We start from the raw sequence: 72,089 nt of genomic DNA, 5'->3' as shown, positions 1-72,089 counted from the left end.
ACCTTTGCAACCGAAAGGATATCGGTACTCTTGATTTGCATATCGTTTTATTCACCGGTTTAACACCGGAAGCCAAATTGGCCATGCGTCCAGAATTTTTCATACACTTGTCTGCCTACTCTTTATATAGATATACGGTGTCTTTCTAGTCACGAATAAGATTTATTCATTCAACATCAATAGGATCGATATTAATTGGATGAAATGTATCGGTGTGTACTATCTTATGTGATAAACTTGAGAAAGTAAAACAAGAGGAAAATAGGTTATATCGGTTTTATTGAGCCACCCGGTAGAGTGCAATTTAGTCTAAGGCAAGTCGTCGTTCTACTAGTAGTCACTTGGGTCGTGTCTCGAAAGTTTCTTCTGACTGAACTGTCGATATATTCTATCTGTGGACCTAACTGCGGCTTTACTTTGTCACGAAGCATCCTCCTTAGTCCTGTAACTATTAAAGGACGAACCAAGCAACCTCTCTCGCACCTATAGTCCACCTATAGTCCAAAGGACTAGCAAATTCATTGTCCTTCCGGCTAAAATTATTTTCCTTCACTAAAACTTGTCACCGAACAACCAACAACCTTGGTTTCTATTCTTGTTAAGTACTTCAAAGGAAACTCTTAGATCATTAATATTACTGTTATTATTATCGTCATTGCAACATGTTCAAATACGATCTAATCAATCGTCTTAGATCTTTCTTTTCAAACGTTGCACTTCCATTTTCTGTTTCCTACGATACTTCTTTTTTCCTTGTAGTAGTCGTATATATATATGTGGTGGATTGTTTTGATTAGATGTTGCTATAGCAATATAACGCAGGATGGAAAAGGTTCGTTCGCGTATTGATTCCTAGGTAAACCTGACGACGTTTTCTGTACGTATAATTCACGAATAACGTTCGTGGCTAAAGTTCACTGCGATCATTCGCGTGTTTCGTTCTTATTATAAATCAAAGTAGAGTAAAAAAAGAAAAGAAATACACCAAGTAGTGTGTTAGTGAAATATAGTGTAGTGTTTTAGAAGATAGTTATTGCTTCATTTCATTTTACTTTTTACCTTTGAAAGGTGAGACAAATTTAATTTGAAAAAAAAAAAATAATTTTTCTTTCCCTCTTTTTTTTTTTATTAACTAAATTAACTCCCAAGAAGAGAGCTCATTTATTATCAAAGCGCATTATCTCTCAAGACGTTTATTTCCAAGGCTAGAAGCCCGGTGTTTTACGACGTTCTTCCATTAAACTTGAAGTTCGAAGTACGTGGTTAGAATGTTTCTTGGTCTAAGTCGATTATGAATATGTCATTTTAATTAACTACCTTAATTTAAAATATAAACCTCTAACGTGAATTGCTTGCATTTATTATGGTTTTCAAATTCACTTCTTATTGGAATTTTGATTCATTTCTTTTTCTTTTTTAGAATAATAATAAAAATCATTTATTTATATCTACATTTATTTTTATATTATTTTTTATCTTTGTCTTCTTTTTATTATTATTATTCGCAATTTAGATTTCATTTGAATTCTCGTTGAAACTTTAATATTTTTCACTCGTTCGTTTGTTAACGAACAGATCTGTCTCTCTCTCTCTCTCTCTCTCTCTCTCTCTCTTTTCTTTTTTCTTTTCTTTTTTTTTTTTTTTACGGTCTGTGCATAGTAATTAATGATATGTACCCGAAACCCCTTTTTTCACGACGCGTGTCGTCGGATCTCTGACGTTCATGTTGATTTTTCTCAGAATTTATGTCGGATAGAGACAACGTCGTGTGTATTAATATTTATGTTAAGAAAAGAAAAATATGAAGATGATGAAGAAGAAGAAGAAGAAGAATCATCATCATCATCGTGCATTATTCTTAGAATTCTTAATATCATCCTGACATATATTTCGTGCTTTTAAACATCAATACACATTCCCATCGATTAATTAACAATTATTTTATTATTTATAATTATTATCATTTAAAGAAAACATGAAAAAATGTTGTTTTGAAATAAATGTTCAGAATAAAATTGTCATTATTTTATAAATTACATACTTTGTACTTGATAGAATCATTAGAGTCGTAGTTACGTAAAAAAAACTCTCGTACTTCCGACATTACACCATTCAATTATCGAAACGATGAATCGTAGTTTCTCGACGATATTATAAATAATCTTATTATATCTCTAGTTACATCATATATTTAATCATCCTTGCACATTAACTAACAGACAGATTGTACATCGCTAGTTTTATATTTTAAAATATCCTATGCCGATCGTCTCAATAAAATTCGATCAATTAAATACAATTGTATAAAATCAATGGAAAGAGGATGATAACGTCAAAATCGATGCGTGTTCTATGTGTTGGTTGGTTAGTGTATGCGTGCACACACATGACGTGCACTCGATCTAACGCAGCTGTTGTTCCCGACAGACACACACACACACACACACACACACACACACACACACACGCACACTCGTATACGAGTAAATATATATGCATATATTTACTTATATATACATGGATAAAAATATGGAGGTATAGGGAAAACGGGTGCTTCGATACTTTCGATGAAGCAGCGCAGGTGCGCTTCATACTGGATAATAACCCCACGACCGTACTACTCACGTCTTTTTTCTTCTTCTTCCTCCTCTTATAAATAAAAATATAAATGACAAAACTTTTGTCTTCTCAGAATAATAGAGTTTAGGTGTCAAGTATCTTCATTTTTTTTTTCTAACAAATGATAGAACCAATACATTTGCATTAATGGTATTTGTTAATTAGTGAGCAACATTCAGAATTGTGATGTTTGTCGTGCATTTCGTAGATGTGAAATAGGTACGATTAGGATGGAGAATAGGTGGACAATTAAACAAGCTTGGAGCAATGGTGGCTCGTTATCGTAATGGACGATGCATCGTGTACATAATGTGTGTATGTATTCGCACACTAACAATGACACTTGTGCTTGGGTTGCTCTTATCAGATACACCTTACTGTAGTTGACAGAATTTCTATAGATGCATACCTATATATGCGAGTATATGTAAAGGGAGTAAAAGGGACAAACAAACTTTAGATGCATTCATCTAGCGATAAATGTTAATGAGTTCAACCTTTTCGTGAAAATGTTGATTAAATTGGAAATTTACATTGGTACGATTTATTTGAAATTGACGTTTCAAATAGGACGGAGTTAAAATTCTAAAAATCGATCAGTAAGCTAGCATCGAACGTGTAAATGTAACTGTCGGTTTTTTTTTTTTTTCTTTTTCTTTTTTAAATGTATGAAAAAGAGGACAATGTCCAGTATTAATTAGGAGTCTTGTTCTCGTATCCAAAATGAATTGAACATAACGTGCGTAGAGTGGAAGGAATGAAGGAAGGTTGCTAGCTTGTCCCTCGAGTCGAATTCGAAGGGTCCTCTTTTGTCTGAATGGAAGGAAAACGAAGGGAATAGGAAGAAAGGGACGGACCGCCCTTTTACATTCGTTCATTGTATGCTACATACATATATTTATGCATGCATATATGTCTACTTTACGTACGTAAAACATTTGCTACGAGATGCGGTTTTAACCTTGAATACGAAATTACCACTTTAGGTTCTTGTGTCACGGCCCTGAAAACTGTATTATATTTTACAGTTTATACCATACAATTAGGAGAGCTATTTCGTAGGACAAAATTTTAAAATATAAACCTTTATTCTAGATATTGCCAGACGATTTTTTTCTATTTTCAAAACGCTTCTCATGAGAAAAAGTCAAAATTTCATCAAATCGAAAAGTTCTAGTGACATTTTCTTAGATTTGCGATAGAATATTCTCAATCGTATATGTCGAAATAAAGAAATGAAAGAAAAAGAGAGGAAAAACACGTTGCGAAAGTTGGATATATCGGTGAAAGGTAGAAATTAATATAGTTTGTCAGAAAAAAAAAAAACCGTTTATAACTTACATTAGATCACGTTTTATGTGCCAACGGAAATCGTTCTTGATAAATATCTGTTTGCAATTTTAAATCTAATAAAATTTAATATGTGTGTGTGAGTGTGTCTACTGATAAAAAAATTAAGTATTACAAAAAATACAAAATGATATTTTATTTCTTGTATGTTCAAAAATACGCGGGGGCAAATTATGTTGCAAAATAATTGAACAAATGTGAATTTGATTTTTTTACTCTCTAATAAAGTATTTTGAAATTGTTGGTGCCCGTTGCTTGGGTGTTTCATCGTATCCCCGCAAATTTTGCCAGATCGATATTTCTCCCGTTTCTTCCCGCCGCTCACATAATGTTCTCCCCTAAAAACCTTTCACTTTTCGTTTCGCTTGAAAATTTTCACTTGAAAAATCTCTCGCCATCTTTATTCATGCTTTGTAAAATAATGAAATAATTGATTCGCAAGAACACACCTCTGACAGGATTCGAACGGACACTTTTTTTTAAATCCATTACCATCTTTCAAACGATTTTCGAGTTTACACGAAAATTCAAAGTAGTAGCAGTAGTTAGACGAGAACTACGTGAATATTCGTATATAGCTTTGTCGCATACAAATGAATATTTATGTTCTAGTGTTGGTGCACTTTGTAGTCTATGTGAGTAATGCGAACCAACCAAGCATGCCATCCATCCCCCTTTCTCCTCTCCCTCTGAGATATTCCGGCTGTCGAAGCTTTGCTCGAAAACCCAATAGGGATCGATAGATTCGTGAAACCGACAATAAAGGCTATGCGAATTCGTGACAGAGAGAAGAGAGAGAAATCCCCTTTGACGATCGCTAAAAGTTCAAAGAATCCATACAAATTATATACTAGTCTTGTATAAATGGTATTAAAAAAAAAAAAAAGAAAAAAAAAGAAAAAAAAAAGAAAAAAAAAAGAAGGAGAAAACAAATGATTTATCGAGATAGAATATAGTTTGAAAAATATAGAGAGAAAAAGAGATATAGTAACTATGTTATGAACATTAGGATAGATGGAATAAAATGTGATGAAATTTTGTTTAACCAATTCTCAAATTTCTGCAAAAGTGCATCGGGGTAGTTGATAAAAGAAGAAAAAAATAAAAATTACAGTTTTATTTAATTACCAGACAGATACACCCTGTATAATTGGAGACTCGAGTTTAAGAAGAACACTTGAAGAGTTGTACAAAACTCTGAACATGTAACTGAACACGTAGTGTATAGTATATAGTATATGCTCGAATTAAAATGGTCCTCTGAAACTCATTCTCCGAATTAAACGGATTAGATCCAATCAACAGTCCTCTTCTCGTAACGTTACTTCGTTCATGCCGTTGTCGTTACTTCATCCAACAAGTGTACACTGTGCATGCAATACCATCGTCAACGGCGACACATCATTCTATTTGTACTTTTGCCTTTTGTTTAATCAAATTTATTCTGTCTCTTTCTTTTCTTCATTTTCTCATTTCAGAAGAATAAACGTAGTATGAGAGTTACATAGTTATTACATTTATTTACACAAATTCATAGGAAAATAATGTCGATATAAAGGCGATATGTCGATTGAAAAGATTTTCAAATTCGACCCAAAAAATGCATTAAAGTGTAAAATGCATCGTTGAACGTGCATTCGTGTACTATAGCTATATTTTACCATACCTTCCGTCCCACCCGGTAGCATTAATCAATTGGCCGACACTGATCCAGCGTTAAATCGACGCGTCTGCTTAATACACTTGACAGATTGCGGTTGCTACCGACGGAGGGAATCGTTAAGCAAACTGTATAATGCATATGCACCTAACGCATCTAAGATGCAAGGATTTAACTCTTATTTCTTTTTCTTTTTCTTTTTTTTTACTAAAATGAATGTTTTTCATGTTATTGCAAACGATCGGCTAAAAGTCTAACACACGCGTGCATTCATATAGTCTTTCTATACAGTGAGATGAAATCACGCGTACCATCGACGACGACACAAACGACGACAACGAACGCGTCGCCGTTTGCGAAACTAACTTTATCGAATGTCTTCTCCATGTTCAATATTGACTCTAGGAAAGTGCCTGCGGATGAAAACCTTCTAATTTTCCGAGCACCGCTTTCATGATGCAGGCCAAATACAGAAAACGATCCTATATATTTTCCTGTGTATGCATATATCTATACAGGATGTTCCAAAAAATATATATCAACCAATTGGATAGTGAAGAAAATATTATATATATGTATAACACACATACCTACAATCTTATTCGTTACGATCGCAAATATTAATTATTACGTAAGTTAGTAACAACTTTCCGCAGGAAGTTGCTCATTTCAAATCTGTAAACAGATATGATACGACTTATGATAAGTTGCGTTCAAAGTTGCGTTATTCTATTTTTATCAATTTGAATAAAAATGCATGAACGTGAGCTTTATTATTATTTGATGTTGCTTTCAGCTACTTAATTCTCTGGCGACTGATTTAGACTGCATGCTGAGCGAGCTCTGCACGACCCCGGATTCCTACGAACGGTGAGTGTTTATATTCTTTTTCTAATACTTATTCACGAGGTCAAGTGCGAGAACAAAGTATTACAAACAATAGATCGAGACGACAAACTTTCACGGTCTATTTGGAAGGTCTATCTTATTGTTGTTTTTTATGTTTTTGTCATTTTCTCATTTTCTCATTTTCTCACAAAATGAATTTACAATGGATATTCGTCAAAATGATATCATCTAACGTAAGTGAATTTTACGATATATAAATCGAGCAATTTATTTATTGTATACGCGTACATACTCGTTAAAATTGGTCGTGTTACTCGTTTCTTAAACATTGACGCAAATGTGTTTTACGATGGCAATATCGGTGATTGACGTGCTGATATAACTCGTGTCTTATGCATATAACATGTTATGTGTTATTACATACTGTATATGTTTGTAAGAAATCAATCTTTCATCGTGTTTTTCTCTCACTTTCATAATTAATCATTATTAATCATTAGATATTTATATGAAATAAAGTGTTGCAACTCTTATATCATTTTATTATTTCATATTTTGAATCATTTTAATTGCGAACCAGTGTACTCACAATTTATTCATTACCTTTCGAGATAATAATTTAGGACGATCGCGACATTTGTTAAGGTTTATAAAGGGAATACCAGCAAGTCATTAAATTCTAACTCTAGGAATGTAGAGAATGTATATTTGTAATATTACCGAGATACATTCTCATGAAAATTATTACTCGAACGATACGCTCTGCCGGTCACATTTAGCCACAGTTATTATTCTTTAGTATTTTTTACTTTGGTATTACTATTTATATACTTTTATCCTATCGTCCTTTCTAATGGGTACAAGATCCAGAACTACTACACTACTACTCATATAATTATTATTAATTATTTGTACATTATGCTAACAACTTGGGTACCTTAAGAATCTTCCAAATTATAGTCGACAATTTTTCTATGCACTTTTAAGGCTTTATTATTATAAAGTTGATGTTGTGTGTGAAATGTGAATATATTTTCAGAAATGTATTTACATAAAGTTATCGAACAAAAAGATTTAAATTGCATGTCATGCATTGCACAGTCATTGACGTTTCTCACCAGTTTTTATCATCGCTTTTTTATTACCATTTTTAATTATACATTATTGATCAACAATACATTGACCACTTCACTTTTTTTGCATCAATCGATGCAAATCTGATTGAAAGACAAAGATATATCATCATTCATATTAATTCTTACGTCGTTCATTTTCGTTTTATTTATGAGGAAAATCTAACCGTCATCATAAACGTTCACACCATAAACGTTCGTTCCTTCGTTCGTTTTTGGAAGAATAATTTCTATGAGAGCATGAAAGGCAAAAGACATGACTACCATCGATGATCTATGGTAGAGACTTTAGATAGAATATTATTCGCCGTGCTATATGGTAGTTTAACATTATATAACGGGTGACCTCTTCACAGTGATCTTCTCTAAAAGTATTGTACAAAATAAAAAAGTATTTATTTGTAATAATACATGAAAATAATTGTAAAGAAATAAATAAACTCGTAGGAGATAAAAGATCTCATTTACTCTCTCGTGTTGTGTTTGCGTGTTACATATATTATATATGCTGACACATACACGCCGAGTAGTAAGAGCCGAGAGAGCACTATGGGGTAGAGTTTATACCTTAAGATTTAACATCCTGGGCGTGTTGCATTCACCCTGAGAAGATTGACGACGTCTTCCTGTAATTCCTGTAGAATTTCAATGGGGAATCGAAGCTGGTTTAGACTTATAGAATTGCAGGAAAATTATAGTGACGACTTTGAGTTGATCTTAAGAATGAACAAATGCAAATAAGATTGCTCAAAAAGTTCGTGACGATTTATAATAAAATGAATAGGTATGTATATAAGAATAAATCTGCACGAATTTTCCAAGCAATTTTTCAACTTACAATACATTGAAATTGATTACATTAGTGATTACAGTAGTATTATATTAGTATGTTGTTTATTCTCCAAAAGATATAATAACATTAACATATTCTTAAGCTTTGTAAGAAGAAAGCTTGATAACTTTCGGCTAATTTAAATGCAGAAAATTTTAATTAACCACCTCGTTTCTTACCATTAATGGACAAGGATGGTCCAATAATTTTCTTTGAAAAGAAACCAAAAACGAACGACCGACACAGCTGTTCACACAGCCGGTGTTGTTGCTGGTTGTATGCGATTATGCATAATGTTACGAGCCTCGGATTTCTAATCATACGCCGGGAATGATTATTTTTATTTTTATACTATTTCCTTTCCTTTCCTTTCCTTGCCTTTCCTTTCCTTTCATTTCCTTCCGCGTCCTTCATATTTATCTAACATTTTATCTTTCTCTTTGTGATTCAAAATCGAGTAAGATCTCTCTAGTATAAGGACGAACGAAGATTGTTGTTTCGCGTCGCGATGATGAACGACGGGAAGTTTGTAAGACGAACGATCTCGGTCCTTTTCATTCCCTGTGTTTCATTCCTCCCTCCCTTCCTACCTAACTTCACTCCCTTTATATTCCATCACTATAAAACGTTACGAACGTTTTCTCTAAAGTTCTCGAGTCTTGAACGATTAAATGTTAAGATGATGATCAAATATCGTAGAAGATAAATCCTGATAAGTACTCGTGTCATTTTTATCGACTATTGTACTACCAATACTTTTTCCATCCTAGTTTTGACAATTTCAATGATTTTCTTTATTTTATGAGAAAAAGGGACTAGGAGTCGTCACTATGAGCGACGTTAATCGTAAATTTTATAATCTAAAACGTTCGTGAAAGAGTTCTTCGTAGAGAGAAGCGAGGAAGGGTAGAAAGTGGCAAGAGGGTAGGAAGAGGGTAGGAAGAGGGTAGGAAGAGGGTAGGAAGAGGGTGGATGCTCGATATTTCCGGAAAAGGAGAAACGGAGAGAGGATCAAAATCGCAACCTAGCTTGATATTCGCGTCGAGTGGATGAAAAAACAGAAAATTTCATTCGGGAAGCTGACAAGGCTCGATGTATAGTGCGCGTCTGGGTATCGAGCTTGTTCTCACTTTTTCTCTCTCTCTCTCTCTCTCTCTCTCTTTCTCTTTTTATTTCCTTCGTGATAAACGAGGGACGTAAAAATCGATCGCGTCGCGCATCTTTCCATCCAACAATTTTCCGCACGAGTCACAATTTTTATTTTATTTTTTCAATGAATTATCATTTTTTCGTTGTTTTTTTTTTCTTTTTTTTTTTTTTCTACAGATTTCTTCTACAAATGACAACAAAAAATGTAACGTTTGAGCGTAAGCAAGCAAGTAAATAAGTAAGTAAGTAAGTGTTGACTTTTTTGCTCGTTTACTCGTTTGCTCGTTTGCTCGTTATCAGGACTTTCCATTACATTGAAAACTGTCTGGGGTTTAGGTCTTTCGCGTCGCTAGCAGATTTTCTCTCTGGTCCCACGCCACTGTCACTTTCAGCCCCCTAACACGATGCTTTCCCGCTGAGGGTGAGAGAAAAAGAAAGAGAGATAGTTCAGAATTGAAATGAAATTCCGTCCCCAGCCCGCAACGCCTGTGGTTGAATTATTATCGGCCAGTAATCTCACTAAAAAGTTCACCTTCCTGAAATATCGCCATTCTTCTCGTTCCTATCTTTCTCCATCTCTATTCTATTCTTTTTCTTTCTTTTTCTCATTTTACCATTATTTTTTGCATAGTAGTTTAGGAATAGGAAAATTCTTGAAACAATAAATAATTATTTCCTGATTTTCGGTGCACTACTTTTGTCTCAAACTAGTACTAGTACCTGATGTATATCTCTCTGAGAGAGATGTATTGCTTTAATATTAAACTTAACGTTGATACGATGGACGTTCCTAACGATAATGTTCAATTTAACGCGAAAATAATGTCTACCGGGAGAATACCAAGCCCTTTTTGGCATGAAAATCTTTCAAGACAAGAATCGATAGAACGCTTTTATGTGTTGTCTATGTGAATCTGTACTGCCTCATCCACTCGTAGATATCGAAAACGCATTTACCGCATCTGCGAAATATCTGACCAAAAGTAACAACAAAATAATACCTTTTCGTAAGAAAATCTCTAAACAAATATGATCGAAATGATTAAAAATAAATTTAAGAAATAATTAAATTTTAATAAACATTATCTACCGCCCTAATCGAAAGAAAATAACATTAAATCTTTCTGAATGAGCATCCAAGACCGTCGACAAAGTTTAATTATCAGTTTGCATGTCGCGAATGCATTTCCTAGTTACATACAGCATCGTGTATTTTTCATGCGTTATTTTATTATCGTTCCCACTATTTGCTAATATAAAATATTTTCATTTTCTTGTTTTCCAATATTTTTTGTTCTTCATCTCCGGTTTCTGTTCTCCTATCTCCCCTTTGCAGTCGTTCCCTTGACTACTCGTCGTTAATTTAGCACTTCGCGCCGGGATACGAGTTGTCTACATAATCATTAAGATAATCATCCCTGTCGGCCACCACGCTCGAACGCATCCGTTATCGACATGGAGCATAAATTGGAAGCGCGAGGAGACACCCTCCGGGCCCCCCTCCCTAACATCCCTCCCTCTTGCCCCTGCCCCTGCCCCTGCCCCTGCTCCTGCCCCTGCCCTTGCCTTTGCTTCTTATTCTCATCACGATCCTTTCTCATGAACGATAACGATCGTATTCGATTTTCGTAATCGATCCTCTCGATCCTCTCGATCCTCCTTCTTATTTTTGTCTAATGCATTTTTGACCCTTTCTATCTGTACATACACTGCTATATCTAATTTAAAATATATTTGTCATATTTTCAGCTTCAAAAAATAGTTCATTCAATCAGAAAGGAAATAATCTTGAAAGAAAGACCGCCAGGGATCTCATTCGATCGAACAAGGTCTTTTCTCCACATACCCTCGGTCTAAAGAAAGAGAAAGACGATCAAGTTATCGGGAAATTTGATACACATATACCCATATAACCATATATATATATATAGATGGATATAGATATAGATGGAGAGAGTGAGAGAGAGATGGATGAAGTGAATTGGAAAAGGATAAGCAAGAGGGGAATGGTGGTGAATCCCAAGGGTTGCTTTCGCCCGCTGTTGCCACCGGATATCCCCCCTGATTTCTGACGACTAACACGAGTCTGATGTTTGCCGAGGGTTGGATGCGACTGTACACGAATCTGCGATACGCAGGACCCTTATCCAGACACCCCGTATCGTTAACCATAGACAAAGGGTCTGTCGCCGAAATACGTGCCCCGAAGCACCGCTAATTCTGCCGATAATAGATTTCGAAATACAACTACCGATTGACGATCATCTTTTCTCCTCCCTTCTATTTTTTTTTTTTTATTTTTTTTTACTTTTTTTTTTTTTACTATTATATACTATTTATATACAGCCTTCGCATGGTTATTTTTATTATTATTATAATTATTTTCTTGGAAGATAAACGGTGCATCGCCGTGTTTTATGGTCGGGATAACCCGTAAAACAGGTGAAGAGGTAGGCAAGTTTTACCCCTTCTAATTCTCCTTCGAACAATTTTTTCCTCTTTTTTCCCTCTTTTTTCCCTCTTTTTTCCCTCTTTTTTCCACTTGCTCGTTTCTCCTTTTCTTCACAGCTCGAGAATCCAAGTGGAATGATAACGCGCGATAACTCATCTTTTACGCTCCGCAATCGCGATCCTTCCCCCATATACAATATATATATACAGATTGTTCCAAAAGAAGAACAACAAAATATCGAATTTGTTAAATAGAATTGTATAGAATTTTCTGTTTAAATGAAACTACTACGACAATCTCTCGATGCTAAATTTGATCAAGTATCAAATAAGAAAAATATAATATGTTACGAATCTATAAATTCAAATGAATTTAGAAGAAAATTATATTGTAGCTCACACGATGATAGCAAACAAATTCGATCAAATAACTGTGCAAAAGAGAAAACAGTATTCTTATTGTTCATTCTGATAAAGCAACTTTTTGGTCTACCTGTATATACGTATGCGTCCTCCCTTTTCTTTCCATACCGTTAAAAGAGAAGAAAAGAAGGGAAGAAAAAAAAAATAATCTAACATGAGTGTCTACAACAAGAACGCACACCAATGGGATGAGGTGGAGGTTGGAAGGACTACGTAAAGATATGAATTTTTACATCGAAAAAATTTTTGCTCATGCCAGCGTTTTTTCATTCCACCACGTTGAAACGGTTTGTACGTGCTCTGTCGTTTTGCTTCCAACTGTAAAAATTGCTCGCCGATGCTAAATTCTAGAATTTCTTTTCATTCGAGTTAAACCACGGAAAGAGAGAAAGAAAAAAAGAATATATGTGTATATATATAATTATTGATGATCATCTTTGCCACGCCTTTGACTCGTAAAACTTTCTACCCCTCGCTAAATCCTCCTCTTATGATTTCTAAAGGAATCATGAGTCCTCTGCATCTGACAGCTTTTTGAACTTACACTCCCCTGTCTTTCAAAAATGTCCTCCTACAATCTCAATTCTCCCTTCTCTCTCGTCTTAGGCGTGATTTCTTAAAGTAATGTTAAAGTAAGGGTATATAAAATCGTAATGAATCAAATGTTAAAATGAAGAAGGCGAGAAAGACGTCAATCTCAACGTTCCCAGATGATTAATTAAGCCCTCATACCTTTCGACAGATTTGTACTTGTAAATATTGAAAGAGTTGGTACGTCATTCTCTTAAGCTCTTTTTCTTTCTTACTCTTGTTCATTTTGTGTTTTGTGAAACGTCGAGCGTAGAACGTAGAGCGTAGAACGTCGAGCGTAGAACGTCGAGCTTGTAGCGACTCAATCGATACTGGTCCACCCTTGAATTATGCACGTCGGTCTGGCCGCTAGGAAACGAGACCTTTATTTCCTTTAAGCTTCGTTCACATCTAAACCCTTAAATCCCTAAAATTTGCATTGACTTGCAAAGGAAATGTTTACTCGAGTGCATGTGTATTCTACTCATTTTCCAACATATTTTTATTAACAACGAACAATAAATTTCATTCTTTTTTTCTTTTTCTTTTTTTTTTGTTTTACTTAAGACTGTTTGTATTCTAGGCGTATTGCAAACTAAAAATTATTTAATTTAACGAACTAGCCCTTGACTTAGAATATGTAAAATAAATTTGTATCTTTACAAAGTTGAAACTTCGTTAGAGTCTTCATAAAGTACGTGATTTTCAGTAATTTCATTCCTTTTTTCTTTCTCCCTTCTCTTTCTTTTACTTGACTACTACAAGGGAACTTGAGAAGCGTATCTCAATATACTCGATATAGCAGGTTCACTAGCAGGCGAGAAATTAAATTCACCGAAAGTAAATCGAATTTACTTTCAGTCGTGGCACCAAAGGGTCTAACGAACCAAAAAATCTCGTTGCTACGCTTCGGCCAAGACGCGAAGGATTTATCGAGTAAGTCAAGTGATTTTCGAAAGATGACTATGCTTTATAGTATAATACAACACCTAATTTTTCTATTTTTATTTCATTTTATTATCCTATCTGATATCCTATATTCGTTGTAATGTCACAAAGATTAATTTCAATTATTCGAAATATGATAAATTATTCGTTTAATTGAATAATTTGTTACCATTTTTAAATAGATCGAAAAAAGGGAGTCAAAAAATAAGAAAACAAATTGGATACTTTATTTTCGCCTTTCAATCGTTCGAATGTCGACCCTTATTTTTCTTGTCGACGAGAGAATGAGTAAGAAGGAAAAAAAAGAAAAGGAACTAGTAGCGTCGTTTAAAAAAAATCGAGGTGGGAGTAGTGATTTGTTTTCCTCTGGCCCCAACTTCCCTCCTTCTTTCACGGTTACACCCGATGAAATAAATTTCGGCAAGGATATCAGGTGTTCCGGACATAGTAGAGACGATTTAGACGCAAATTACCGATTTACGAATTACAATCGAACCCACATGTGTGGATATGTACTTGTATATGTGGTGGTACCTTTAATCGAGCTACATCCGTTTTAACGTTTCAATGATCGAACTTATATGAAGCAAATTCATTAGATTAATTATATTATTATGCGATACATGCGAATGAATTTTTTAAATATTATAATTGATGCGTAAATCAATCTACGTGACGATCGTATAAACGTGTCAGAAAAAGATATTAATTACTATTCTGTTTATTAACTGTAGAGTGTAATTAGGGACAACATGACGTAACATAAATTGACTAAAATTAGGTCGAAAGATAGACACAATATATGGTCTATGTTAACGATGTTGTGTTGTTACTAGAACGATGCATATCGTTTGACTACAATCTTTCTTTTTCTTTTCAGCACGAACAAATTAATACTCAATGTAATCGTGTCAGCTGTTTTTTCTTATTATTGATAACTTTATTGAGTTATTAAATTATTCATTATTTCTTTTTCTGCACATTTGCACAAAATGCACATGATGCGAACGATGATAATTACCCTACCGTCCAAGAGATTTCCCTCGTAAAGTGCATGCGTTTCATACAATTGTATGCTATAAAAGAGAGAAAGAGAGAGAACTGTCGTCACCATCTGTGTTGCAGTAGTCGTCGCAGGCTTTTCAGACTAATCGTCTGAATCTCGTTCGACCAGTGAATTTCGCAATTCTCGTGTACCACCCCCGTGTACCAACCCCCTGTACCACCTACTACTGCGTACTAATTGCACGAACGACGTCATTTCATTCTCTTGCCTTCTCTACGGAAACGGCAAAGAATTTCAAGAGGGTTGGATAAGGGGTGGAGGGATAGGAATAGGAGTAAATTGGGGTGTGGAGCTTGGAAGCAGGGTAAACGTGCATAAAGCGAACGAACTCGATGGAATTGTCACGAAAATCCCAACAAAAGGGCTCGTCTTCCGGACGTTAAATCCATTGTCGTCGCATAATCGTCCATGAATTTAATATCTTTTTTTTCTATTTCTTCTGTTTTTTCTGTTTTTTCTGTTTTTCCTGCGAATACAAAGAACCAAATAACTGATAGAAAAAAAAGATACATAATATAAATATGAATTTTTGCGTGCATAATGTGATATTGAGCAATTCGAATAATTACTCTTTTTAATTTTGTCTTTTTCTCATGGATTATACCTCGAGCACATACTTTGCATTTCTGCATACTATGCTACTACACTCATGAATACTCCTACGGTATACATACATATGTAATTCGTTGACGAGCGGATTAATTAAAAGTTGCATTCGATACTCGAGCCTAGGACAATCGGTGTCTCTATACTCGTTCTCTATTGAGACTGATAGAGTATTGGAGAGTGTTTGCGTACCGTGCATAGATTTCAATCTAAATGAGAATTTGCAGACTCTCTCTTCTTCTCTACTCTTTGTACAAAATGAAAGACAAAAAATGAAGAATTCTATAGTAAATATATATTAACGATTCGATTGAATGTATAGTAGTTTCAATTTGAATAGTATAAATAATAATCGCATCTCGTTTTCAGAATGAGTCAGAATCAAAATTAGATATCATATTCGATTCACTTTCTTTGAAAATCGTTTCTGAATAAAAGCCCAGTGATAAAGAAAGCCATTATACGATTGGTGCTTCGCTGGACCTAATATTTCTCTTTCTCATACGCACGCACTCACGCACACACACTAGTCACTCTCATTTTTTTCTCAACGTTATTTTGGCCGTCTTCCAAATCCTCGTTGCGGTTTCTCTCCTCCCACTTCCAGCTAAGATTTGCAAATTATGGTCTATTTCTGTTTTTGTCTAATGTTAGATCCGTGATAGTACCTTTCGACTCGTATGAGAGTGCACTGTACTTACTTACTTACTTACTTACTTACTAGCGTTGTTCACTCACAAGTGCTCGATACTCTTCTTGAAATTTCTCTTTTTCCCCTTCCTCAATCATCCTCCCCCCCCCACCTCTCTCTCTCTTTCTCTGTCTCTTTTTTGCTCGTACGAGACTTTCTTTCAGTTTTGCACAGTGACTGTGTGCTGCTTCCTCACTTCCATTAACTTAAACTCCTGTACCTTAATACCTTCCTCTCTATTTCTTCCTTGCTTCCTTTCTTGTTATTTCTTGTTTATTTCGAATATTCTAACCAACGCACAAATCCGACTCATCTCGATATGTTGTTAATAATAAATATTTACGTGTAAATATTGTGGTGCATATGCATTAACGTGGAATTGCCGATGATGATGTCAAAATGCTTGTTCTATGCGATGTAATCGTCAATCGATTGGATACTATACATACAAGGTGAGTATACTTGTTTTATTCCTATCTTTAATCTTTTCGCGTGTTTCACAAAAAAACACAAACTACTACAAATCGGAAATAAATATCGCTTTTTTCTCCTTCCCACATATTGAAAAGAAACGAAACAAAAAAGAAAGAAATAAAAGGAGGGAGGGGGTGGGGAAAGTATTTAGAAGAGTCCTTTTATTTAACGCGTAATGCCAGATTTTTATGTTTTTGTCTTTGTCTCTCGCCAATTTACACCATTTACAAAAGCACTCGGCTTGGAGAACTACTGGAGTCACCCTGCGAGAAAATCGATTTGCGCGTTATACAATGGAAGAGTGAAAGGAAGAGAGAACTCCCTTTTTTTCCTTTTTTTTTTCTTTTTTAAACAACCACCACCTTCTCCTACCGAAGCTTACTCTTGACTATGAAGTGTGCGCGCGTCTTTGTCAGCGGTCACAATGCGTTCGAGGGATGGTTAGGGGGTAGGTTAGGGGATAGGTTAGGGGGTAGGTTTGGGACAAGGGATGTCGCGTGCTACCTTCCCCTTCTCGAATATACTTCTGTCTGTTCGTTTGGTGCCATCCAGGATTTTTAATCATTCTCTCTCTTTTGCATTTGCGAGAAAATGGTGTGGTGTTGTTATTGTTGCTCCTTTCGAACTTTTTTCTATATGCTTTTGTTTTCTTTTTTCCTCTTCAAGGGAGAGAATAAAAAGGATAGAGAAAACACCCTCCGTTCGAGGGTTGTTTTTCCTCATATCGTGAACACAATGACCACGAAGAATAAGAAGAAGAAGAAGAAGAAGAAGAAGAAGAGAAGAGGAGAGAAGAGAAAAAGAGAAGAAGAAGCGTCATTTTCGTGAGGTGTTATGAGGTGAAAAATGAACTTATATAACTGTTCTTTTCAAATATGTTTCTCTTCTCATCCTTTTCAACGCATATACTTGTTTGTTCCTATATACAGGGTGTCCCGAAAAGTTACGACTTAACTTACACTATGTACAACTAATGATATAAGTAAGGCGAAATAGATAAAAAAAAAGTTCATATAAACTTATGTTCGTAAATGTGATTGTTGCATTAATAATAACATTAATAAAACATAAGAGAAAAAGAAAGAATCAGGCATAGTAGACGTAATACTATCCCATCATAAAAAGATTTATCGATTAATCGATTCCATTTGATAAGGAATAAGAATTTGTATTATTTCGTTTTTTATTATAGCAACTGGCGTATTACTTCCATTGAAAGATAATTAATCGAGCAAGATCTTAAACGATCTTGTTGATCGTACTTTGCGATAGACGAAAATTAAAACTCCTGTTCGTATCCGTATACACATACATACATACATACACACAAATATATATTTATACGGTTATATTTAAGAGTGTCGATGATGCAGTAGCTTTATCTAGTTTTATCTGGCAGTCCCCATGAAATATTCATGCATCGTTTGCGAGCGTGCACGAATGAGAAATATCTCATAGAAGTCTTCTTAGAACTTTGCAAAACGAGGGTAACACGTATTTTATCCTTATATTAAATGGTATTTTCTCAAACGTTTATATTTGACGTGTAAAAATATCAAAAATTTGCTTAATAAAGCGGATCGTGATCGCTATTTATAATTTATCTAATGTAAAACTAATTAACCGGCCACATTTTGATCGTGCATGTTAATATAATATTTTACGAAAAATATTATTCACTTGTATTCCTCTTATCACAAACCATTTGAACAATTTCGCGTAACGTTTCCAAAAGTGACTTCTTCTTTCCGGGAAAAATATAAACCGAACGATAAACAAACGGCCAACCCAACAACGCCTACGTCGTATTCCAAATTTCCTAGGAGAAAATTTCATTCGAGGAAGAGAATGATCCTTCCAAGAAGGAAACAAGAAGGAAACGCGAAGAATATGTCAGTGACATAGATGCATCGTTATTTCCTGGGACACGGTGCGTTTGCAATTTCCTCGGTTACGTTTCAATCCTCCTGGGAAAGTCTCCAAGTAGAAAACCAAGCAACGAGCAAAGAGAACAAACTAAATAAAAAGGAGCAAGAGAAAAGGGTTTAGAAGAAAAATGTGTATGCAATGGATTATCCGACACTGTAAGAAATGATATACAATCTTCATAAATCGGAACTGAAGTCTAAACAAACAAAGTGAAAGTCTAAACAAACAGTGAAATGAATAGTAACGTTAATTGTTGTAACCTTTTAGAATTTCAATTGGCTTACTTCGGTCACGTTGTTTTAACAATTGAAATAATCCTTGTTTTATTATTTTATCGAACGTTATTTCATTTGTACGCGTATAAACTCTGGCTGTGAGCAACAGTTTCTCGCGTATGAATTGGACTTGTAAAAAAAGGAAAAATGGATGGAAGTGGGGATCTAAAGGAGAGTTTGTTACTCCGACACGAACGTGGTAAGAAATAAGAAAATTACACTTCGGACTCATTAGTCTTTAATGGGATAATATGAGTGAGCTCTTTGAGTTCTAAGCGCAACTTAGAAGATCTAAATCAAATGCGGTACGTGTGTTCACACACACACACACACTCGTATATATACATACTTCTTCCTGGTTTACCGGAGTTCGTAGAAAATTAAATTACCATCCCCGGTAACGATCGTCGATAAACGGCATAAAAAATAAAAAAATAAAACGAACTAATAAATCATTCATTGGAGATAAACTTGCAATGAGATGTTCCTTTTTCTGCCTATGAATTTCGCCAATTCGTCTCGCGTAATTCTTATACGATTGCTACGATCTATATGTTTCATTAAAACAGACTCGACTAACTCATTATAAGAAGAAATATCATTTCGACATTTTTCACCAATTTTTTATTTTTTATTTTGTTGTTTTTGTTGTTGTTGTTGTTAAACAAGTGGGAGGATGTTTAAACGGGATTGATGCAACGTATGCATCCTTATTTACATTATTTTTTACTTTTTTTTTATTTTTAATAATTTTTTATTTAAGAAATTTATTCAGATACATACTTAGTAGTGATAGTAATTATTTTTACTAGAGTATATGCGTTAATGATGATCACATACTCTTTGCTCATATGTTCACGTGTGTGTGTGTGTGTTAAATAAGAAAAAGAAAATATACTCTCAAAGTCGGAATGAATGAAAAGTAAGATTTCCTAAGAAAGCAGAGAAAGAATGTTTTCAAGCTGTAGGATCGTTCAAACCCATAATGGGAAGGACACATGCGAGGTAAGAATATAGAACGAGTTCTGTCTTTGATAAAGAATACTCGCCGCGAATACTATACTTGGTAGGCGACGAACGAACGAATGAACGAATGAACAATTTTCTTAAAAAAAAAAAAAAATTAAAAAAAAGAACAAATAAATTTAATACCGATCGATGAAAAATATTTCATTATAGAAAAGTTGGAGAAAAATATTTAACAAAAAATAATCCATAAATGCAAACTCGATATAATAATAATAATAATAATAATAAATCAATCGCATTTGAAATATTATTTGAAAGAATAATAAAGATAAGTATCTATCTCACGCATACATACTTAAGTCTTCGAACGAAACGTGTTTCGCGAAAATCTACGAGCTCCTCTATCATTAACAGCCAAGAACCTGTCTTTTCGCCATGTTGCTTGTAACAACGACAAGATAACCGAAAAAAAGGAGAAAAGGAGAAAAAGAGAAAAGGAGAAAGAAAGATAAAAGTGTTCCAAGGATTTTACGCACAGTATTGCATTCTTATGGGCGTGGATCGTCTAATTACTTTCTCGAGACGATTAGTGAACAAAGAGAATATACCTATATGCAGTAAGTTGGATCTATTTGTAGAAGCAGACCAACTGGCCGAGTGCTTTTAAACTCGACCTTCACTCTCCCAGCTATACTACTCGAAGAACGGCTCCTGGTTTCTTGCAAAGCTTGCACCTTCCTTATCTACTCGTATCCTCTCTCCTTCCTTTTCTTATTCTTTTTCTTTTATCACAACTTTGTCCATTTTTCTAGCAACTTTAACTTCAGACATTCGAACGTAAAACTTATTTGTTTTTTTCTTATTTCAAGGCTAACTGTTAGGAGTCTCGTAATACATCATAATTATTCTCTGAAGGCATTGAAACGTTGGCATGATTTGCAAAGGGGACTATGTCATCTATCATTTTGAATAGGTTTTATTTGTTTCAACTTGCGATTCCACATATTGAGCCGAACATTATTCAAACGTTTTATAAATGTTTGTGAGTAAACACGTTGACTATACTAAGCTTATTTTATGCCATTCCTATTTTTTCCTATTTTTTTCTATGGCTTCGTTGAGTTCTTGGTAAAATGAGTAATGCACATAATATACTGCGATTGATTCGTTCCCTTTCACAGCTCGTGTCATCTATATAATAAAACTGTGCAATACAATTCTTATCTAAACTCAGTTCCGAGTAGATATAGAAAGGACAACATTAAAAAGAAGTTTTCAAGTTTAAGCCGGAAAATTATTCCGTCTATTTTCCATTTCCATTTCCTTTTATCGATCAGAACAGCCATTCTTCTTTCTCTTTCTTTTTCTTTTTCTTTTTCTTTTCCTTTTCCTTTTCCTTCTTTTCATTTTCGAAGGTTTTTGCAGAGACGAAAAATCGAGGCATCCGTTTTTCAGACCTCAAGCAGCAGCCAACCTTTTCTCCTAATTGGATCTCCTTTTCGATGCCAGTGAGAAGATCAGGATGAGAAGCAAACTGTATAGTCTACAAACTATATCGTTCGTATTGCAAATTGAGAAGCTGCTGCTCCCAATAATCGGAACAATATTTTGTTATCACACGCTTCAGCTTACTTTCAAAATGATCCTAAAAGATCGTAAAAGATCGTAATAATAATCGCAATTATGATGATGGTTTTGGTCTTGTAAAATCCATTTTATTTTCTTCGTAATCTTTCTTGTTTACTCGAATAAAATCGATAGACGTGCTGAAGCACGAACCTAATCGAACGTATCATTTAACCATCGTTTTTCTTCCACACGCGTACACCTAACAAGTAGTGTTAAGCTTCGTTGACTCCTACACGTGCCCACACATGTTACCCACGTGCGTGAATAATCGCACGCTAAAGCGTTAGAAACGATAACTAATCTCGTCTATGTTTAAAAACCTACCTTTATATTTAACTCTCAACAACAATATCTGCTGTTTTTCTTTTTTCTTTCTTTCATTTCATTTCATTCAAATATATAATAGAAATTAGGAAAAAAAAAAAAGAAAGAAAAAAACTAACTTTCTTTGAGCACGAGAAAGATCGGATAACAAAAACGTTTGGTTCTTAATTGCATACCTCTAAGAAGACACAGGTTAAGAAAATATTTTCTCACGTGTGTTTCTATTTCTTTTTTTTCTTTGTTTATTCTTTCGAAGAAAGGTCAACTCTTTGTATTAGAAATATTTCAAATTCCACGAGACGCATCGTTGATTTCGAAGCATTCACCGTCGTACATCCTACGAAACATTTTTTATTTATTTAAAATAAGAAAATGTATATTCTTGCTTATCGAACTAATCATGTTTACGTCGTCATGCCAAATTTCACTATGTCGTAATGTTTCTTTGATATTCACCGACTAGGACTTTTAAGCGAATCTATTCGCTAAAATTTTCCTTTACTTTGACCGATCGTGTCTTCTTGGGAGTCTTCAAACTGATGATGATTCCGAGAAAAAGATTACGTAGGCGTACGTTTCGTTGTACATTTTTTCTTTTCTACATTTCTCTTTTATGTTTTTTTTCTGACGAATTTGTCGTAACGTTTATAAATACAAAAATAAAGATACAAGCACAATTTTGAAGATTGAAAAGATGAATTCATTTGTAAATGAATAAAACTGATCACGTCTCCTTTCCAACATATTTATTTCTATTTTTATTCGCCGTCTTAACAAACCCCTGACACGAGACGAATACGAATCATTAATTTTAACTTTTATTTGTTTACATAACGTACAAAATAAGTATATATGCATATATATAAAAAAAAAAGTACAAATTTGATAAAAAATCGATAACAATATCGAATAAATAAATGATGAAATTCATTGTAATTGCGCTTGTCAAAATGATTTTCATGGTGATTTTCATGGTGATTTTCATGGTGATTTTCATTGTGGGTTTGAGGATGTAACGAACAAAAGCAAGATCGTTCGAGGATTGACAAAAAGAAGAATTCTATTTTTAGCGATCAACGCGATGAGCCGATGATCCAGTCTTTCGAGTCTATCCCTTAACGAGACATCACCGCCGCGATCATCGAGAAAACCTACACACCATCGTCCAAGAACCAACTTATATGTACTTATATATTGTTAACCCCACTACTACCAACACCACCCCCATCCTCATCCCCATCCTCATCCCCATTCCCATCCCATTCCCATCCCATTCCCATCCCCATCCTTCTCTTCGAATTGCTCTTTGTGGGCGTGCACACGTTCTTGTTTCCATGTATATATACTTATGTGTAACCCTCCTTCTACTCCTCTTCTTTTTCCTATAGAGTTAGTATAAGAGAGGGAAGATAAATCTTCGCAAAGAGTATACTCGGTGTCACGTAATGTTTCATTGTTCAATAAGTATTTTAATATAACAATATAACGGTATTTGAATAAAAAGAAATTGTATAGGTTGTTTAGTATCAACCTCTGCTCGTTATTATACCAATTACAAGATACCACCCCGTATATGAAAGTATCATTATATCATAATAATATTATATAGGATATTTTATTTGCAGAAAAACATAATTTTTAAACTTTTTTTTATCTAAATCAAGTTAATCAGTTGAACGTTTTCAAGTGGAAGAATCGATCAAAAAAACGTATAGAATTTTTATAGTAATCACAAGGTATTAATATTACACCCTATAGAAAAGAGTCGTGTATATATACGGTGTGTATAAGAAGATAGACGGAATAAATGTTCTTTATACGTACATACAGGGTGTCCCATATAAAAATGAAAAATACACGCACAATTATTAGTAAAAATAATCTTCATTTTGAATAATATTTATCTTGAATTTAAATGATTTGTAAAAAACCTCACAAAAATTATAATAAAACAATGTACTCGTCACGGAAAATTAAAGTTATCCTGTCATTTTAAAGACGTTAACCTGCTGCAATAAATAATCTTCAATAATGATTTTTCAAATATTCGTCATATTACAGGGGAGATCAGTGAACTCGTCTCGAATAAACAAGTTAAACTAAAACAGAAATTTAATTAGCAACACGAAATAAAGTAATAATGTAGCAAGAAAAAGATAATCTTATCGAATAACGCAAATAGTTATAGAAATAATAAGGTTTACAAATTTCTATAGGACACCGTGTGTATAATACGTATATACATATAAAGACGGGACAAAGAGTGAGAGCAAAAGCAGACAAGAAAGATAGATAAAGAAAGATAAAGAAAGATAAAGAAAGAGAAAGGGAGAGAACGTTGGAAGGAAGAAGAGGAAGAAGAGGAAGAAGAGGAAGAAGAGGAAGAAGAGGAAGAAGAGGAAGAAGAGGAAGAAGAAAAAGAAGAAGAAGAGACGAAGGAACTTTGGTCTTTCTTTGAATGTATATATGTACATATGTGTAGATCGCATAGTATGTGTGGTGTATGCATTGGTATATATATATTCATGCATGGTATATGCATGGGGATATTCGTGTTCGTAAGGCGAGTATAGACAGCACCGTAGAAGCAATAAGGTGCCCATGCACAACAGCGCGCTAAAGTCCACCGATGCAACCACAGGACTATAGTGGTGTTTAAAGTAACGCGCAGTCAGTCCATTCGCGACTGCCAACCAGGCAAGACATTCGGATGGATCTCTTTGTCTTCTTCTTCTTCTGTGTATATGTGTAAGGATTTGTGCGTGTGTGTTGCTTGTTATGTTATTTAGCAGCAGCAACAGCAGCAGTAAAGAGTTGGTGGCGACGCGTGCAGTCCCACACGACGCTTATAGTGCTTCACCATGGATGTGGGGGGAGGGCTAGTGTATCATATATGTATCATATACACGTATGCATCATAAATATCAATACACATCATAGATAAGAATATATTGTAAAAATGATATTGGATCGTTATCTGTTTTATGATGCATTTTCAATGTATTTGGCGTGATTCGAGTTTTCAAGGACACACTACCCAACCCATCTTCAACATCGTCGATATCTTCTCGAAAGGAAGAAAAAGGAGGAGGATGGGAAGGAGGATGGGGAGGAGGAGGAGAATAAGAAAGTACGAGTGTATCCATACTGCCGCCGCCGCCGCCGCCGCCGCCGCGTCCTGTCCTGTCCTGTCCTGTCCTGTCCTATTGTTCCAAGTTAGTTCGATGCGCGAAGAAGAATGCGTTTCTTAGCATCCTTCCTAACTCCTTTTCTTCGTCTTATTCGTAGGAAGACGTCGAAGGCCAAATACGACGACACGTGTGTGTACATGTGTTGAACTCTTCTTCTTATGGAGTATTTCATACTTTAATCAAATTTATCTTTTTTACTTTGAAACGAAATGATTTTTCAAATTTCTATAATACAATGTAATAAAGGATATTTCAATATAGGAATAAATGTATTATTTATGTTATTTATTCGCAATGTTTAAGATTTGATTTTGGAATATTCTGGAAAGCAGTGGAGAGTTTAACCACGGATGACCCAGACTCGGACGCGATCGAGCATGAAATCAATTGGAGGTAGAAACGCGTATAAAACGAACAACCCGGTCGTCGTCGTCGTCGGTTTCTACCATTGCTGCTGCTGCTGCAAAGCCTCTAAACGATTCTTTATCTTTCTTTATCTTGCATTGCCCCTTCCTCCTCCTCCTCCTCCTCTTACCCCCCTCTTACCCCCTCTTACTTGATTCTCGATAAGATCGAATATCATGGCCTTTAACTCCGTCGTCCTAGAAAGTAAGATCCTATTCATTGTTCGCATTAACTTGTTTTGTTAGAAATTCAATATTTTGAAGAAAAATTTCTATAGAAACATAGAATAACTCATAAATGAAGTATATCACATAAATTAAAATGAAATCAAAATGAAAATATCTTGTAATGTTCTTCTTGTTTAAAGTATGCATCATTCAAATTTGAATATATACAATATTTTCATGTTTTTACGATCGTTTTACGATCGATGTAGTTCGTATCGAATATTATATTGTACATAGATATGTACGAGTTCCCTTCCTACTCGAATTACTTGCGTTACGTTAACGCTGACGTAAAATATTAAAACGGTCGTGTAACGGGCGCAACACAGTGTACAACTAGGTACCCCACATGCATGCTTCGTTAATTATAATATCTACCCACATCTCTCCCTCCAAAGATCTATCCGGCATTAATAATCTCCAGCACGAGTTTAGTATCGCTCCATCGCGAGGATTAGAATCGAATCGCACCCACGAAAATCAAGATTATGCGTGGGTCGGTTAGTATCGTAGATCGAGAAAGATCATGCATGGGGAAAGTACCACGATGAAGGAGGCTTTCGAATATTCCATAATTTATGCTATACAAATTCCTAAAGCCACACGGATTAACTCTTACTTTGGCAAAACTTTTCCAATTTATAACGATTACAATTATTTTTCCATCATTGGGATCAACGTGTTTTACAAATTCAAATGTCTACCATAATATAGATAAAATAATAGTTACGCTCTTATCGTTGTAAAACGATCATGGATGAGAGTTTGGGTCACATCTTTCAACACACCTACACACACTTATACTCGTATATATTCACAGCCAGAAAATATAGCAGCTTAACAGGCAACATCTTTGCTCGTGTATCAAACAGTAGCATCATCGGCGTAGGAAGTGAAGTAAAAGCCATGGAAAGAGAAGATTAAGTTTGAGAAGGACTTTCGTCGTGGTTAAAGGCTCGTAAATAAATACACGAAAGATCGAATATCCTTTGATATCGTTTGAAGTTAGAAAGTCGATGACACTTCCTGACTAACGTCAAGTAGTGCAAGATCAAGATATCAGACATTTCCTGTAGTTGAAAGAGAAGATAAGAAGGAATCAGAAGAGGGGGATCAAAGTTTATTTCATCCCTTTTTCTAGACGATGCAAACGTTCGCGTTGTATTAACAAGGAATCATGAGAATCGTAATTGTCGTTGTCGTCGTCGTCGTTGTCGTTGTCGTCTACTTAGTGGACTAAAGCAACAAGAACAAGGGCTGGAGGAGGAAGAAGAGGAAGAAAAAGAAAAAGAAAAAGAAAAAAAAAAGAAAGAAAAAAAGAAGAAAGAAAAACAAAGTAGAGTTGGCTAGAGACTCGCGCAAAGGCTTTTACGTGTACGAGAAACGCGTCTTAGCTGCTCACGGCAAGATATGAGCTCTAAATTTAGCCATAAGAATTTTCGCGGCATCCACACGTCGTCGTTGCTGTTGCTGTTGCTGTTGCTGTATATACCTTTTGGTTACTACCACCGTAACTGTTGCTGCTATTTCGCGTATTTTGCTTGATTTTCACAGGACCGGGTTCGAATTTATGCGAAGCCAAGTGTGCGGTTAAAAAACATAAACAGAGAGAGAGAGAGAGAGAGAGAGAGAGAGAGAGAGAGTTTCTTTTTTTGTATTTAACAATAAATGTAACAAAAGTTTGTGCATACATACGTCTTCATGTTTTTTCAACGTATTACGTGTGAGTTTATTTAAACTTATTAAAAAAAAGAAGAAAGACTCTCTTTATTTTTGGATGACTGTGAAAGATGCTGATCACCAAGTACACTACCATACTGCTACAATCGACCAATCAGCACATCATTAGGTGAGTTCAATATGCTTCTTCTTCTTCTTCTTCTTCTTCTTCTTCTCCTCCTCTGACTTCTTTGATATTTTTTGTATTTTGTAGGCGATAAGATCTATTAGATTACAATTTCCTTTTCTTTATAAGCGATTTTCTGTCCTTTGTGTTACTCTCTTTCTTTTAACAATTTCTTGGAAAACCGTTGATGGTTGCTAAGGAGAGGACCGTTGCCGATAACAATTAAAACGGTGTGAGTCCGAGCTTTTCCGGGTGACTTTGACAGGAGAATAAAGGGCAAAACGGGAGCTATGAAGGGTGGGAGGGAAGTTGAAGAAAAGATGTATTCATAGGATTTGCTTCGAGTTTTCATCGAGGAATTAGTATTCAAAAATCGTTCGTTGCATATTTAAAGCACGAATTGAAGTTACTCCTCCTGAAGGCTCCTGAGCTGAGCTGAGCTGCGCTATCCCATTTAGGGGATTATTAAATTCGTTCATCCTAAGAAAGGAAAATCTCCTTACTCCTGCGTTGCTTTCTACTGTAATATTACCATTACCACCACCTATTACTGAAGTATACAAAGAAAGAAAAAGAAAGTAAATTAACGAGTTGGAATGATTTAGAAAAGAAAAATAAATAAATAAAAGTTTATATATTTATATAGAGTGCAATTCGTGATTCCGAAGTAATTTTCAACGTGTGCGTTAAGTGCGGGTTGGATCAAATCTCTGCGAAAGAAAAATCGATAAATTGAGAGTCTACTGTTTATCATGCGACTATTGAAACGATTTGTCGATGACGTAGTTCACTTCTAGACGTAGTTTGTGTGGTGAGACAGTAACTGTGTGAAGAATGTTTGATGATAATAATAAATTTGTTTGCAAACAAAACATAACTTATTTCAACTTAGTCTTCTTTTGCTTCAGCACATCACACCATGCGTGTATGTTCATTCTTACAAATTGTTCTCCACATGGTCGTAACATTTGTTTGTTTTTCTTTTTTTTTTCTCGATGATAACTGTTACGAAATAATATGATAATTTTCGAGATAAGATCAAGAAAGATGCTTTCTTTCCCTTCTTGTAAGGGGAAAACTTATATTACGGTATTGCCTGTCCTATATGTTTGATCCTCGAGTGAAAGTTATAAAAAGCCGATGAAAGTAGGTTACGACGCAATATTGACACTCGGTCGAATACAAAAGAAGCATGGGGTGGCTTTCTAATAACTTGGAACGACGAAGCGTCCTCCTTTGTTAAACGAAAAAAAAAATCTAAAAATGTCAAATGATAAAAAAAAAAAGCAAAATCATAAACGTGAAAAACACAACCTGTATTAGTTGCTTGCACGATTACCTTCGAAAAGGGAGAAAAGGGAGAAATGGGGGAGGGAGGAGTGAGACAAAATAACATTTTCAAACCCAGCATGAAATATATGAACATGTAATAATGATCGGAGTTGGTCTATCGTAAATTGTCCAAGTTAATATAAATAAATCATTGGTAACTTGAGAAGAGGTGACAACAGTCAGGGTTCTGGTAACATCCTCTCTTATTGGTCTTGCAAAGGGTTAACAGGGTCGTTGATAGAGGGGTGTAGAGGTAAGGAAAAGATCTGATCCCCTTTAATTAAACTCGATCGACAATATCGTCGTGATCACGCACGCACTTTGTCTCTATAACATTATATGTTTTCGACAACGAAGAAATAAGACGAAAAAAGACGAAAAAAGACGAAAAAAGACGAAAAAAGACGAAAGTCGCATTAAATCTTGTGCTTCCTTTCTCTCTGTGTGTGTGTGTGTGTGTGTGTATTTGTGTGGTGCCTTCCTTACTTCCCTTCTAAAGGTCTAGAAACACACACACACAGGTAGGCAGTATTTCTCTACATATTATATACAGGGTGTAACAAGAAGCCTTTTATGATTTTATTAAAATTTATTTGAAAAAGCGAATGAATACGTTCCCTACTGTCTTTTCAATTAAATGACGTTTTATAATCGAAAGAAAACAAAATACTCGCATGGGTTAAGTGAAACACCCTGTACACGTTCACGTCGAACAAGGCCACTAATGAAAGCGAAAAGGAATTTATCGTCGAAATAAATTCTTTCTCTCATTTCACCTTTTTTTACTTCTCTTCTTTTTTCCTTCCCTTCTTTTTTCCTTCTTTCCTTTGAAAGACATCAAACTTTTTGGTCACGTACCTCTCCCGATCGATCGACTTTTTTCACCACAAAAAATATCGGATATTACTTCCGTTCGATGATTTAAAACTTCATCCCAATCTTCAAATTTTGATTTTTATCAAGTACAAATATTCTACATATACATACAAGTGTATACTTCTTTTGGTATTCATTATACGGAAGAATATAGATTTTGTTCTCTATAGATTTTTACACTGATTTCAAGAGAAACGACCCTTCGTACTATTTTACCGATTGGTACTACCCTTTATTACTTTTCTACCCTTCGCGAAACGATCCTCAGTAGCCAAGGGATGGATAGCTGATGTGAGTGCGGTTTAATTAGGCACTGGAGCAATCCGAGATCAGAAGTGGTCGATGGCGACCAAACGTGACGAGGGCATCATGCATGCCTATGTTTCGCGGTCACACTCCCCCTTACACCACCCCCTTACACCACCCCCTTATCCAACATTCTCTCTCTCTCTCTATCACCCTCTGTTTACTTTTACATTGCATCTTTTCATTTCATTGATATTTATCAAGAAATTCCACTTAATCAATTATATTCCATTCTTTTCTATAGAAAACACATTAACGTGATTCTTTTCATTAGGTATATACATACTCGATGAAGAAATAACGTAATAAAATCAGTCTAACTTTTGTTCGCATTGTAGTATCTTTCTACTTTGACGAAGCTAACGAAATAAATCAAGTACTCTTCTTGTAAATTCGACCAAGTCAAAGATCCTATTACGAAGTAAGTTTCAATCGTATCGAAGTTTTCAATCAAACTCGAACTCTCTTCTTTTATTTCATAATAATAATAAGAAAAGAAAAAAAAGAAAAAAAGAAAAAAAGAAAAAAGAAAGAAAGAATCCAAACAAAACTTAGATGATGAATCGAAAACAATCGATCGAGTTGAAAAATAATTGGATTTATTGATAAGTTCTTTTTTTTCTTTTTTTATAAATTTAAAAGGAAGCGGATATATCGTCGCAAATGGGATCTTTAAATGTCGACAGTGGGGAAGGACTAGCTTTTTGGATTTTCCTTTACCCCTGATGAGGTAAGAGAGAGAGAGAGAGAGAGAGAGAGAGATTGAGGGAAAAGGGGTCTACTACGTTGCTACTAGGAGAAAGACTAATACAAGGGGTTGCAACTCGTAAAAAAAAAAAAAGTAAAAGAACACCCCGTAGTTTCTATTGCCGATTCTGCGAGGAGGACCAGAAAAGAACTTTTATATCGCCACAAATTGCTCCAGGCTCACCATACTCTCTCATTTTCTCTCTATCCTGATCTTCAATGTCGATGCTTACTTTTTAATTAAAAGTTTTCCTTTCAAAGCGTTCCTTGACACGCCCCCCCCCACCATCTATCTCCTCGTACACTCAAACCATTTCCAATTGTTGAAAAAAATACATTTTTTCTTTGTCGGCAACAACGCCGCACATACATACACGCAGAGATAACTGATTAACAGATTAAACGGACTGAAGTAAGGGAGATTTATTTTTTAAATTAAGATAATATTCATAAATATAATATTTAATATATGAAATTCGGAATTAAGGGGATAAATTGACGTGCTAAACGTTTAATCCTTTCGACACTGTGAAATAGAGGAGAGGAGGTTCTAGAATTCAGACGATCCAATGCATAATTACCGTATATCAAACGGCATATTCCGTTCCTTGATAAAGGTTCGTTCGTGAGAATTGAGGGTGTTTCCGTCGTTTGCACGATTTCTCTCTCTATGGTTGCGGCCTTGAGAGAGGACTCACCCTGTGTGCATTTTCAACGGAGAGTTTGCTTGCAAGCTCGCGGTATATATACAATGGAGCGTTCCTAAAGGTGGAATGAAATGGAATGGAATGAAAGGAGGAGGAAGAAGAAGAAGAAGAAGAAGAAGAAGAAGAAGAAGAAGCAGAGAGAGAAAATAAGATCCCTGGTGTATCCAAGTTAGACACGAGCAAGAGCTCGCTATTAAACCCACGGGATAGACCCCTAGCACTTCACTTCCTACGTTCGCTAATTAAATTATTCCAAAACGTGGTGGTCCGCCACGACGGGAGGGAGGGCTCCTCCCATGCCCTCCTACTTTTCGATGTTGTTCCCATTCGCGAGCGTAAAATAATCCAAAAATTCACTTTCTTCCTTCAAGATAAAAAACATAAACTTTCCAAACTTAACACATGTATCGATAATAAACATTAACAAAAAAGGAAATTAAAATTTCACTTCTTCTTCTTCTTCTTCTTCTTTGAAAGAAAAAGAAAGATTAGATATAAAGTGATAGGTGAAAAGAGTAAAGGTTTGAAAATAAGGTTTGAGAAAATTTGTTGGTTGAAAAAGAGATCGTACGGAGAAAATCCAAAGGTTCTTGATCCTTGCCCTTCGACGTTTCTTACGTGATTGCCATTTTCAAATCCGTATATACTCAGCTACTCTTTCCAAAGATACATTTTCTACCGAATTGGATTTATCTTCTATCTAACGCGTACATCGATTTCTGACATAGTGGAAACATTTTTGGAACCTATGACGTTGGATAGTCTTGGTAAAATAATTCGTAAAATATTTCACGAAGCAGAAAGAGAGAGAAAGAGAAAGAAAATTATCGGGAAAGTTGGTCGGAGAGTATGGTTCGCATGACAGGTAACAAATGGTTTCATGGATAAAAGTAGACAAATATCGCAGATATAAACTAACACTATCTCTCTTCTACTCATACACGAGTGTTATCCTTATCGATCTATCTTACTCTTTTTCTATACCTTTCTTTCCTTTTGTTTTATTTTGACGATTCATTTCAATGGGTAATAAAAGACCAAATGATCTCTACTTTAACAATTGAATATATAATATAATGTATTAGTAGGAAAAAATAGAAGATATAAAGATAGAAATTTACTTCGGAGAAAGCAAATCATCTCGATAATGTCATTGAACCTTATAATACGATGGAGAAAACGAACCTTAATTGGCCCATGATTGCCGTCAATACGGTGTTAAGATTCACCGTCGGCAATTTAATCTCTTTATCACGCTTCGTAGTAGAAATCGAAGTCAATCGTCATTTGTTTTATTTTTTTTCAATCCCATTCGCTTTCGCGATCTTCCATGACTAAGAATATTTATTGGAATTATTTCATCATTTTCTTCGATCGAAATTATACAAAATTGGGTTTTATCATAGTTTTGTATTTTTACTACTTATCATTTACATATTACATTATTTTATATAGAATATTATATACATTTATACGTACAATATTTATATTTTTGTTTTCCTCTATGACAATAAATAAACAATACAATTGCATTTCTTTAAATTGCATTTTTGGTCTCTTTGATTTTATATTCCTCCTCTTTTTATCAGATATATTCTAGCGTCATTGCGTTAAAGTATTATGCGTAAAAACAGGGGTAGTTAAAATGAGAAAATACCTATATATATATATATATATATATATATATATATATATATATATATATATATATATATATATATATATATGGAATCAACGCTCGACGATGCATGATAATCCGGTATATAGACACGTATATACATATGTATATATCTACGTTTTAATATAAATACGAGAGAATATAAAGACAATGTTGGGTGATAGATGGGGGGGAGGGCTTTTTACGGGGATATTTGAGAGAAGGTACACACGTGAGATAAAACAAAGACAACAAACAGAGATGATTACTTAACAGACGAACCATTCTCGCAAAGCACGATTCCCTCTTTCTCTCTCTCTCTCTCTCTGTGGCTATACATATAGTCTCTCCCTCTGGGGGTTGTCCCTCTGGGTGGTATCACGCGCCACCGAGCAAAAAAGGGACAGAGGGTGAAAAACTTGCTACAGACGGACACTGGCTTTTCCATGATCTCTTTACGACCGTTGCCACTGGACCACGACGCATCCGCTAAAAATCTTCATCAACTTTACCAACCACCCATACGTATCGACGTATTTTTCTGCTTTATTTTTAATAACTTTTAACAACTAAAATAGAAATAATCAGGGAAGTAAGTTGACCTTATAAAATGAATCGAACAAACTTTTCTCCTAACCATTAAAGAACTTATTCATTAAGATACGCGTATCTCTCGGTGAGTAAAAACTTTGAGAGGCGAGTTCTTCCAAAGTTTTTCGCGTACGTTTTCTACGATTAAGTTCGTTCATTCACCCGTTCTTTCTTTTGCTGCTTTTTTAACCAACGACCACGCGTTTTCGCGATAAATAAAAAGACAAGAAAAAGAAGGCACAAGAAAAAGGTGACACAAGGATAAGGGAGAACAAGAGAATGGTGGAAAGAAGAAGAGAAGGGGCTTTAACCCCCTCAAAATTTATTCCCTTATGAAGTCCTCTTGCTGCTGTTACTGCCAAAAGAAAAAAAAAAAAAAGAAAAAAAAACAGGAAAAAAAATAAAGAATCTTTCCTAAGCTTAATATTTTGACCGTCTGCAAAGAAGAAGAAGAAGGAGAATTTTCCAAAAGAAAATCCTTTAGAAAAGTTTATCTTTTAAAAGTTATCGCTTAAACAGCATATTTTTTTCCTTGGACCCACCTGAGTCCTCCAATCCTCTTAAATTCTCGATAATTACTGCTACGTAGAATATTTAAATACGTATATTTACTTGTACACTTTGATATCTCGACGCATTAATTATAACGACACGTGATATTATTATTTTTTTTTTTCTTAATGGTCCCTTTTTTTAAAGTAAAATAAAACTAACAGAAAAAATTTGTGGACCTAACCCGTAAGGATTTTACTGTTCAAATGTTTCTTCCTCTCTCTCTCTCTCTCTCTCTTTCTTTTCTTTTTCTTCCTCACACAAAGTGTGACTTTTTTCTGTCTTGTTCCGAATGATAACTTACTTACGTTACTTTCCGTTGCAAAGGTAAAGGTAGATACCTTTCTTTGTCTCGTGATAAAGATAAAAAAAAGAACAAGAAAAGAAGGGGCTCAAAGATACGTTTTATCGACACTGGCTCGTTTCAAGTTAAAAAAAAAAAAAATATATATATATATATATATATATTATATTTATGAAAATGTAATATTTCAATAAAATCTATTTAGATAAAAAATGATGATTTTAAAGGAATTCAAATTAAAATGAAATGCAATAAATTATCAAATGGCCATATCGATGCGCACTGATTATCGCGCATCGCACACTTACATATAATCAACGTTTAATGTATTGTACATGAGTATGTGTATATATATATACATATATATATATACATGTAATACCTATGTATAACGTATATTTTCACTTTAATGGCACCCACGGGTTAAACCTATATATGGAAGAGTTGGAAAATGTGTGGCGCGTATAGCAGCTGGCAGGAAACGATTCCGCCATTGGAGACCGTAGTGGAGTTGTGTGTGTGTGTGTCTATGATATCGAAAGAAAGACTCGCATGAAATTAAATTCCTCACGACAATGTGTATGTAAACAAATAAACGTCTCTCTTGCGTCCATTAGTAATTTATTTATTTATAGGAAAAATTGAATAATCTTAAAAAGGATCTAATCTTCTGAAAGGAAAACAAAAACTATATACACGAAAAAAGAGATCACTAACTACAGTTAAAATGTTATAATATAATATTTAGTTAGAAGTTATTAAGTAGAATATCGTTCGATCATTTGTAGTATTCATCGGCATACATCCTCAAGTAAATAAAACTTGATAAGTATTAACAAAAAAAAATATAATGATTAGAAAAGACATGAAAATTCTTATGGGGGATTCCTTTCCCCTCTCTCTTTCTCTCTCACTCTATGTAGAATGAAATGGTGATTCGTAGTGCGCGTGCGTTTGCCGGTCCCCTCTCTATGTGCACCTTTCCGGCTCCCCCTGGTTTAGTTGAGGACAAGCCACTCCGTTGGTTTGTAACGTTCTCAGACCGGTAGTCGCGTTCTTGTGCGCGTTACGTCGCGACGCCGACCGGCGTCTCGACGCCTTATAACTGATCTCGCATATATTACCGACAAATACCTTCTCATGTAAAATAAATCACGTCTAATAGTGTTTGTTTGTTTGTTGGTTGGTTGGTTGGTTGGTTGGTTGGTTGATTGGTTGATTTCTTGCTTGATTCATTGATTAGTTTTGTTTTTCTTTTTTCTAATGATAATCCATATTTTTGTTGTTTATCAATATTTCCTGTCAGTTTATTTTTATACCAAATGCATTTTGGTTTATTTCTTTACTGTCTTCTTGTTGGTGGATGCTTGATATCGTTTTGGATTTCGTTCATTAGAACAAACGAAGAGGATCAAATTCTCCATTTTTTCTTTCAAATGATTTGAAATTATCAATAAGTTTAAACATCTATAATGATTCGTAATATTTAACTTTAATTTACTTTAATTCATTGTACTTGTAATACAAAAGTTAGGTGTCTTTCTGTTTTACTTTCATCTCTTGAAAAGATTTGTCTTTCATTGAATATCCAGCTTCGAAATAATACATTGAGTTTAGTATATTGCAAGTGTGTATTCGTTAAGAGAAAAAGAGAGAGAGAGAGAGAGAGAGAAAGAAAGAGAGAAAGAGATTTGTTGGATTTCTATGAGTCATACGTTCCTATCTGGTTCAACGAAGTTGTTTCTACTACACTTCCGTGGATGGCTTATCAAAGTTTGTAAAAGATGAATATTTCACGAGTGAACTTTCTTTTTTCGGATATAAAAATAGAAGAGAAGGAAACGTTTTCTTTTTTTTTTTTGTTTTCTAGATAAAAAGCATATATTATAATGCAATAATAATGTATTATAATAATTTAAATTGACTATCGAATGGGTCCAAGGGGAAAAGAATAGGGGAATCCAAGGGGAAAGGAGATGGGATGTGAGGTGAGATTAAAGAAATAGAAAGGAAGATGAGAAATAATCAATAATCGAGGTGTTCCACTCGACTAAATACGATTAGACCAAACCAAGTGGAAAGATATTGAAAGTTTTCTTCCTATTTTCTACTCTTTCTTCGTTTCGGCTTTTACCTATTGTAAAGTAGAGAACACCTACATAATATAACTACACTCATAAAACTCGGTAAACGTATCTGCCGAATGTCAGGATCTTGGACAAACTTGGACAGGACATTGCAAAGGAAATTGAAGATAGAAACAAAAAAATAAATCCTTCTTTACTTCTTTTCTCTTTCTCTCCTAACTCTCGTTCTTATTCTTCGTCGAACTTTATGAGGTGAATACGTAGTCAACCACCAATGAGAGAGTACGTTGCTCCGTACTCCCAAGCTTTCCCTCGTTAAGTCGTGAGTGATAGTAAACAAGTAGGTAGTAGTGGTAGTAGTAGTGGTAGTAGTAATGATAGTAATGTGGTAGCAGCAGTAGTAGTAGTACTACCACTACTCTTCCGAATAATACACTGATGTACATTTGTTTCTATACGTAGTTGCACCATTTATTGATAACAACGCATCATATGGTGATAATAGAATGCTTTCGAAGAAAAGAAAAGAAAAGAAAAGAAAAGAGAAAAAAAGAAACAAATCTCAATACTTATCAAGAACTTTTCTAATCTTATTTCTCTTTCTTTTTATCGTTTGACTTAACATTATTTTTTTTAATATCTTATTATTTTATTGGAAAAATTAGTCATGGTCAACTTACGTGAGATCATTTCTTTGTGATATAATTATGAAATAATTACTCCGTATTTATTATATCGTGAGAACGTTTTTTATTTTTTCTTATTTCTTTTTACAATTAGATTCAGACTACCTACTTTCTATTTACCTTATTCATTCGCGAATACCATGACGAATAATAATGAAATTGTTTTCTCTTTACATTAGTAGTCTTTCTTCAAGATGATGATGAGATGATGATGAGATGATGATGATGATGATGATGGTTCACGGACGATTCGGTGATACGCGTTACACAACTAATCATACTCGCATGCAACTAATATTTGTCGAACGGCTCGTTACAATGAATGTGCAGCTGTTGATTCATTAAAGTCTATACGTAATCGTGTACGCTTAATTTGTAGAATATTAATATATCGAGTCGTTTGAAAATTTAATAATTTAATATAATAGGGACTAATAATTTTCTTTTTTTTTTTTTTTTTTTTGCTTTTTTCAATAGCAAATAATAGAGGAAATATTACAAATCCAAAGCATTTGAAATGATTTTCGAGTCTATTCATGATTCCTATGTTAAGCTCATTATTAAACCTTTTCAACGTATAATATTATATATATGGGGTTTCATCTATCTATCCTGGGATTCTGTCCTCCGGATTCGATTCGTTAGGGTTAATCGAATTATACTGAGGACCAATCAGATCGACTGGCCAGGGAATTGCGGCTACATGAAGGTCGATAATCGCAAGTCTCTGCCAGTTACCGCAAACTACCGCCGTTCTCTACTATTACTATACCCCAACTGTGTGAGATTCTCATTGAACATACTACGATTCCGTGTTAGATAATTACTGATCTATCTCTATAGATATACATGTTTCACTTGAGATCAGAGTAAATTAGGATCAGATGAACTGGCCTGATTTCTTCGTCACCATTTAAAGAAAGAAATAAGATCTAACACACATCGTTCATTTTTATCTTCAATCTTGCAATATTTTCTCTCTGCTAGTTATTTAATTTTTTTTTATTTCAAGTTATTGTTGCTCGTTTCGTAGATAAACGTTATAACGGCTATATCAAATTCACCGACTTTGCTATCCTACCGTAAATTTTATTCTAATTCAAAAAGGAACGAAGTAAGAAAGTCTGAAAACGAGTTCATGCAAATTTACTTCATTTTCTAGCGTAACCATTTTCCCTTCTTTCTTCTTCATCTTATTTTTTTAACTTTTTCTAACTATATATAACTTTTTATATACTTATATATGTATAACTTATATATTCCGAAAATAAGAAAGATCGATAAAAATATGTGTCTCAACGTTTATAAACTTTGAATAAGACTTGAAATGGAGATTTTCAAGAAACACATACGTGTTCCTTACCGTACCATACCGACTACTTATTCCTTTTTTTTCTGTTTTATTCTCGTTCGAACTAATATCCTGTTAGTATTTTTAATACGTTTTTGGTACTTTTATAATCTCTATCTTTATCGTTCTATCTTTTATCCTCATCAACGATCATCAACGATCATCAACACAGATCGGTAATAAGTCTGCCTGCCTCGTGAGCTCGTTTCTCGTCCCTTTCGCTTCTCGTTTTTACAATCAGCCAGTCAGTATTCTTTCCCAGGACCTTGACATTTTTTCCTAAATATTCTTTCTCTCTCTTTCAACGTACATTCGGTATCCTTCATTTGGAATATTTACCAACTATGGTAGCACTATTCTATTGCCTCCTTCCTGTTTGCTCCTACTTTTTTTTTCTTTTCATTATGGTTGACCCGAAAGAAAGAAAAAAAGGTTCTAATGGCGCCTAGGATCCTATTACAAGACCGTTGGAAATCGTTGGAACCACCAGGCCCCCGTAGACGATCAAATTTTTACCGTCGTTCGTGCTTCAACGAAAAAGAACCCAATAAACGGAATATTACCGGTAGAACGAAGCCATCGTTTTCATTTACTTACTCTTTTTTCTTTTTCTTTTTCTTTTTCTTTTTCGTTAGAGCAAAAAGGAAAGAATATTTATTATTGAAGTAATCAAAAAGAAAATTGATAAGGGAAAATCAGAAATTTACAATATTTCTAGATTGTACTAATATTTTAAATCTACAATTTCATTAATCCAAGTTAATTTAGCTAGGTTAATTAATCTTGGTAAATAACACCCTTTACATATACTTATAAATGATATAACCAATTATTTGGATATAAATACAATATAATACGAGACAACGATTGAAAATTAAACTCTTGAACGTTTTTCGAGGAAAAACAGATATGAATGATAAAAATGATAAAGATGGTAATGATGATGATGATGATGATTCAGTTTTTTCGAAACTCTTTTCATTAGATATTTTCACAACTAACGAGTTATTACGTTATCAAACAATGTTTCAAAGTAACACGGAAAAGGGAAACAACGAAAGATAAAACTCTCTTTCTTTTTCATAAAATAGAAATATAATAGTAATATACAACGCATTCGTCGCTAAGCAAATCGAGCCTTCTCGTTTAAACCACAAAGAAGGAAATTTGACGGTGGTTGGTTGTGCTGTTATTTAACGAATTATCTTTTTTTTCCCTTAGTGTTTCTTATTCTAACTTTAAAAAAAAATATGTATATAATAACTTATATATAATTTGTGTTTATCAAAATAAACACTTACCATCTATAAAATTACTCGTTAATATAATCTGATTTCAAATAAAATCATCTCTTGTTTCCACCAAAAAGAAACAGTAATTTACTAAAAAGGTGCATGAATTTTCGATGATTGCTCATCGTTCTCATTTTCACAGATATTCTGGAGAAAACACAGGGAGTTGAATAGAGAAAAAAAGATATAAAATATTAATTAAATAAACAGTGAAATGTGTTGTGGATCGCTGTCGACTAACGACTAATTAATCACCGCCATAAAATGCGATAAGTTAACACCAAAAGATCATAGTTTGGATTTATATTGCAAGAATGCTACCACCGATTATAAACAATATTAACAGTGATATATTAACGTTGTATACGAATCCAAGCAACGGTAGAAGCGTGGCAAGCCGTGGTGCTACAAGGGGTCGTTACGCTGAAATTGGTGTTAAAAGGTAAACAATTATACTTTTTTCAATTTTTCATCTATTATTATTATAAACTATGATCTCATTCAATTACTATTTATATTAAGAACGTATTTTATTAAGAAGTCAATAATTATATTACATTCATTTATTTCTATATAAATTTATTCAACCATTATCACGGTCAAGAATAAAATGATATAAATCAAATTTTATCAAAACTACTTGCATTTGCATTCATGTAATCCCCTCATACATTCGTTACCATTAGCAAAATTTCTATAAATTAGACCTAAAAATTGTGATTGCCAAAAATCTTATTTATTATATTAATACATAAATTAATACCTGTTATTGGTCAAGTAATTTATAACATTTTAAACTAATACTATAAATTAGTATGTGTGAAAGATATAATGTGAAATTATTTGAAATGATTGATTTTTCCTAAAAAAAAAAAAAAAACTATATTCATTCAATTCTCGTCGTCAATCGTATCGAATCGGATTTGTACGAATGAAAAAGAATACAGTTAAGAAATTTTTACGAATTAAGGACAGCTATCGCATCGTGCCGATACCACCACCTCGCATGTGCATTTTCTTTAATGTAAAAAAATGAAAATGAGAGAGAGAGAGAGAGAGAAAGCATTAAAATACAACGAAACGTGTAATATTTGTTTGTAGGATGATAAAATGAACGGGTTGAATGGTGGCGCTGCATCTTGCGACTGCGTGACTGCTAATTACAAATCGATTTTATTCTCGAGGTCGTTGGACGTTCGCATTTTCTCCTTTATACTTAGAATAGAAAAACAAAATTAAATAAAATATCGGGAACTTACACGTGACTCGTATGTAATTTTATCGTAATTCAATTAACATATCAAAAGAGAAAAAGATGCAGGAATAAAGATTGTCATAAAAACTATAATACGAATTCAATTTGGTTTTTCTTACAAGGTATAACTTTTCTATCTAAAAATTACAAGTGAATAATGTCAAATAATTACTTTGTTTTTTATTTAATGATACAATTAATCTTGATTTTAAAAGAACATATTAAATGAATTTAACGTAATGTTACACGCGGTAGAATAATTTAGAACAATTTTTGTCGACTTTTGTTTGTTTTATAAACCAAAGTATTATTCTTATCTATAAATCTTATCTTGTACAAATTCTTGTTTTATTAGTCGCATTTTGTTGACAATAAACTGGATCAATATTCTGTCAGTTCACAACGTTCTAGTTGATTCGGATCAGTCGACTAGAAAATCTCAATCATGCTGGTTGGTAAACTTGCTCTGGGTACTATCTCTATCCTACCGAGGGATTTCTCAACGTTATTTAGATGACGTTTACTAGTATATACGAGTATGTCTATCTATCGATCATGCGCGATATCCTTAAACGCGCTAAGCTCTAAATCGATACAAACAAAACCAAAATAAATAAATTCAAATCAAAAATGCAAATGTCAAAAAATTCATCGAAATGTATTCTCATGAATATACATAACTATGCATAAATGTTGTGTTTAACAAAAGAATGAATCGTTCGTTATTGTCATTAGGAAAAATGAATGAGAAAGAAGTATGTGTGTTGTCATAAGAAAATCGATTTTAATCAGCGGTTAATATGAAATATGATAGCAAAGTGACTGGCAACGCGAAGCCCTTTGGTTCATTCTTACGTAAGCAGCTTATAATACCGTGATCCGCTTAGGTACTCCACAAATAGACCACGGATGAGATTCGTTACTATCCTTTTTCTTTTTTTTTCTTTTTCTTTTTGTTTTTAAGTGTTTTTATAGATGAGAAAACATTTCTTTTAAAAACTACGATAACGCGTGTTAATTAGTCTTTTGAGTAACAAAAAAATCCAATTATTTATAAGCATTACAAGTTTGAATAATTAAATGTCAATTCACAATTTCTATGTTACTTATAAAACCTATAACTATTTTATTTTATCAGTAATAACTGTTATTATTAGATTTTTGAAATTTACGAGTATAATATAATAAAACAAATATAATATTTATACAATTTATATATTATATCATATATAATTATGTCAAATATTTCATTAATTTTCAATTAATAAGTATTTTAATTGCGTACCAATATGTAGATAATGTTAAAGATACACTGTTTACCTATGATAAATAGTTGCATGTACCTTCGAACAAATTTAGCATAGTTATCAGCTTATTCTTCCTGTTTCTCTTCCTTTCTTTCAAAGTTTTATTCGAATGCACGTACGCGTGTTAATTCAACCACAATCACGTTAATTCGCACGCGAACGTGAATGAATGCATGCGCGTACCGCATGTGCTTGGCCAGATTCTTTTGTCGGTTGATTATCTTTTCGAAGGTCGAACTTATTGCTGGCTGAGAAATGTGAGATGCCTTTGAAAAAAAGCATCGATGAAAATGAGAACTCATCATAATCTATTCCTTCAGGACTTTGAACCAATTGTTAAATTATTATTTGCATTAATGCTTCCTCTTAAACAAATCTACTAAACGATTTATGAGAGACGAAAGAATGATCCTAGACAAATGTTTTTAATTAAATTTCTTATCTTCATGGAACAATACATTTCTATAAATTATAATATCTATAAAAGAAGTTTGATAGTTTAAATATGCGGAATCGCGTGGCCAACTACGTTTTCGATAAAACGAGATTAAATTTAGCTGCCAAGATTTTGCTCAATAAGATTTGATAAATCGGGTCAACTAATCTAACTACGAAGGATATCGTCTGAAAGAAAATCGGTTAAATGCTTCTTCTTTTTCTCCTTCGGCATAATATCCACTTTCTCGGCCAAACTTTAACGAATCCACTTTTCCGCTTGAAAATCCGCCCCAATATCTGTGCTTTTATAAGCTTCAACATTATTTGAAAGATTATTTAAACCTCTCTCTCTCTCTCTCTCTCTCTTTGTTCGATTTAATATAATGATAGATTTTTTCTAAATTCTCTCTACTCCTTATTCTTCGATATAACGAAATTTATTTTTTTCTCGACTAACAGTCCTCGAAGATTTCAACTAAAAAGAGACAGAGATACAGAAATATAGAGAGTAGTTGTAGAACCTCATCCACAACTCAGATTCAATTTCTACGGTGGAAATGGATTCTCGTGTCGATTCCCGTGTCGATTCCCGTGTCGATCCTCGGGAGAAGAAGGAATGTCAGCTTTCGGTTATATCCTCTCGAGGATCTCGTCGAAAAGAGCGGTGAGGAGGGCAACCATGTGATATTATTATACTTATTCAGGGAACGGTATTATGCGTCTATCGAGATATCAACGTTCGCGAATGGAACCTTTCCTCCTCCTCCCCCCTATCCTCTTCTTTCCATTTGAACTTTCAATTCTGTTGATATTGCATTTCAACTGTTGTAACGATCCGTATTTTATATATCATTTCTTTTTGCATTAAAATTATACCTAAAAGAACAGAAAATATATGTATATATTCTACCAGACGAGTATGAATAAAAGAACAAAAAAATAATCTAAAAGCGAGACGAGAATTCCTTTGAACTCTTTTGTGTTTCTATTCGTCTGTCTATTTGTCTCTCTCTCTCTCTCTCTCTCTCTCTCTCTCTCTCTCTCTCTCCCTCCCTCCCTCTCTCTCTCTCTCTCTTTCATAGAAAAGTACAAAGTAGAAAGGTTTAAAAAGGATTTTACTGTACGCTTTTGATCACCATGCATTGCAAGCTTGTATAATTATTAATCTGATTTCTTTCCGACTTTCTTCCATGACGCGAGTGTCATGTAAGGAATCTTTTTTTAAGATATAAAAATAATTAAAACGAGTCCATTTTTCCGTCGTTAAGATAAAACGAAACTTTTTGTTTTATTACACACTCGCTCGTTAAGGACAAGTATAATTGTTCTAACTATATTCCTACGTAACGTTAATGATCCTACGTCAATTTAACTCTTAGCGGCACAGAATTTCAGATAATAAAATATCCCTATGGTGCACGTTTTAAATTAAATAAAATTGGTATATATTTTTTATTAATAAAGGTATTACATAATGTAAAAACATTAATAACCAATTGCTTAGAGTAAATAAGACGAAATATAAACTTATGAGTATGTGTAGCTATTGCAATAATATTTCGAGGTGGGACTAAAAATGTGGGACACTTTTAATCCCACTGTGCTCCAAAGAGTTAAAAGACGACATTTTCAATCAACGACAAAATATCATTGAAAATTAAATATTTGTATAGTATGAAAAATTGCTATTTCTACATATGTATTTTTTTCATTTTATTGAATTTATCTAACACATGCATATACATTAAAGGAATAGCATAGATCATTATGGTTAATGAAACAAGCAAGACGACGTTTGAGGCCGGAAGTAGAACATGCTCGTTAACGTTAGACCGCAAATAACTCTTCATTTACCAAGAGAGTGTAATAGAGAACAATCTCTCTCTCTCTCTCTCTCTCTCTCTTGTTTCCTCTCTTTCGTGATACTCATGTCTACCACGTCGACTCAATTCTTCCATTCTCTTCCGTTCATTATTATGCGCCATTACTTTTTCCTTTTTAATAAAGTCGTGAAAAAGTCGTAAATTACATGGCCAAAATCTATTAAAATATAAATTCGATGTTTGTAAAATTTTCATTCAAGTAGGTCAACCTCGAAGTTTATAGCACTAGGTACCCTAAATTGTTCTGTCTGTTAACACGAATATTTTCTACAAAATACTAGAGCAGTCTGCCGAATATTCTTGGAACGAACGAGTTGGATGTTGACGATGCGAGGATGCTCTCTGTGTTCAAGGTTGAATACTTTTCTTATAAATAATTTGAATGAATCTTTTTCAAAAAATAATACAAATATATATACATAAGTCCGAAAGTTTAAAATAGAAAATCGCGTTGTTGGATATTATTAAGAAAATAAATATTACGGACAGATTTAGTTTTTCATGCCTATTAAAATGTAGAACATAAAAAAACAAGATAATAGGATTTTTTTTAAGTAAGGAAAAGAAATAAAATTACAAACTAGAAGTAAGAGAGGGGAAAGGGGGGGGGGTGTTGGGTAGTACGATCAGGAAGAAAGGAAGAAAGGAAGGAGGAATCCAATCTAACGGGTGACGTCAGGGACATATGTACGGATCTGAAACAGACCGTGGCGCTACTTAGTGCGTAAAGTGTCGCGTGTTACCTCGTGTAACGTAAGCTCACTTCGCAAGTCCCAACGTGAAACCCAAGAGGCACTCTTTGGCTTCGGTTTCATTCGACGGAGGAAACCGGATAGGTTGCTGCCGCCATTTGCCGTTGCTACCACGCTACTACCTTCCTTCTTTATCCTTGTCTTATTCTTTTTCTTTTTCTTTGCCAATACATACACACACGCAACAGGAACACGGACACGGAGAGTGACTTTAAACGAGTCTACCTGTTTTCATCCCTTATTTTCATGTTTCCTCCTTCTTTCCTTTTCTTCTTCTTCTTCTTCTTCTTCTTCTTCTTCTTCTTCTTCTCCTTTTTCTAATTTTAGGATGTTATTTATAAAAGGAAACCCTCATCTCCATCTCTTACTTTCTTACTACTTTCCTTTAAGCAACAGAAAGAAAAGAAATTATTATATTCACGATTATTATCAACTATATTCTTTGAATCAATGCATAAACTAAATAAATTTTACAAGAAAGTTTTTCTCTTTTGTTGGCTAAACCTTTAAGATATTCGCATGACTAAATTATACAGTTATTTCCATTGAATTATTATCAATATTAAATGTTACAAAAATGATACAATAAAAAAACATTGAAAAATGTAAATTTTATAAAATGTTCTATAAATTCGGGCCAGTTAGCGAACCCAAGTTGTAAACAAACACGGAAAACACAAAGTCCCTCATATAATAATAACTCGTTTCTTACGAAAGTGTTTCCGGTTTCAGCAGGTGCTTTTTCTCGCGAACGAATAAACGGTGGTGCTTCCTTACTTTTGGTATATTTTCTTTTAAGTTAATACGATGCCAAAAAAGGAACAAAAGATTACTACTACGGAGACATACGATAATGCCGACATGATGTAGATGCTCCTTTTCCTTCTAGTAGGTATATGTAATATATACTGGTTACTGCAAGTAGAACAAGATAGAAACAAGGATGTGGAAGTAGTAAGTACAAAGGAGTTGATTGATATCCAAGCCCTTGTAAACGTATTCTCTTACCTATCCTCTTTTATAATAATAATAATAATAATAATTATTATTATTATACCTATATACAACAATTTCTATTGGTAAACGCCAGTTATTATCTTGTGGTATAAAACATCCTGGAAACACCATAAATATTCTTCGAAAAGGATGGTAATTATGGAGTCCTCCTTCTCCCTTCGTCTTCTTCTACTTTTACTTCATATCGTTTTACTCGGAAACTTTTTGATTACTTATCCAACCGATGGATATATGCGATAGTCCTAACGTCAGAAGAACAATATTTCCCTATTTCATTCTTGAATAATAATCGCAATTACGAAAAGGCAAATATTGCATACAAGAAACAAGACTACAATTACCGGATATATAAGTAATTAACTTATAAATATTTAAAGCGTCGTGTTCTATGTTGTTATAATACTTCAACTAAAATACTTTAAACACAATTTTTGTTTTTTAATATAATATAACTATAAAGAGGATTTGTGTATTATACAATTGTACACGTGTGATTTTAATAAAGTATTCAAATGAATATATTTCTAGATAAAAGATATTTGATTTCTTTTCTCAATATTCTCATCTCTCGAAATGTATTGACGATGATAAAAGCTTTGTTATTACTTTGTGTCTACCTAACACGTATAAAAAGAAGAAACTTTTCCTTCCCTTCGATCCTTCAACATTTACAACGAACGAAGTCATCGGATAAAAGTCAAAGAATAAAGTACAGAGTTTGTACGCGTAAAAGTTTTCGATAAAAGGAAAGGGTGAGGGAAGGGTGAGGGAAGGGTGAAGGAAGGGTGAAGGAAGGGGCAATGGGACGAGACGGTGCAATCGTGTCGTTGGGCAAATTAAATCGAGCGTAAGTCTCGCGTCCTTCTTCCGACCGGAAGAACCGGATATCGACCACGAAGATAATTCATTTTCTCGATTAGAAAATCAAAACGTACGAACAATAAGTCAAACATATTAACACATAACATTTTGAGGATTTTCTTTTTCGAAATGAAAGAAAGAAAGCAAGTAAGTAAGAAAAGAAGGAAAGAAAGAAGGAAGGAAGGAAGGAAGGAAGGAAGAAAGAAAGAAAGAAAGGTGAGTCTTTCAGGAAGAGAGAGAGGAGACTTTTCTTTCGTTCGAGAAAAAGGGTCGATCCCTTCCCGACGAGTGTATGCTTCAAATCCCTTATGTTCCATGAGACGTGTGCAAGTCGATGCATAGTGGCTCGTTAAGAAGTACATAAAAATACCTTCGTGTAAGAGAAAGCAAGGGAAAAAAAGGGAGAGAGAGAAACAGAATGAGAAAGAGAATGAGAAAGAGAAAGAGAAAGAGAAAGAGAAAGAGAAAGAGAAAGAGAAAGGGTGACCGGAGGAGGACCACGTGTTGAGAACCTTCAGTTGCCATGGCAACCCCCATCTGATCTCGTCCGCAGACGACGAACACTACGATCATGTTTCAGGATCGTAACCACCCTCTCGTGGACCGTGGCTGTTACCGATCGATTCGGAAAATGTCATCGAATTCAACTCCGATCGATCCGATAGCTAATCGAGTTAAACGTTTAGGAAAATATAAACTTCCATGTGATAGAATAAAATCTTTATTTATAAAATCATCATATTAATTCACACTATGATTCTAATATTTATTTCTACTGATTGCGAGTACTAGACTCAACTATATGCAATAATAATGCAATAATCTTGGAGAATCAATTATTTAAATATTCTTCAATTCTACGCGATATTCTTTGTCGTGATAAGTTCCTTCAAATAAATATTTAAAATATCGATCAAGTCTCGGGTTTTGTGATCCGTCACAACAAAACCGTAACGCACGTTGACAAGGCAGCACGGTAGTTGGTCCTTGATAGAATGTCCAGATGTCAAACGCAGAATGGATAATACGTCGTCGCGTTGTGCACGTATGCGTACATGACGGCCGTCCTTTTCAGCCTTTACATACGTCAACTCGCGCACACCCTCCACTCTCTTTCTTTATCTGATATTTATCCAATGGACGGTCAAAATTTGCTGGAAATAACAACGAGTACAGCGCTTGGGAAATTCGATTCGCTCGAAAATACGATTTAACTGTCAAACCACCAAAAGATGAACGATGCAGGTGACACGACGCGTCATTGAAATATGTGTGTGTGTGTGTCATTTATACCATATATAAAAAAATGAAAAGAAAAATAAAAAAAAGATTTTTCAATCTATCTGTAAATCAAAGTGTCTCTCGCATTTCTTTTTACAGAAGCGATGTTTTCTTGGAACCGTATCTGCAGCAGCACGGGACCGTTCAAGTTGTCAGCTCGCCGAGCACTCCACCACCGAATCCGCTTCAACATCATCAACTTTCGCAACTACATCATGGCCAGGTGACAGATTCCCCTTTAATCCCTCTTATAAAAACAAAAACAACTCCACTAGATATAAACCCACTAGATATATCCTTTCTTGAACTGTTACGTTAGTAAAACGTTAGCTAAATTGACCCTGCTACAACTTGATCAGTTAAACGAATCAAATTAGAGTGCACGGAAGTAAACGAAGCATCTTATCAGGTAAAACAATGAAAGAGGAAAGCAAAAATAAAACAATGAACTATCTTTAGGTTTAGTAGGAAAATGAAGAAAGTCGCTTGAAATAGATCGATAATATATAATAATAATAATAAACCGGTTTTATATTTTATTCAAATAAGTTGAAAGCAAAGACAGGATACTTAGAAGAAGAAGAAGAAGAAGAAGAAGAGGAGACGGTTGAGGGTAGAATGAGAGACGAGGAGTCGTTGTCGTAGGGGTTGGATTCGCGTGCGGGCGACCGTTTCGAGTGTAATTTAATTTGAAATGCAGACTGACACACACAACGGCATTTCAGGCTAAAGGGATTAAACGTGGACGTGAGGCACGTGCTGAGAGGCCCCGAAGCTAATTGCAAATCCCTTAATTACTCGTCGAAAAAAGTTATACGCGAGTGACATATATATTTGTCGCGTCATCAGAGTACTTATGATGATCCTTTTGAAAAGATTGAAAAGATAGATACTTTTCTTTTTATCTCCCTCTTATTTAGTTAGGTTTGAGTCACTTATTTACAAACAAAACTAACGGTTACAAAATCGATCGATTATCGCTACGTAAATATTCGAATCGAGGATAATTAAGATCGAGTAATGAAAGAAAAAATCTGTTTTACCAAAAGGGAAAGAATTGAATTGAAATCAACAAATCTTTTCAGTGGCTAATATCTTTTTCAAAATGAAACAAAGTTTCAATTATTTTTTTTTCTTTTCCTTTATACCTTTCTCTTCGGCTGCTGCAAATTAAGATAACCAACCCCCTCTCTTCTCTTCTCTTCTCTTCTCTTCTCTTCTCTTTCTCCCAACGACATGACGACGACGACGTCGTCGCATTAAATCCAGCCGCTTTATGACGAGTCAGGGAAGATTTGCAACGAGCAGCAACACCCTTCTAAAATCGTTTCACCAAAACACTGACGACAATTACTACACCAAGAATTCCATCGTCGTCATTCATTAAAATGATTCTTAAGCAATTCATTTATTCATTTGAAAGATGATCATAAATATTATTTTTCTCTTAATTTTCAGAGCGAAGAATCGCTTTCTTCGGAAGGCTCGGCCACCTCGGGAGGATCTTCAACAACTACGGAAGATTCTGGCAGCGAGGTGGCATGTGACATAACGCTGATCGAAAGGCTCATACGATCTCATCCGATTTGGTTCCTCCCTGGTATTCAAAGGGCTGGGGCTTTCCACTTGTTGCAAGGAAAGGAGGAAGGGGTGAGTGTTAATTAGTCTTAAGATACTTGCAGAAATATTATTTGATCATTAACTTTTGTTAATAAAAACACGAAATAAACACTTCTAATTACCAACCGTTGGTAATCCTTTATTTACTGTCTCGAGAAATTCCAACATGTTGGGACAATTTTCTACGGTACACTGTTTTTAATTTGTATCTTTCATCTCAACGTTTTGCTTTTGAAGAAGAAATTATGAAAAAAGATCTTTTCAACATATTTTTCACGACTTTGTCCGTACTTAAGTTACGGACAATTAACCGATAATATTTATAACGTTCAACACGTGTTCGGAAGACTTGGAATACGGAGGAGAACTTTGGGGAAACCAAAGAATCTCCCCAATGAAGAACCCTATCCCCGTAGTTTCTATAGAGCGTGCAAAAACTTGCAGTTACGTTTTGATTTTATACTCTCCTTTATTTTTCTCTGTTATTTACTCTTCTTCTCGTTGATTTTTTAACAAAAGAATGACAAGGAAAAAAGGAAACTTGCGCGCAAATGCGATTATTTCTCATAAAGTCACTTTGATAATCAAACCATGATTGTGCATTTTAAATTGTACAAAATAAGAGAGAAGAGAGGAGAAATTACACGGAGAAAGTATTGAGGGTAGAGGGATAGAATAGCGCGTGCGCATTTATCTATATCTTTAAACCGCAAATTTATGGATTCGTAAGAGAGAGAGAGAGAGAGAGAGAGAGAGAGAGAGAGAGGACTAGGAGAATAGAGTGTACTGTGCATTGTTAAAGCATATCATAGGATAGTTGGTAGTTGCTTTAAAACTCATTTCACGAAAATTCTATACCAAAGAAGCTGAAAGATATTTAAACGAGGAAAATTATCCGACGATTATCAGAGAAACACAAACAAAGAGTTGATTACTTTGGATTACGGCATCTGGAAATTGTAATTCTCTCTTGTTGCTTGCTCAAACAAAGGCAGAACGATAAATTAAATTGTTTGCGGCTATTTGGCAAACTCACCGCGTGTACCATTTTAATAGGTAATAAACGTAAACGACAGATACAGTACCATCGAAATACCCCTGACTCTTCTTCTCTTCCTCTCTCTCTCTCTCTCTCTCTCTCTCTCTCTCTCTTTTTAATTTGGCTTTTCTCCAAGTGAACATTTCCAACTTTTATGTACGTACACCATTGAGAATATTATTCTTCAAATAGTGCATGTATTTGATTATTAGAAGATAAATAATTATATCATTCTCCTCGTTTTTTTATTACTTTTTTTTTATTCCAATATGAGAACAATTAATGTTAAATAAATTAAAGATAATTATTATCTTTTATTATTAAATATTTAAATAACTTTATCTAACATTGATAAAAATTTCTATCTTCTGATAAGTTTCGCATCTGGATAAAGGTTATAGTTTTGACGCGTGCAATTATTCGTCATCATTTTATTCGTTATCATTTTATTCGTCGTGTATCTCAGACTTGATATTTCTCTTTATTTCCGTTCGTATCGAACGTTGTAAAGGAAAGTTGAGAGGAAAAGGAGGAGTGAGGTAGAGAGAACAATGAGTGCATCCGTGCAATCTTATCTAATATTCCAACGTGAGGAAAAGTGAGAGGAGGAAGACGAAGATAAAGATGAAGAAGAAGAATAGGAACAGAGCCAAGTGGTCCCAGATGGCAAATCGTGTCAATGCCTTAAGAGAGCCTCTTGCAATCATTGTGAAAGCTTCTCGTGCCAAAGCGTACGAATTCTTGATGGAAAATCTTTTCACATACTAGTTGTATTCTTACGTAAAATCTTATTAACTACGGTCACGTCCTAATTATAATCAAAAGTCAATGGGAAAACTTTTATCAAAAGCGAATTTCAATAGAAATGTGTGTACAATTATCTTTTTAGCTTATTTTTCATATAAATATGTGAACGTAAATAAGAAAGGAAGGGGGAAGTTAATATCTGTCTATTAAAATCTTATGTTAGTTAATCTTCGTCTATCTGTTATTATTCTTCTGTACTCTGTTTTCTACATTAACGTCATTTTTGTAAATACCGCTCGACATATTAATTAACATATTAAATAAATTATGATTATATTATCATTATTATATTTTATATCTGTGTGTGCCTGTCCACTCGCGTTTTTTTATTTCTCTCTGCACCCCAAAGAAAAAACGTCTAAACTTCGATTAAGGATGATCAAATTTTCTGATAATGCACTAAGACAACAATTTTATATGTTTTTACATACTGTTTATAAAACACGTGCAAATTATTCTGCTTGTATACGCAAATAGGTTAAAAATATATTATAAAACTTTCAAGAATTTTTTCCTTTCTTTTTGTCATTCGGTTTGGTTTTTTTGGGATTGGTATTTGGTTTTTATCATATATGAAAAAATGAAGAAAAAAGAATATTTGTAAGACATTGTGACGGTAGTTTAATGGATAGTGATAGTGATGTTTGTGATGATCACAAAATATCACTACTTGTAGACGAGACAAGACAAGAAAAGGCCTTGCGCTGTAATCAACGTTAAAAACGACTGCGAACAAGACGAAGCATTGTGCTGTTATTGTTTTCCAGCTCTGTTAATTGTCATGCTCGTTCTCTTGCATTTCTCTGCTTGGAGGTCTCCCCATTCCATTCCATCCCACCTCTCACCCTACAATCAGTCCTCAACTACCTTATTTTCTATCTCCCTTTATCGCTATTTCAACGAGTGAGTAACAATGCTTCTTGCAATTACTCTCTATAGAACGATGAGCATCCCTTGTTTTCGAAGAAGACAAAAAAAAGAAAAGAAAACGAGTACAAAGAGTCATGTTACGAGAAATAGGAAAGTCGAAATTCAAGAAAGGGGGAATTGGTAGAAAATGAATATATATATATATATATATTCTTTACTTGACATTGATTCCCAAGTGAAAAATGGAAAAAGAACTCGCACGATATTATCGTAATAGTTGCACCTGTACTATTATTTACGATATATGCGTAATACATCCATGCATCACGGACCAAACACAATCGAGAAGGAGAGCTGCTCTCTTTCTTCCATGAGTAACTTTGTCTCTGTTTCGTTCCCATCCCCTATATACGGCTCTCTCTGAGCATCGGGAGAATCAGCAGGAGCATCGCTTTTGTGCCTTCGCTCATCCGACAGCTATTTTTTCATTTTTTCATTTTTTTCATTTTTTCTAAGAAACTCATTCGTGATGGTGCATTGTTTTTACTTTTCTCCTCGTTCGTCCTCCTCATTTCTTTTCATCTTCAATATTGTCGAGATATTCTCGCACTTATGCATCTGTAACTTTACTATTTTTTCTTCTTCTTCTTCTTCTTCTTCTTCTTTTATTTGATTTATTTGTTTGACAAATGCATTTGAACATATGATAAAACAACAACAAGATAAAATGTATCCTATTTTTTCTAATTTTTTTTACAAAATATTATCTTCTTTCTTATTACAATATGATATTTTTGTATTTCTATTTTATATTATATTTTTGTAGAACTTCGTAGTCCGACAATCAAGTCAAAGCGACACGATGGCCCTTTCGGTGAGATTACCTGCCGGAAAGGGACCTTACATCGAGCATTACCTGATCCAAGCCAATAAGGGGAAGTTGAGCTTGGAAACAAGCGAGAACAGGTTCGACAACATCCCCTCATTGATAGCTCATTATTCCCAGTGCTGGTGAGTAGTCGTTTATATATCAAGTTTATTTACTTTCATTTAAATATCTTTCTATCTATTGAAATGTTAAATTTATACAAATGTGTAGATGTCACTCGTGTGTGTGTGTGTGTGTGTGTGTCTTGTTTTAATTAATCTTGAAAAATCAAATACGTTGCCTTCTTCTGAGATCATTAATTAATCCTCAATTTTTTTCTTATTTGCTAAGTAGTGATGAATTACCAGTGCAATTGACACTACCGAGAGCAATGCGAGAGGCTAAAAATAGGCAGCAACTTTCATCCTTGGCACTTTTAGGTCAAGAATTTTGGAGATATCCAATGGCGAATCCAAAACCACCAGAAAGCAGTAGTAGTAATACCTCAAGTTTAAGTAGTTTCCATGGTTGTAAGTTCTTTTAATAAATAATCTTACTCATTGCATTATACATACATATAATGATTCACTCTTTTTACTACAATTTTAATTTCAATTTTTACAGGTAACAACAATTTTAATAATAACAATAATAATAATAATAATAATAACAACAACAACAACAACAACAACGTTGGTACTCCAACAACAGAAAGCATTGTTCTTAATCTCGCACCTATTTCATCTCATGATATACGTAAGATATAAATTTACAGATAAATTTAACAGATAATATTCAATTAATTTTAATTGAAGAACAAAATCTATTAGAAAATTATATTATAAGAAAAAATCGTATTTCGTTTTTTATAGAAAATTCTTCACCAACAAATACAGGAACAACGTCGACGTTTGTGTCATCTTTACCACGCCAGCCAAGACCAACACCACCCAATACGCTTAATCTGACGACCTTTAATGAACCACTAGACATGAAGAAAGATCAACACGAAATAATGTCTCCGTGCGAAAAGCTCTCACAAAAATTGATCTCCCCAAACTTAGTGCAAAGCGTACGTTGTCCATCCCCGATCGTTCACAATGTCGAAAGTAATGTTCTAAGTCCCATCCAGGATACTAAAGGAAACTTCGAGAATACGAGAAATATGCTTGAAACACCCAAGACAACGATCGTCGAGTTTTCAAGAACTAGCAAGTTTACCTCGATCGGCACATCTACGTCTAATTTCCATCAAAATATTTCCAACTTCAATAATCCCTCGTGCACAAATTCGTCTATTGTTTCTGATACTCAAATTGTTGGTCAGAATGTTAAAACTCCACCACCACCACCACCGAGATGGGCTAAACCTGGAATAAATCAGAATCAGAGTCACAGTCAAAATCAAACTAATTTCACGGTTACAACAACGGTTACATTTAATGTCAACCAAACTAATGACATAATCGCGTCGCAAGTAAGTGTTCGTTTAAAAAACTAATGAATGTATTGTTTCAATATGTATTTATCTTGATTTGAGTTATTTATTTGTTTCTAATTTTGACAGCAAAATACACCGACGGAAGCGAATACGTCATTGTTGAGTCCGCAAAGTGCAACCTCTAGCAAATCTTTAACAAATTTTTCCATTAAATCTCCTCTTTCACCAACGATGCCAGTACTATCACCTACGTCGAAATTAGTTCCTAACGTTGGCAATAAAACACCTAACATTCTCTCGCCCACAACACCATCGAGCACGAGTAAATCGAAACGACGACGCGATCGTGAAGCTAGAAAGAATTCACAACATTATCAAGAATCTGACATCCTTGATTCTTATTATCGTAGCTCGCCAGGTGATAAGATTTCAGACTACGAAGATATCTGGAACACAACTGATCAATCAAATCAGTCTACTTGGTCACCGAATGATAGACTCGTACGAAACGATCCACCAAGTAGTTCTAATAATGCTCAAGATCGTTTAAGAAATTCCAACGATCGACTAATCAGCCAAGATAGATTACTTAGTCCGATTGAAAGATCTACCAATCAAAAAGATGACAGATTGACAGGGAACAAGCAGGTTATTGTAAGAAATGAAAGGTTCATTTTGAGAAACGACAAGTCGGTTATAAATGAAAAACTTTGTTATAAAGAAGTTGCTAGTCCAGAATTCAGTAGTTTCAAACCTGTACCCGAAATGAAAAGTATCGAACAAGTATCACCTGAAGAAACGGGAATGGGAAGAAGGCCTGATCTACTCTCTAGAGTTTGTAAGTCTATTCAACGTTAATATTCATAGTATTATTTTTATTAGCCATTATTTTTAATGATAATTCTATCCGTCGTTTTTAATAGGTAGTGCCAATTCTTTGAACAGTCCTAGTGCAGTGACACCGCCAAGAAATAAACTAGGATTGATACTTGCCAAATCAGAAAGTAACAGCCCATTGACACCTGAATCAAAACAGGGTAGTCCATTTTATGCAGAACCAGCTGATGCGATTGCTCAAAATGCCGCGATAGTACCAAGAAGACGATCAAAGAACAATCCGGCTACAAATAAATATCGTCATAGCGAACCAGGCTGGTTACAAACACCGGTTGGCAATAATTCGAACCAATTACATCCTATCGACTGGGAGGAAACGGAAGAAACAGAGGACAAGACGCCATTGATATCATCTTCCGTCGACAATTTAGCTAAACGTCTTGGCACGAGGGAAATGAAAAAAATTCCTCGGGCAAAGCCAGTGCAACCACCAAAGATCAGAGTCAAGGTATTCAACGACACATCCTGGGCCGTCGATTCTAGTTGGGAGTTTATCGGTAAATTTAATTTAATGTTACCCTATGTCAAAAGAAAGGAAAAGATCTTTTAAATAAATGATTATAATATTAAATCTAGGAAATGAAGGAGATGATTGTGAGCCAGATTACGACTGTGATGCGGATTACGACGGCGAGAATGTCGCAAGAAAATTTCCGGATGAGGAGTGCGATAGAGATATTGTAAGAAATACTTTGACTGTTCAGAGTATCATTCTGCAACGGTAAGAAACTATTTTTGAAATAGAACAATATTGTTGCAAAAAGTTTAAATGATAAAATGTAAGATCGTTTGGAATTGGAAAGAAATAATTTTTTTTATAGGTACCCAGAATTATTAAAACCGCCGGACATATCGGAGTCTCTATACAGCGACAGGAACTCCTCTTACGATAATGTTGAAAAGAGGAATGAAAGAGAAGACACTCCGGAATCGAAAAAAGAACCAACGTATGATCCTTCTGAGTGGGAAACTATGCTAGATACGGATGAGAGCGATATTGAAAGAATTAAGAGAAACAAAAGCTTCAAGGAAAGACTAGATCCGCTTTTGTGTGAGTTTAATATTTCTTATTTGTGTAGTAACATTAACTTTTTACAATCGAATTCTGAGATGTAGCCAATAAACATAAGCGAGTGTCTGTCTATTGTTTAAGCAGTTAACAGAAGTTGAAGAATATATGCAGCTTATCCTATACAAAGAAAACAAAAAATAATATAAAATATATTAAAACCACCAACACAAACCTATTAGCTCCAATTTCTTCTTTAGATAATTATTATGATTATCTTGTACATATGATTATTGATTATTTTCGATATCTTATAATTCAATAGATTGTTCTCGTTGTATGTCAACTTCTTCAATTTTTAGCACCACCACGATTACAAGCTTTGAGGAATCGCGACATGAATGGTACTGGTTCAACCATAAGATCCTACGCTCTCCAATTAGCAGCCGATAAAACAACAACGTTCTCTCAAAACATTGACAATTTCATTCAATGTACGAAGGAAGGAAAAGAAGCAAGTCCTCATGTAGTTATGAGAAATATGCGACAATTTATGTCGGGAATGAAGAATTATTTGGTAAAACACGGTGAACGAGAGTTTGAGAAAGAAGTTGAGAAGGAAAGATTAAAATTAAAATCAAACGAATTTTTGAATCTCGATGCCATTCTGGAAGGTGTGATGATGGGACTCGTTGTACGACCACTCAGAGAACATGTTTATAGGCTTTTTGTGGATCATTATGCTAGTACAGGTTCTCTTCAAACACTCGCTGAAAGTATTCAACATGCCCAGGGTAAACATGTTCAAGATCTTGGTGTCCGAGTTAGTATACTTTTCAATTATTAACTATTAATCAAAAAAACATTATAGTTTTTAATAGAAAACTACTTACTATAACATAATTATAAATTGTTTTTTTTTTTTTTATATACTTTCACATATTTAAATTATAAAATAATAATCGAATATAATAATAGAAATTCTTTATCCTTATATTATTGAACAGGCAAAAATTATACCACCGTCGGAATCTAGCCTGGAACGTATATTGAAATATCTAGAACGACTACAGAAAGCAGATTCACCATTGGATAAACTGGAGAATTTATTAGCTGCAATATCCGCAATTTTTAATTCTGTAAATATACAATAAATACTTGATATTTCGATGTAATATGGTAATTCTCTTTAATATTCAATTTTATTATTTTTCTCCCAGGTAAAACATTCTAATTCTGTAAAGCATGTGACCCTGGGTGCCGACGATCTTTTACCTCTCCTCGTGTGGGTATTAGTTCGTGGTAAGGTTGTTGATGCTGAGGTCGAAGCTGAATATATGTGGGGCCTCCTTCATCCTTCTCTTCTTACTGGAGAAGGTGGTTATTATCTGACAACGCTCTCTAGTGCAGTGCACGTTTTGAAGACTTTTAAATCTAGCCATGGAACAATGTCCACGTTAAACGTAAGGAATTACGAATTTTTAAAAAATTTTTATTTAAAAAAGAAAAAAAAAGAAAATTATCAATTAAAAGAATACAAATTCATTTGATTCTAAAAATTCTATTAAAATTTTTTCTTTTTTAGGGCTCTGGAACACCTGACTGCTCTTCCGTTTTACGTATTCTTGTACCGGATGAATTACATGGTTCCTTGAATACCAGAACTTTACCAGTGCGACCGAATATGAATACCAGAGATATTTGTCGTATTCTTGCACACAAAATAAGATGCACCAACCCTCAAGATTATGGTCTTTTCAAATTGGTGCAAGGAGAAGGTATTATACTGATTTATTATTTGTCATCTTTTTCGAACACGTAATGTGGAAAAATGTAAAAATGTTTCTTCTAATTATTTTCATTTTTCGAAATAGACTAAAAAAATGCTAATCATGCTTTAAAAAATTCAATTATTCTTACTTTATCATAATAAGAGTTTAATTAATAATTACAGGTATTGATATCTGTTATATATTATATCTGATTTTGTAGAAACGCTGTTAGGTGATCAGGAATGTCCGCAAGAGCTCAATCACTGCCTTTTTGCCTATAAACGAATCGATGCGAAAATAGCCTGGCCGAAAACTAGTTCTTGAACGTCACAATGCGGCATATTTTTTACTACATTAAATTAGAATTTGTATCATTCTCGTGTTGTTCGTAAGTTTATGGCACATTGTCATTCTATAATTATCCTACTCTGACTGAACTATCTAATAAGAGACGTTTATGAAACTGGTATGTCAATCCATGTAACTGATTGTATCTTATATACATTTCGTATTATTGCGAATTTTATTATTGTTCTACTAGATCTCTGTACAACCACACATTCTTTTTTTCAGTTCTCTCTCTCTCTCTCTCTCTCTCTAATTCAGAACTTTTTAGACATTTTTTAAATTAAATTTTATTCGAAATAAGTATTATTTCACGAGTAGTTACCTTTAAAGCACGCATCTAATCTTTCGTGAATAATAACAAGCTTTATAAAGACCTACATCTTATCCTAAACGAATACTTGCCACTTTAGTGTTCGTAATACTTTTTAATCATAAGAATTTTTTAAGTAATAGTATATTCCATATGCTTATAAAGATATAAAATTTGATGGCATGGACATTTTTCTTTTTAATTGTAATAATTTTTTTTACTAAAAGATACTTTTTTCCTTGTTAAGATACGTATGTAAAATTCACAACCAAAAGGTGGTTGCGCTTGAACATATTTTATACAGGTGCTACTTTTTGAAGGAGTTTGCTCTATCAAACTTACTGCGTTATGTAAAGCTAAATCTATTACGCGAAAAAATGATATAAATTATTCACGAATCAACGACAAAAAAACAAAGAAAATGAATAGTGCGTACGTTTTACTTTTCCATTCGTATATACAATTATGTATCAATGAAACAAAAAAAATATGTTATTCAATATTTAATACTTCATAAAAGTCTACATTAACGATATTACTAATACGATTATTATAATCAACCTAGATTAGCAGAGTGGGGTTCGAATTAAGAGAGCCATGTTATTCGTAATAAAATTGTAAAGAATATGAAAGAGAAAGAAGAAGAAGAAGAAGAAGAAGAAGGAGCGAAAAAGGAACAAAAAAAATACTTAGTTTTTCTAAATAAATATTTATTTCGAGCTATATATTAAAAAGAAAATAATAAGATAGAATTAGAATCAAATATATTAATTTCCTTTACTCTAAAATGTAGGAAGTATTATTATATACGTTACTGTATGTGCGTATTTATTAATTAAGGACATGACATGGTTGCAATTAAATGAAATTAACAACAAAAAGAGATAATAAAAAATATGATAGATATATATGGTCTCTATGATCGAAACCAACTTTGCGAAGGAAGTACTATACATTTTCTATAATTGATTTAGTAGTAAGTTCTTGATACAAATTTTAGAAATAGAATGCAAAAGACTAGTTTAGAATCTATTTTAAGTACTTTTTATGACACATGGTGAATTACTAGATAAGCAATTTGTATTTTAGGCAATGTTAGTATATTTATTACAAATTGTATTTATATTTTTCAACATTTCTTAAATCATTAAGCATGCATTGGTTTTTTTTTTTAATTCCTCTCTTTTCTTTATTTTCTGTCTTTTTTTTTTTTAGGAATTTGCTCGACTGATTTGAGCATCGATTATAGGCTGTGCGATTTCATTAAGGTTTTACGTGCAAACAACATTTACAGAACAAAAAACGATGTCTATCTCAGATATAATAATCACTGTTTAATTAAATAATAAAATTATAAGAATGTGTATCGAAATCACCGATATATTATTCCAAATTTCCAAGCAATTACTTAATAACGAATCCTGTACGAATCAGTGGAGCAAAAGTGCTTATCCTGTGGTGGGTGATAGTACTATAAGTACTATCTACTTGTAATATAACATTAGTAATTATATGTACATTTTTTTTCATCTAATTTATTAAAAGCATATTTAATACACACAACACACACACACGTACACATACATCTACACTCTCTCGTTTATATACGTTATACGTATATATTTTATGTATATTTAAAACATGTATGATAAATATTCGTTACATAGACGTGCTTTCATTCGTTTTCTTAATATGATTAACTATAATGTCAATGCTTCTAATTATGCTAGTCAAGCCAATACAAATCTGAAGTTTGTAAAATGATCTTTAAATGTAATTTTTCATATAGATTGAGCTATTGAAAAATATATCATTGATTATCATTCTTCGTAAATATTATTACCATTTTTATTATTATTATTATTAATAATAAAATTAATATTATTATTATCATCATTATTATTATTATTGTTATTTTTGTTATTTTTCTTTCAAAATCACAGTTTTTTAGCTGGTTTATTTTACCATTTCATAACCCACTGGTGGAAAAAATTTTCAGACAATATATGTAGTTTGCAATATTGATGATATTGATATTACTGAAATTAGACCTGCTTATTACGTTATTATTATTATTATTATTATTATTATTATTATTATGATTATTATTATTATTACCACATTTGTAATATGTAACTTTATGCTCAATAAACAATTTTCTATTATTCCAATTAATATAATTTTTTAAAAAGCTTTAATTTTATGCATTAATTATGATCGAACAAATAATTTATTAACGATTTTTTTAATTAAAAATGATTTTTAACAAATTGGAAAATCCATCTTCAGAGATGTCACTATGAACATACAACATAATAAACTATCCTCGTAGGGTGAGGTGTTTCTGTAAAGTTCGTAGAGTAGGAGTATTTTTGAAAAGTTTGTATGGTAGGGTATTTCTGAAAAGTTCGTTGGTAATATTAAACTGATATATATTATATATAACAGTTATATATTAAACTGATTGATAAACTGATTCATACAACAGGGGAAGTAAACTGGAAATGTCTACTCATTACTATCAAGAATGATAAGAAGAATCCAACAATACTGCAACAATGAAAGATTTTTGAATGCACTGTTCTTATTATACTTACATTTGGAAGAAACCATATGCAGCAATATTCTATCAGAAGATTAGTAGAAGGAATGCATCCTAGTTATCACAAATTAAGAAAACAAAAGGCAAATGCATTATATTAGAAAACTCTATTCTTGTACAAAATCTTTTACCAGGTTTTCTAAACGATGATGGAAGACATTATTGTTCATCGACTGCCAAGAAAAATTTATGTATTTATATAAATTAATATCTTCCTTGCAAAGAATTCCATGTGAATTATTATGTGAATAGAATGCAGCTGTTCTGACTAAAAATAATCTAGACAATAATATGTTGGAGGCAAATATAATAATTTTGTTAAAAGAAGAGGTAAATATTATAATACTATTAAAATAAACTTACTTTTATCATGTAAAAATTGATTTGTGGGTTGCATTTATTTTTAATCAATTAATAAAAACATATAGTGTGTGAGTTATCTGTATTTTATTACCGACTGGTAACATATGTTTCGCCATCTATCGGTACTAGATATTACTTCACTGTACCGACTAGTAAATTTAGGCTGCCATCTAGCAGAAGTAAATGTTACTATGTCTTACCGACTAGTAAAATATGTTTCGCCATCTAGACAAAAGACAAAACATCACTAGGATAAAATCAAGATGGCTACCTGTCAATCTACTTTGAATACCGTAAATACTGGCTATGTGCAATGTAAAGTATTTAATTAAAAAAATCCTTAGAGTGATGCAATAATCAAGCGAGGAATATTTTTTATTTATAATAATTCGTTTCAAATTCTTTCTTTAGTGATCGCCAATTCTGGATGATAATAGTTAAATTGGATGTATTGCTGTAGGACAGTGTTACGTCATAACCTAAGAAAAATAATTTTCTTTATTAAATCCGAGAATATAGATGAATTCAAGATGATCTCTTAATCAAATTATTTTAACAAATTCTAGTAAGTAAAGTATATATTTTTTCTATACAAAATTCTTCTAATTATTAAAAGTATATTGATTATTTTGTCTTTTAACTTTATGCATTATCTAAACATTTTCTCCCTTTTCAAACTTATTTTGGTATTTATATAAACTACTTTTTTTAAATATTTTTAGATCAGTATGCAGATCTATATTTTTAATTCCAATCCAAGAACATTATACATACTCACGAAAAGAAGAATTCATTACACCATTCAATCAATGGAGATATATATTTCATTTTTTTACGGCTAACGATTAGAAGATTTGGATTGATTATGTCATCCGAACAAGAGTTTTATTCTATAATATATGATAAATAGAATGTAGGTGCACTAACAAAGAATAATCAAGAGAAGAATTTGTCAAAAGGTAAGCATTGCAATCTTGCATTTGTAAAAAACAAACCTATATCAAACTGATTGATAAACTGATTCATTTAACAGGATAGGTAAATAATTTGACTAGAAATGCCTACTCATTATCAAGATTGATAAGAAGAATCCAACAATACTGCAACTAACATTATTATATTAAACACTTATATGTCTATTTTGCACCCCACAATAATACACATGCACATACACAAAAAAGGATTTCTTGTATAAACTGTTGTGCTGCGACTTATCATCGTCGACTGTATCGACATATAATTTTATATAAATGAACGGGGTGATTAATTGGATCAAAGAAAATGTAAAATCAGAAAGGAATTTGCCTCGACTGTGTCTTTTATGTTAGATCATCATCATCATCAGCAGCATCATCATTAATATATACTCTATATATACACATACATATTTCAATTCTCTTGCGTGACCATAAGAGTATAATTTCATGGAAAATTAATTATTATATAACAAAATATTTCGATGCATGTACAATTATATGTAGTAGTAGTAATTCATGTTACAGTAATCGACTTTTATTAACTGAACAACAAAAAAAGTGACATATTTATGAGTTATTTTTAAAAGATTACATAAATATACTTGCAAAATAAATATTGTTTCAGATAATAAAAGTATTATTATTATTATTATTATTATTATTATTATTATTATAATTATAATTATAATTAATTTTGTGGTTATGGATTAATGATAAAAAAAACATTTCTTATTATTTGAATTTTCGCGGGCAACACATTGCTGAGGAAAAAATCAAGATGGCTGCCGTGTCGTGTACTACCACGTGCACTATTAAATATTTAATTAAAGAAATGCAATAGTGATGCAATCATAATCAAAAGAATAATATTTTGTATTTAGAATAATTCTTTTCATATTCTCTTCTCTTTTTAGTGATTAGTGATTGCCAATTCTGGATGAAAATAGTTACAAATGGGATGTATTGGTGTGTGGTACAATAGTATTACGTCATAACCAAAGGAAAATAATTTTCTTTATTAAATCCGAGTATATATAGATGAATTCAGGATGTTCTCATTATATCAATTTATTTTAACAAATATTAGTTACTACTAAGGTACATCTATATGTATTTTGTTATACGAAATTTTACTAATTATTAAAATATATGTGTGGATTAGTTTGTCTCTTAACTTTATGCATTATCTAAACATTTCTGTCCCTTTTCTTAGCAAAACAACTTTACATGCAATTCCATCACACCAACTTTCCACGCACACCAATGACACCATTCAAAAGGAGAGAATCCACACGATCATGAGGGTTTTTCTTTAACCATCACTTCAACTTTCCACGCAATCCTATGACTCCATCCATAACCAAATATCCCATACAGTCATGAGGGATTTTTTAACCATCACTTCAATTCTGCACGCAATTCCAGTTTAATGCACTCTGTGTTCTTATCATACTTGCACTGCAAGAAAATAATATATGTATATAGTGTAATATTTTATCAAAAGAATACGAGAAGAAATGTATATCTTTCTAATTATCATCACAAGATATATGGATAACACACGTGGCAAATACATTATTATATTTCCGACATTCAATTCATGTCAAAATTTTTTTTCAAGTTTTACGTACACACGGTAATAGAAGATAATACTTTTTTTTTAATGGCTGATAAGAAAAATTGATGTATTTGTTAATAAATATCTTCTTTTGCAGGGAATTTCATTTCATTACTATTATTATGGAAAAAGAATATGCAGCTGCTATTATTACAAACTAATCTAGACAAAAATATGTAAAGAGGTAAATATTATAATACTATTCAAATAGATTTATTTTATTATCATATAGAATAAATGATTGGGATTTTATTAACTTTTTAATCAATTAATAAAAATGTTTATTAGGAAATTAGTCTTTTATCACCGACTGGTAAAGAGAATATGTATCGCCATCTAGCAGCGGTACTAGCTATTACTTCATTGTACCGACTGGTAAAATTATGCTGTTATCATCAAATGATGGAAATATTTAATTCACTTACCGACAAGTACAATATGTTTCTTCATCTAGACGAAAGAAAATACATCGCGCTTGGACACAATCAAGATGGCCACCTGCCATTGTATACTGCCACGTGCAATAAAGTTAAGTATTTAATTACAAAAAATTCAATAGTGATGCTTTAATTAAGTGAATAATATTGTTTTTATTTACAATAATAATTCAGTGTTCATATTCTATTCTTTTTTTTTAGTGATTAGTGCTCGGCAATTCAGCTTAAGAAGAAAACCATTGGACTTGATGTGTGATATCTTGTGAAGAAAAAAAAACCATTGGACTTGAAGTGTAATATCTTGTGAAGAAAAAAAAACCATTGGACTTGATGTGTGATATCTTGTGAAGAAAAAAAAACCATTGGACTTGATGTAAGATATCAATGCTTAAGAAGAAAACCATTGGATTTGTGTTTGTGATGTAAAAAAGAAAACCTTTGTACTTATTATTATTATTATTATGTTAAGTTAAAAGGAATATCATTGTACTTACTATTATTATGTAAATGTAAAAAGAATATTATTGTACTGTACAGGTGGACAGGTCGACAGGAAAAGTATACCATTGCACTTTAAAGGTTACTTGTCGACTTACAAAGTATACCATTGCACACTTTAGGTTACTTTGGATTACCACGTTTTGTGTCAAATTTTATTTCTTTTTTATCACCTATCCTATCATCCAAGCCATTTAATTTTCCTTTAATAAAATCAACCATTACATGTAAGTATTAATTATTGTAAATGTTACAAGTTAAGAAACTTATATGTTTTTTTTTGGTCGTATAAGGTATTTTTTTTTTTATTTATAATGCATGAACATTTTAATAGAAATATTTTAGTAGACAATTGAATTTATTATTAACATATATACATTTTAGCATATTAATGAAATATTTTTGAAATAGAAAGTTTAGAATAGCATTGAATTTGAAGTTATGTTAACTGAAATAGAAAATCATTGCAGTTGTGGTTATGTCACTGTTTATACTTGCACTAGAAGCAAACCATATATAGAGTAGTAATATTTTATGAAAAGAATATTAGATAGAAAAAATGTTTCCTAGTTATCACAAATTAAGAAAAGAAATGGTTAATAACATTCTAATGTTTGCAGTTCTTACTATATGTACTAAATTTATTAATGTAGACTTATTTTATTGGGAATAGACTAAGAGCATAAAAATGTATATATTTGTATGAATTCATTTGTGTTTTTTTTTGTAGAAATACCATCATGTATTTTATAATGAAAATAGGATGTTGTTTAAAGAAGTAAGTATTATAATATTGGTTAAAATACATTTATTTTTGTGATATAAAACGTGAGTTAATATAATATAATTAATTTTTTATAAGTTTACATAAATTTTTACTTTAGTTACCGACTGGTAGAGAGAATATGTATCGCCATCTAGACGACGAAAGAAAACACATCTCTAGGACAAATTCAAGATGGCTACCTGCTGTCACATTGTGCTTTTGTGTAAAGTATTGTGTAGTAAAGTGTAAAGTATTTAATTAACAAAATTTCTTACAGTGATGCAATCATAATTAAGTGAATAATATTGTTTTTATTTATAATAATTCTTTTCTTATTCTCTTCTCTTTTTTTGCAGTGATCACCAATACACCTTTTAGAAGAAACCCATTAGACTTGATGTTTGATATCTTGTGAAGAAAAAAAAACCATTGGACTTGACGTTTGATATTTCCTTAAGAAGAAATCCATTTAACTTGATGTTAGATATCTGCTTAAGAAGAAAACCATTGGATTTGTGTTTGTGATCTACAAAAGAAAACCATTGTACTTATTATTATTAGTATTATGTTAACTTAAGGAGAATATCATTGTACTTACTATTATTATGTAAATGTAAAAAGAATATTATTGCACTGTACAGGTGGACAGGTCGACAGGAAAAGTATACCATTGCACTTTAAAGAAGGTTACTTGTCGACTTACAAAGTATACCATTGCACACTTTAGGTTACTTTGGATTACCACGTTTTGTGTCAAATTTTATTTCTTTTTTATAACCTATCCTATCATCCAAGCCATTGAAATTTTCCTTTAATGAAATCAAACATTATATGTCATTATTAATTATTGTAAAATTTAATTATGAAACAAATTTATGTGTTTTTTGTCGTATAAGGAATTTTTTTTTTTAATGCATGAACATTTTAATAGAGAATTGAATTTATTATAAACACAAACCTTTTAGTATATTAAATAATTATGTAATAACCACGTGAGTTGTACATATAATGAACGGAACGTGTTAATTTAATAAGCATTGCACTAAAGGTTATGTAAAAAGTTAAATAGAAAACCATTGCACTTGAGAGAGAGGTTATATGTAATTAAAATAGCACAAATCATTTCACTAAGTATGGATATGTTAGCATAAGAAAAATACCACTTTACTTGTAGACATATATGTGTAATAACGTATAATGAAAATTATTAACTTTTTTTTTTTTTAATAGGCAATGTCACGTCTGGTTGTTATGTTACTTTAAGAAGAAATAAATCACTACACATGATAATAGATTTTTATTATATTATAATAAGTAGACGACCACTGCACATTAGTTTATAAAAGATTTTAAACAACAACATCAACAAGAATATTTGCACTTGTGTATATAATAAGATAGAATAAAAAAAAAATAAAAGGCAATGTTATTTTAAAGTAAAGTAATGGATGTCATGCGAGATTGACAAGAGGGAGAAGCCATTACAACTTGATGTATGTCAGCTGTACAGTTCATTTGCATATATAATTACGAGATGGCGTCTTGAACTCGGTAGCGTTGGGATAGCCGATTTAGTATAAAGGGAGGTGCAAAGCGCGTGGATTTCAACGCATCGGGGTGCGACCCCGACTCTGCAGAAGCAGAGTACTCCTGTGGCTGCGCTCAGGAGCAGGTTGCAATACACGCTTAGGCCTGAGCGTTGTATTCAGCTTGCTCTTGAGAATGACAGCCTTTGGAAAATGGGATGATGAGGAGTAGTAGTAGTAGTTGCATGTAGTAGTAGCTTGAAATAGTAGTAGTAGTAGTAGAAGCATGAAATAGTAGTAGTAGTAGAAGTATGAAATAGTAGAAGCATGAAATAATAGTAGTAGTAGTAGTAGTAAAGAATTAGAATAAGAAAATTGGGGGTCTTCTAGTATTAGAGGGGGCCTGGTCTCTAGTTAATGGGGTGGCAATCAATCGTGAGGCCGTGCCTGTAGCCGATTTTACAGGTCAAGGTCATCGAAGGTCAAGGACATCCGGGGCAAGGTCGCGCGCGAGTTTCATTCATTATGTGGGTCAAGGTCACGCGCGAGGGTTCGTTCATTATGTGTGTGTGCGTTTTAATATTCACGCGCGCGAGGGTTAAGTCAGTATGTGTGTATCAATTTATTTATTTATTATTTTTTTTTTATTGGGTTTATTAGGAGTTTGTGTGTTTATGTTTTTTTTTAGGTGTAGTTAGAATTTGTGTATATGTTTTTTTGTGGGTTTTTAAGAGTTTGTGTATATGTTTTTTTGGGTTTTTTAAGAGTTTGTGTATTTGTTTTTTTGTGGTTTTTTAAGAGTTTGTGTATATGTTTTTTTGGGTTTTTTCAGAGTTTGTGTATATGTTTTTTTGGGTTTTTTCAGAGTTTGTGTATATGTTTTTTAGGGTATTTTAAAAGTTTGTGTATATGTTTTTTGGGGTTTTTTTAAAGTTTGTGTATATGTTTTTTTGGGTATTTTCGGAGTTTGTGTATATGTTTTTTGGGGTTTTTTTAAAGTTTGTGTATATGTTTTTTTGGGTATTTTCGGAGTTTGTGTATATGTTTTTTAGGGTATTTTAAAAGTTTGTGTATATGTTTTTTTGGGTTTTTTCAGAGTTTGTGTATATGTTTTTTTGGGTATTTTAAGAGTTTGTGTATATGTTTTCTAGGGTATTTTGAAAGTTTGTGTATATGTTTTTTTGGGTTTTTTCAGAGTTTGTGTATATGTTTTTTTGGGTATTTTAAAAGTTTGTGTATATGTTTTTTTTGGTATTTTAAAAGTTTGTGTATATGTTTTTTTGGGTTTTTTCAGAGTTTGTGTATATGTTTTTTTGGGTATTTTAAAAGTTTGTGTATATGTTTTTTTGGGTATTTTAAAAGTTTGTGTATATGTTTTTTTGGGTATTTTAAAAGTTTGTGTATATGTTTTTTTTGGGTTTTTCAGAGTTTGTGTATATGTTTTTTAGTGGTTTTTTAAGAGTTTGTGTAAATGTTTTGTTGGGTTTTTTCAGAGTTTGTGTATATGTTTTTTTGGGTATTTTAAAAGTTTGTGTATATGTTTTTTTGGGTATTTTAAAAGTTTGTGTATATTTTTTTTTGGGTATTTTAAGAGTTTGTGTATATGTTTTTTTGGGTTTTTTCAGAGTTTGTGTATATGTTTTTTTTGGGTTTTTTTCAGAGTTTGTGTATATGTTTTTTTGGGTATTTTAAAAGTTTGTGTATATGTTTTTTTGGGTATTTTAAAAGTTTGTGTATGTTTTTTTGGGTTTTTTCAGAGTTTGTGTATATGTTTTTTTGGGTTTTTTCAGAGTTTGTGTATATGTTTTTTAGGGTATTTTAAAAGTTTGTGTATATGTTTTTTTGGGTATTTTAAAAGTTTGTGTATATGTTTTTTTGGGTATTTTAAGAGTTTGTGTATATGTTTTTTTGGGTTTTTTCAGAGTTTGTGTATATGTTTTTTTGGGTATTTTAAGAGTTTGTGTATATGTTTTTTTGGGTATTTTAAAAGTTTGTGTATGTTTTTTTGGGTTTTTTCAGAGTTTGTGTATATGTTTTTTTGGGTTTTTTCAGAGTTTGTGTATATGTTTTTTAGGGTATTTTAAAAGTTTGTGTATATGTTTTTTTGGGTATTTTAAAAGTTTGTGTATATGTTTTTTTGGGTATTTTCGGAGTTTGTGTATATGTTTTTTGGGGTTTTTTTAAAGTTTGTGTATATGTTTTTTTGGGTATTTTCGGAGTTTGTGTATATGTTTTTTAGGGTATTTTAAAAGTTTGTGTATATGTTTTTTTGGGTTTTTTCAGAGTTTGTGTATATGTTTTTTTTGGGTTTTTTTTCAGAGTTTGTGTATATGTTTTTTGGGTTTTTTCAGAGTTTGTGTATATGTTTTTTTGGGTATTTTAAAAGTTTGTGTCAGGGTTGCGTCAGGGTTGCGTCAGGGTTGCGTCAGGGTTGCGTCAGGGTTGCGTCAGGGTTGCGTCAGGGTTGCGTCAGGGTTGCGTCAGGGTTGCGTCAGGGTTGCGTCAGGGTTGCGTCAGGGTTGCGTCAGGGTTGCGTCAGGGTTGCGTCAGGGTTGCGTCAGGGTTGCGTCAGGGTTGCGTCAGGGTTGCGTCAGGGTTGCGTCAGGGTTGCGTCAGGGTTGCGTCAGGGTTGCGTCAGGGTTGCGTCAGGGTTGCGTCAGGGTTGCGTCAGGGTTGCGTCAGGGTTGCGTCAGGGTTGCGTCAGGGTTGCGTCAGGGTTGCGTCAGGGTTGCGTCAGGGTTGCGTCAGGGTTGCGTCAGGGTTGCGTCAGGGTTGCGTCAGGGTTGCGTCAGGGTTGCGTCAGGGTTGCGTCAGGGTTGCGTCAGGGTTGCGTCAGGGTTGCGTCAGGGTTGCGTCAGGGTTGCGTCAGGGTTGCGTCAGGGTTGCGTCAGGGTTGCGTCAGGGTTGCGTCAGGGTTGCGTCAGGGTTGCGTCAGGGTTGCGTCAGGGTTGCGTCAGGGTTGCGTCAGGGTTGCGTCAGGGTTGCGTCAGGGTTGCGTCAGGGTTGCGTCAGGGTTGCGTCAGGGTTGCGTCAGGGTTGCGTCAGGGTTGCGTCAGGGTTGCGTCAGGGTTGCGTCAGGGTTGCGTCAGGGTTGCGTCAGGGTTGCGTCAGGGTTGCGTCAGGGTTGCGTCAGGGTTGCGTCAGGGTTGCGTCAGGGTTGCGTCAGGGTTGCGTCAGGGTTGCGTCAGGGTTGCGTCAGGGTTGCGTCAGGGTTGCGTCAGGGTTGCGTCAGGGTTGCGTCAGGGTTGCGTCAGGGTTGCGTCAGGGTTGCGTCAGGGTTGCGTCAGGGTTGCGTCAGGGTTGCGTCAGGGTTGCGTCAGGGTTGCGTCAGGGTTGCGTCAGGGTTGCGTCAGGGTTGCGTCAGGGTTGCGTCAGGGTTGCGTCAGGGTTGCGTCAGGGTTGCGTCAGGGTTGCGTCAGGGTT

General features: G+C 33.5%; 1 protein-coding gene and 1 long non-coding RNA gene across 12 annotated transcripts; one reads left to right on the top strand and one right to left on the bottom strand.

The window, feature by feature from the left end:
* The first annotated feature begins 26,099 nt into the window (after window positions 1–26,099).
* On the top strand, window positions 26,100–66,355 carry spri (Src homology 2 domain-containing protein sprint). Of its 11 annotated transcripts, XM_089172785.1 has the most exons (21): window positions 40,247–40,546; window positions 48,998–49,121; window positions 50,357–50,548; window positions 54,061–54,245; window positions 54,454–54,632; window positions 54,727–54,858; window positions 54,975–55,579; window positions 55,670–56,381; window positions 56,467–56,937; window positions 57,017–57,161; window positions 57,262–57,491; window positions 57,812–58,272; window positions 58,457–58,588; window positions 58,670–58,912; window positions 59,035–59,227; window positions 59,442–63,159; window positions 63,256–63,409; window positions 63,567–63,803; window positions 63,878–64,919; window positions 65,537–65,623; window positions 65,728–66,355. In XM_089172785.1, the coding sequence occupies exons 1-16, from the start codon at window positions 40,419–40,421 to the stop codon at window positions 59,543–59,545; spliced, it is 4,236 nt and encodes a 1,411-aa protein (XP_089028911.1). In that variant the 5' UTR covers window positions 40,247–40,418; the 3' UTR covers window positions 59,546–63,159; window positions 63,256–63,409; window positions 63,567–63,803; window positions 63,878–64,919; window positions 65,537–65,623; window positions 65,728–66,355. The 11 variants fall into 11 exon arrangements, with proteins under 11 accessions (XP_089028913.1, XP_089028909.1, XP_089028908.1 ...); XM_089172783.1 differs by lacking the exons at window positions 65,537–65,623; window positions 65,728–66,355 and adding an exon at window positions 35,702–35,870 and having other exon boundaries at window positions 63,878–64,995; XM_089172782.1 differs by lacking the exons at window positions 65,537–65,623; window positions 65,728–66,355 and adding an exon at window positions 35,702–35,874 and having other exon boundaries at window positions 63,878–64,995.
* Window positions 64,818–68,704, bottom strand: LOC149032494 (uncharacterized). The gene is made up of 4 exons (XR_016176652.1): window positions 68,099–68,704; window positions 67,739–67,949; window positions 65,865–67,666; window positions 64,818–65,279 (listed from the first exon to the last, which is right to left on the bottom strand). It is a non-coding gene; the product is annotated as an uncharacterized LOC149032494 (long non-coding RNA).
* Window positions 68,705–72,089: the final 3,385 nt, after the last annotated feature.

Source organism: Polistes dominula, unplaced genomic scaffold (assembly GCF_049000335.1).
Source record: "Polistes dominula isolate Pdom_NZ unplaced genomic scaffold, Pdom_raw_medaka contig_23, whole genome shotgun sequence".
Lineage (NCBI taxonomy): Eukaryota > Metazoa > Arthropoda > Insecta > Hymenoptera > Vespidae > Polistes > Polistes dominula.
The sequence above is the reverse complement of the archived record's forward strand: the minus strand, read 5'-3'. Positions and strand labels throughout refer to the sequence as shown.

Coding starts and splice junctions, on each gene's coding strand:
- spri (XM_089172785.1), top strand. CDS start 40,419: ATGCTACCACCGATTATAAACAATATTAACAGTGATATATTAACGTTG. Junction 40,547..48,997: donor GCTGAAATTGGTGTTAAAAG/GTAAACAATTAT, acceptor TTCTTTTTACAG/AAGCGATGTTTTCTTGGAAC. Junction 54,633..54,726: donor TTTAAGTAGTTTCCATGGTT/GTAAGTTCTTTT, acceptor CAATTTTTACAG/GTAACAACAATTTTAATAAT.